A 68,987-nucleotide genomic window follows, 5' to 3' on the forward strand; every position below is an offset into this window, starting at 1 on the left:
ACAACCCTTTCTATCAAAACCATATAACAAAAAAAACCGCTCAGAACAAATCTGCGGACATCTCTCATGAATCCACCGGATAACAAGATAATTGGCAGAACATAAACAAGGGAAACAGAATTGCTTACAGCACCGCCGCAGAACACCTCTCCAAATACTGCCCATTAACGTGAAAGAACAAGGCATTCTGTATCATGCCCTCGCCGTCATTTCCTCCTTTCCCGAAAGATTCGAGTTTCATATGAATTGCATCTAGGGATATTCAAAAATATAAATATAGGAGTGACAATCTATAGCGATAGAATGAGTACATTGGATATAATGTATGCAGTCAGCGGTTCTGAGTAATAATGAAAGTAGTGGAAAATTTGTCGGTTAGGTAATCCCCGCTTTGTGTAAATAACAAGTAACTGGTATATATTCATAGTGTATAGAATGATTTTGATTTTAATTATTTCCAAATGCATGTAAAAAGTATCATTGTTATGCATAACAAAAACAATTTTTATGATAATGTATATGTATCTGATGGAAATCCTTGTCGACAATGGCATTCCCGTATTTGCTCCCAGTTAAAATCAAAGTGAATGACTTTTCCCATCAGCTTTCGGCTTTTACCACGGAATGAGTAGTTTTCTGCAAAACCGTGAATATTTCATTTTGAACTGCAACATGCACACACCAAAGAAAGTGAAATTAATACAGTGGCTATCAAGAAATGGAACGTTTACATCGCTGTCTTTTTTAACCAGTGGCTATCAAGAAAGGGAACGTTTACATCGTTGTCTTTGTTAACCAGTGGCTATCAAGGAAGGGAACGTTTACATCGCTGTCTTTGTTCATCAGTGGTTATCAAGAAAGGGAACGTTTACATCGTTGTCTTTGTTAACCAGTGGCTATCAAGAAAGAAAACGTTCACATCGTTGTCCTTGTTAACCAGTGGCTATCAAGAGAGGGAACGTTTGCATGGTTGTCTTTATTTACCAGTGGCTATCAAGAAAGGGAACGTTCAGATTGGTAGAGAAGACGAAAACGTACTTTGACGGCGACCTATACAACTTCCCCATTACCTTTATCAACCTTCATCTTTACGTTGGCTCTCAACACCTACCAAAGATTTTGATGTTCAGAACAAATGAGCGTTGGTTTGTACACAAACACCACAGATTTTGAAATATGGAAATGATCGATTATCACAAACAGAATTGTAACAAAACAGTGCTCGACAAATTGTTGTGAAATAATAAAATAGCGCGTATTTAAATTATATATACGTTTAAATATTCAACCTATATATATGACTAGGTAGTCGAATTGTGGAAATTTGTGTCTCTAGGTTAATCAATTTATATTTATACTTCGTGTGTCCAGCAATGTTTATTTCCCCGAGTATGTTAATTTCCCAAGCCACTTCAGGTATTTTTATGTTAATTTCCTTGTTAAGAAATTTGATGTCTGGCAAACTAAATGACACTCTTCAGGTATTTATGTCGATAAGTTAATCACCTAGGTTTACAAATCGTGTGTCCAGCGCTGTGTATTCCCCAAATATGTTTATTTTTGTGTTTAATTCCGGCAAAAGTATGTTTATTTTCTTGTTGAGAAATTTAATGTCCGGAGAGAATTTTGGACTCTGACCAGGTGTTGCTGGCCGTGGCCAGTGGTCAGGGGGATAAATAGAAGCGACTGTCTTAGCAGTCAGGAAGGAGTAAGCAGTTAGCGGCCACGACTCTGAGACTGGTAACGTTTGGCTTGTGGAAGGGGCGCTCGGGACTCTTGTTGTGAACGTCTAAGATCTGTGTAGTTTAAGTCTCAATAAAAGGATCGTCGACTTACATCAGAACCTGGGTCTTGTGTTTATGTAATTAACCTGAGGCGTTACAGGATTTAGAACACACATTAAATGCAAGATCTTGTATCGGTCTTCACATACGACGTTAAGGGTCTCTCCAGGACCTTTTTGATGTGTGCGTTTTTTAAGTGAATAAATCGGAGTCGAGGCAATGAAAACGATGAATACGTTTAATTTCTTAACACACGGATATAATCTTGCGTGCTTTGTTTTACGTGTGTATACTTCTCGTTCAGTTTAAATTTTATGTACAATACCTAATACTATCATACAAACAGGAAACTGTGCAGGTCATCAATTTGTGACCAAATCACGGTGGTAATGCATGTTTTCAGAAGACAGATGATATAGAGAATGAATGCTGATTATACGCAAAGCCCAAGGTTAAATCAACATAGCTTTGTTATTCCACTGGCTCTAAATCAAACATACTAGAAAATCTATCAACACTACAGGCACTATGTAGAAAATACGTTTTATAAATATAAGTTGGCGTCAGATAGCTCAAAAGTGGACGTATAAAAATACCTAAGTAGTTTTTCGCCCTTTGGGTAGTCATGTAATCACATAAGCTACATTGTGTCAAGGGCGGTCATTCCGCTCTCTTTGGCATTTAGTCGTGATTTTCACAACACACGTTCAATCACGGTACACTGTCTTATGTGTTGCTGCTCGCTTTTCTCGACAAGCGCTCTCTTGACGAGAATAAAGGATTTTTTAGAGCTAAAACTGTCACCAACAATGGTTTCGGACGGGTTGTCCCAACAACATTTCTAAGGGGCCTTCATTTGGTCACCATGGAAACCATCTTTTTTGAAAATAGTATCACTGATAGTTGTCTGGACAAACTTTCTTAACGGACAGAGAGACAGATAGACAGACAGACAGTGATGCATCAACTTTTGCATGTATTGCATGGGGGTTGGGTGTAATGAGATATGGTAATGTACAGAGTAAAAAATTCAAATGCTGTAACTGGGATGTTTTATGAGCAAATGATCAATATAGATTTAAATTTATCATTATTACACGAATCTGTGGTTTTCCATTCAGTCAACCTTGGGAAGCAGAAGTTATAACACTTCAGGTGTTCATATGCGTATTGAAATGACAAAAGTTCAACAACCCAGGTTCCAAAGGTTCGCAGTTTTATTTAACATAATTCACCAGGTATGGCTCCACGAGAATAACAACAGGATACGTTACAACTAGAGTAAAACATGATCCCTGGACTTTTGTGTTAATCGGAATAAGTCGTTTGGCGAAAAAAATCTATAACACATATGGCCGAAAGTGACCTTGAATAAAGGTCAATGTAAAGGTTTTTTTGACTGCAAACGGTGTCTCCAGGGCTGCTTTTATAATACCTGTGACATATGAATGTCAGCGATTGGTCAGCTCCCCTGCCCACAACATCCCAGCGGGAGTCAACACACCTGTTTTGCCCCAAATATTCCATACAAACAAATTGTGTAAATTGAACTTAATGGATTTGTAAAAATCATTTAATTTCCAATTTCTGCCCCAAGTTAATATATGTATCCATACAATCAAATTGTGTAAATTGAACTTAATGGATTTGTATTAATTGATGATTTTTTTCTTGAAATGGTTTATTTGGTTTTTGAAAAAAAAATTCATTCATTCCTACCCATTTATTTTATCAGCCTGTGTCATCTCCATGTCCATTATCGTCCAGTTAACCCATTATAATGTATACACACAGTATTAACATTGTTTACGCTACTACAGGAAAACATTTTACCACAGGAAAACATGTATTAATATATATAATATAAAATTCATATCTTGAAATAGTAATGAAACAGGATCATGTAATGATCATGTAATCATTACGTAATAAGGCCATTGTGTTACAAAGTATCACAATTGTATGTAAATCCGATTGTAACCATTATTAAAGACTTATTTAAGTACCCATCGTGTGATTATTATCTTAACGTCTAGGACTCGGAAATAAATTAAAGTCGGTATCCTTATGTTACCACCGACTGGTAATCGTAACAGGGGAGCAATACTACGTCATATTTCAGAAAAAATGGTGATGATGTAGGCTGGATTCACTTGTTATCAAGCAAATCTAGCTCATTTTCTTCCTTTTTACAAGCAGGAAACGTAAAGTTGTTTACAGACAAGACCAAGTTATTATATCGGCGAACAAAACGTCGTACGGTCGGAACGTCGGTTGGTGTGGCCACAGGGACTTGTTACCAATTCCCGACCAAATGTCCATATCTATTAAAGTATTGATACAATAAATCTACGGAGTAGCTATGTATACTTTAAAAAATATTTGCAGATTAAATGGTAAAGTTTCGGGATAACACTGTATTTAAAAAGGGTAGTCATATATAGTTTTAGTCAACAATGATGTGCCTGAATAGACACAAGCTTATCCGTAATGTAGTTGATTAACACAAAATAGTGCTTTGGCTTGTTTTTCGTGTCGCCAAACGACCTACAGACTACACACGTAAGTCCCAGGCATGGGCAAAATTTATCTCTCACACTAGAAATTGTTAAACGACAAGTGTTTGCAAAGAAAATGTCAAGGTTTTCTGGCCTCGCTTACTCAAAGGATGGTTAGTGAAAAAATATTGGCATTCAAAGCAAAATTGACTCAAACAAGAGGGACCATGGGGCCTGCCGTTGTTTGATTTTGCTCTTTGAAAGTTGGATATTTTCCCTTTTTTCTTTTCTCTGATTTTGCTCATAGTGATTTGATCATTCCTTGGCAGAAATAGCGATGATAATCTTTAAATGCCAGATCCAATATGGTTGCCTGGAAGCCATTTTGTTTTTTCTAATCAGTCCTAAAACCAAACGAACACAATTAGAGACCAAAGGAACCTACGTATGAAATTGGAGATCTATTCAGTACATTTTTATGAAAAAGGGATAACAAACTTCCCAAATCAAAATCTAAGATGGCTGCATGTCGGCCATTTTGCTTTTCTGATCAGACCCAAATTTCAAAGGGCACAATTAGGGACCAAAGGAGAACCTACAATATTTATACAAAAATCCCATGTTGCATTTTCATCAGTGTTCAGCATAGGATTGGTGTGGCTACAATATCGGGATCCAGAAATAGGATTTAAAACTTCATTTTCGATTTAACTTAATGAACCTGGTGCATTTATCCACTCTGGAAGTGATAATTTTAATCAATGTAACTTGTTAAGTTTAACTCGATCTTTGCGCAATCTCCAACAATTCATTAGTTATATGGAAATCCACACTACATGACCTGCTTCACCTGTATCATAGTTGTGTACAGAAACCTGTTTGATTGTAAAAAAGAAGCTTTTTTAGGGATGGGCTAATTCATGCTATTTAGATCTTGCTTTTCACTGTCTGTATAACAAACACTAATCTGTTTTCATACCACCGAAATTCCATAAATATACTGTTAACTTGTGCATTCAGTCACCATTCAACTGAACACAAGTTCATAAAGGTCATATACGCATTGAGGCATTACTAGAATAGAGGAGGTCGTGTGTTAACATCGGTACCGTCATTGCCAGCCACATCCTGAAAACAGGGACAAATGTGGCGCCTTAGAAAATATAATTATGGTTCTTTTAAGTGTTGAGTATACCAAGTCTGCATTCCTTAGCTTTAAAGCAATAAGCAGATTTAAAGATTTATTGAAAAAACCAGACCCATAAGAAGTAGTCCTAATTATTCTGACGTTATGTCATTTTCTTGTATCAACACAAGACCTACATAGAAGTCCAAAACAAATTTGATGATATAATCCTGGACAAGGTTTTCCCAAAGTAACTCATTCGGCAGAGTATAAAAACAACAACACAACTAAAATCTCACATAGTTTTATGATATTCTGGAATTTGTCATGAAAAAAAAAATCCCAAAAAGTTTTTATTGTACAAACAATAACAGAGAATACAGCCAGTGTTGATCAGAGGTAAGCAAATAAAATTTACTCTGCGTATCTTATAGAGTAGCGATGCCATTATTTCACCTTCTTCTGGTCTCAGTACAATAAAGAAACAATGATACCTTCTCAGGAAACGTGTTGTGTGTAATAAAAATTAATCACCATTTTCTTGCAAGAAAGCTGGCACAGAATGATATTCATTAAAAATGACAATTGCTGCTGAACATTAAAAGACAGAGGAATCACAGTTTGCAGCAGTGTCTGCAAAAAAAAAACTTTGCTGAGAAACTGACAAAGTGCACACAATCTTGAATTTTCGGTATGGTCAAACACAGAATTTTTGTATCAAAAATGAATTAGAATCATTTTTACTATCTTTCAAAACCACTACTACTATATTTGATGTTTTTTTATATCAGTTTCGATTTCCTGTATCTGGGATTATTCATCGAAGACTGCAATATTCATATCTGATATTACTTCTCATTGTCAACACTTGCTTCCCAAACTATCTGGAAGGATATTATTTAAATTGCTTCCATCCTTAAGACAAATAGTTTCTTTAAAATGGATCCATTATACATATGGTCTGATGTAGATTGTCCTTCTAGTGTTATAGCATATAAACATGTACATTAAAATGTATATGCTTCCAAATTGAAATCTAACTTTGAAGATCGATAAACAAATAAAAATTTAAATGACCTGATACTTTTTAAAATCTGAAATTCATATAACTGATAAATTTGTCTCAAATAAAAAAAAGAAAAGAAAAAAAACAACCCAAATTGAAAAAAAAAATCTTTCCATCTTAACCTGTACTTTAATCATTTCAGATGATAGAAAATTTAACATTGAAATGAAGGTGTGCTATATCCCCTGATGACAGGTTGAATGTTTTGAACAATGATCAAACCGATCAAATATCTGATATTATCTTTTTAAAGTACCCTTTTGATATGATTCTATCAGTACAGTATCTTTTTTGGTGAAACTTTTTGATATCATAAATTGATTTTAAATTACAATAATCCTCCACATCAAATATTCATTTAATCATTTGATTCAAGTTTTGTTGAAAAATCTGCAACAAGGAATTTTTTATCTAATGTACTTTTTGGAAATTATACACGAGTCATCATAACACAAGATTATATTTCAGAAACATTTTTCTATCATAATTAATGAAATATATTCTACAGATAACAAAATGAATAAAAGTTTGGATAACTATAAAATAAAAGCGAAAAAAGAAAGTTTTAACAATGTTTTAAATTAACACTAACAGAGATAAACTGAAGACTGTATTAGGTAAAATATTTACACGACAAAATTAAATATAGCTTCCCAAAATGCTGGTGGAATCAATTCCAGTTATACAGTACTGAATTCAGTTCTGGTACTAGCGAATCTGACCTATTTTCAACATCTTCAACCAAAAAAAAATTGGAGCAAAAAATCTAACACTACCTTAATTATACAAAGGCACTGCTCATTATAGAAATACATTTATAATTCAAACGTCAATTGTATAAAAAAAATGACCTCCTTGAAATAACAAGTCCTTGGATTTCCTATCAATTAATACTTCTTGATATTTTACCGGGTGAGGTATAAATGTGGAGAAAATTCACCTTTCGTGAACAGCCAACATTCCATATTTGGAGTAATTGATTGTCAAAAGATGTCTTATTTCAAATGACCATTCTGAAAGCATTTTTCTTCAAAACTTGTATACAGGATATGTTATTTTAACTGTGTTGAACAAACTTAAAACTTAAAATAACTTTAAGAAAAGAAAACCAAATACATGTAATAATAAAATTAAACTGTATGAGACTGAATCTTAGCAAACACTTGATGTTCTAAGCTTTACTATTTTCAAAATACTGTTCAACCATCAATGAGATTTTCTTATTCAACTAATGATGAAACAGAACTTATGTTTTTGAAATCAATGTCTGAAAATGAACACTGAACCCAATGTGATTTTTTTCGATAAATGTAAAAATAATTTCAGAGCCATACTTAAAACAAACCCCTGTTGTTTACATCTAACATCTACCCTCTCTAAATCCTCTGATATTTCTAGCTGACTTGTCATCTCATGTTTCAGGTTATTTTCTCAGGGTCAACATCTGGCCAAAAACATCCCTCGAAAAGGAAGATGATCAGAGAAGAGACATTTTCAGATATCATCCCAGGAGTTTCCATAAATCTGTAGTTTGTGTTGTTTGCAGGTAAGACACACAAAGAAACAAAATAACAATTTTGTTGCAATCAGTCATACCATTGTTGTCATTTTATATTTTTTTGCCATCTAGAAATAAGAACAGAACAAAAACAATGACAGATAAACCTTTCACGGTGTCAACTTAACCCACTCAAGGATATCATATGTATTTGTTTAAGAAAAATTCCATTCAGTTGATTAATATGACACAAGAAAATAAATTTCACACATGCATAATTTTTGATATGATTTATCCAGAAATTTTTATGAATTTTTAATCAATTTTCTTCTTTCTTAAAAAGGGAATGCAACCGGTTCCTCGTTTAGTAAGGGGAGGTAACTTGCCCTACATCCAACAACGAAAGAACAGGAAGCACTAAAAAATATGCTCTGTGGCCATTAATAATTTAAATATATAGCTCCATTCACAATTAAATACTCATTGTCAAAAAATGCAAGACTTATGATGAGAACAAAATAAAAAGGAGGTTAAACAAGTATCAGATCTCAATAGCCCAAATCTACATTAGCTTAACTTATGAAGATCAAATATAAATCCTCTATATATAGCAAAGTAAAATGACAACTTCATATCTAATGACAACTATGAAACGCTAACCTTCTCATCATTTCCTTGTGATAATCTGTGATGATTTCACCGCAAAAATGTGCCTAAGAGCCACTGACATCTCTTTATACATATTTACAACAGATGCTCGTAGCTTGGATAATAACTCAGTTAAAAATATATACACGCCTATAAAAATAGTCCAGGTATTCAATATCAAAACACTCCTTATCTCAGACAACTGGCCAAATAGAGCACAAACGGTGCAACTGGATACCAAGTGCTTTTATCCTTTTTTTTTAAATAACCAAATTTGTTTATAACTAACAAAGTATTCAATCTGTGGACAATAAGCAATTGTAAAAACAGTGAAGAAAAGTTTGAAATCCATCCATTTCAGTTTTAATGGTCTGGATATATTTCCAGAGTCTTTTTCAAGTCTGATGTTATCATATGCAACCAAAAGCATCGATGAAGTATGAAGAATCGAGATGGTCTAGAGATTTAATTAGTAACAAGCCAGCAAATAGATGGTTTGGTTAAACTCAGACTGTACTATATCTGATGCTATTCAGAGATTTTAAGTTGTGCATGGTCAATATGATCTAGTCAAAAGATCGACATTAGTGCCTTGGGCTACTACCTTTCTATATTAATCAAGCTGGCCCATCACCTCCCAGTAAAAAAATTGTATTGACATGGAAACTGAGGTTGGTTGAAAAGAATACAACTTCAGATTTTCCATCTGGTAAGTTTTGCTGTGCTGAATACTTAATAAAGATATCTGTGCCATGAATCAGAGTGGAACAACATAAATGTTACTTCTCAACAAAAATCAGATCGAGCATTCCAGTGTGTCAACAACACATGAAATTTAAGTCAGTGGTTTCAACAGCATTCCCTTTAGAAACCAATCACAAACAGTGTCACTTGGCTTTCAGGAGAAAAAAACTTTATGAAGCATAAACAATACAAAATCATTATGCAAGTCTGTTTCCTCTGAGTTCCCTTCTCAGTCTACTTTTTACTCTATCAAACTTTGCTTATCTCCCTTGGGTACAAAAGTCTTTTTATTTAAAGGTGCACAGCATCATTGAGGAATTTGGAGAGCTCCTGCATATGGAGTTGTTTGTTGCCTGCAGCTGTGGCTGCAGATGGATCCCGTCCAATATATCTGAAAAAATAAAATCTATATGAGCAAGAATTTAGAGGATTTACATTAATCGTCAATGCACACTTTTAACCCGCTTTGACTCATTACAGTGACGAATTCGGTAAAGATAATGCCCAATTCTTGCAAATTTCAAAATCCATCAAACTTTTCTGCTTTTCACTCAAAAGATGAGTTAAGTAATTCCAATCTTTTTTTGCCTAGGTTTGCATTGTACATCCCAAGGTCTAGTTAAAATTTTGACTGCTGTACTATTCACACTTTCTAAGAATCTAGACACTACTTATGTTTTGTGAGGACACCAACATGATGAAACTCTAACACCATAAGTCTCACTTCCCCCTCCTTTCTTGTGGCAAACAAAAACCAAGCAGTTAACCTAATGTGATTACTTTTCGAATATTGTGATCTAAGTGACCTACATCACATAAGACTTACTTGATTTCGCGGTTAGAATTAATACGTTTGAGAACTGTGGTCATGCGGGGTTGCACGTAGCACCAAGCACCCATATTCTTTGGCTCCTCTTGGACAAACACAATTTTAGCTCCCGAGTATTTCTCGATCTCCTTCCTCACCAGATCATAAGGGAAAGGCGAGATCTAGAAACAAACAAAATGTTTAAAACATGGTTGTTACTTTAGATGATACAATAATACATTTTGTTATATATTTCTTTTTGAAAAGTACTGTTTCAGTCCTTGTTCTAAAGATAATAAAACTACAAACAAATCCCAAAAACCGCTTTTTCCTCCTATATCTAACATCAACTGCAATAACTCATAACCCATCAATCTTACTTGGCAATGTGAAATGTCTTGACAATGAGGGAAAAAAATCTCAAACTTGCTTTTAGTGCTGTAAAAGCTGAACATTTACATGGTCTGGCCTTAAATTTTATTTTACAGAAACAAGCTAATCAACATACCTGTTCTATCCTAGCGATGGCGATTTTGTCTGTGTTGCCCTTCAAATCCCTTTCCTTGACCAGTTCATAGTAGACCTTTCCACTACAAAAGATCAGTTTCTTAACAGCATTTGGATTCTCCGATGGTAATCCCTCTTCTGGAATGGCACGCTGGAACCTGGTACCTTCCAACATGTCATCGAAACTTGACCTTGCTTCAGGCAAACGTAGCAGGTTCTTGGGCGTCATAATAATCAGCTTTAAAGGAAAGATAACATACAAATTACACCAGAACATACCAGGTACTGATTCCAAGGAAACATGAGGCAATTCTTCAACAATTTTACAACCTTTTAATCAACTGAAACCATCACAATCTTTTTTTCAAACATTCATACCAACTGAAAGATCAGATTTAACAATATTTAAAAATTGCACAGAAGACACGAGTGAAGGGCAAATTTCAATAGAATTTTATAGTAGATGCCATGTAATGAAATAAACTGCATATTACAGCTGTTTTTTTCCCCTTTTCAGACTCATCAGTAATACCAGGGTTCTAAAGTGTGGTATTTTTTTCAATAGAATTTTACAGTAGATGCCAGGTAATGAAATAAATTGGACTTTTACAGCTGGTTTGTGCTGTTAAGACTATCAGTAATACCAGGGGTCTTAAGTGTGGTATTTTAGTTAAGACAACCAAAATCATCCAAAATCAATATCAATAATCAAACCAGGACATTTGGGGTTTCTACCCAAACAGATTAAATATGAAGAAATATATATTTTATTTTTGTTTAGGTCTAAGAATCATCACAAATTGATGAAGTACAATATTTCAGGTCTACAAAGTTAAAACCTCCACATACCGGTTTCCTGAAAGGAAGAGCAATCTGTCGACGTAACACATGGAACATGTTAGCGGGAGTGGACAGCATACACACAAACCAGTTGATATCATACAACTGCTGCATCTCAAAGTTCTCATTTTCCACCTGCACAACACAATTCAGACAAGTCAATGAGAAATCTGATCACCATTTATAACATATATCACATTTTTATGATTTTAATCAATCTAGTTCAGGGTTCAACAATTTCTTCAACGATGTCTAACATTAATTATGAAATTATTAATTAATGAATGAAGAGATTGAAAATCCTTAAAGCTTCATTAAAACAATATTCATGTTATCACAGTCATCCAACTCTTCAAGATATTAAACAATATGTCATTACAGGACTTTCTGGAATAGTCACTCCATTGTCAATGTGTGACCAGTTAATCCATATAGAACTGTCTGTATGATGTCAGTAAAATATCAGGTAGTTTGATGTCCTATAGAAGTATTCATTACTTTGTGTGGGCATCAACTTGTAGGAGTGGTCGATGAATTCTACATTAGAGATCAGACTTACAGGGAAATGATCAGAGTCATCACTGGACATCTGAAGGAACCGTTCCAGCCTTGCACTTGAGTGTTCTGGACCCTGAAGTGAAAAATACAAAATAACTCAAAAAAGTCACAAAGATTTAAGATGAAAAAAAAAAACCAGGTGTTTCTGTAATTTCAGACATTTTCTAAAAGCTTAATAAAATTTGTTTTTGTTTTTATACTGACCATGCCGTCATAGCCATGAGGAAGCAGCATGACCAGTCCACTCTGGCGTGTCCACTTAGCTTGACCACTGGAGACAAACTGATCAATGATACACTGGGCTGTGTTGTGGAAATCTCCAAACTGTGCCTCCCAAATAATCAAGGCATTTGGTTTGTCAGTGGAATAACCATGATCAAACCCTGTAACATTAAAATAGAAATTTTAATATCCATTTTGTGATTAAACTTATTATAAAACAGTCGGTCTTGTCCTGTATATCAGGAAGATAACATATGATGATGTATTTCTCTAGTTTATCTTTACATACATTATAAACATAATGAACCAGACGAATGAAGATGCTACATGAAGTACCATATAGCCGATTATATTCACAGGGATAATATTTTTTGGTTATATATCTGTATATTAACGTGATAAAAAAATCTGTGAAATAATAAGACACTTGTATCAGATGTCCTTTTACATCCAGATCACAAAGAAGGTATTTGTCAGAATATTACTTGATCACTTTAATAGAAAATAATGAAAATAACTGGGGCAATAGTGTATCATAACTTACAGTGCCCATTATAGGTTACATGATGACGTGTGCCATCTGTCTCCTTTTACATAAACACATCACTAGAGGACTACAAACTAATACTTGTTTCTTAGTTTGAAAACCAAACAACACTTCTGTTTTTTTTTTTTATTAAGAACAGCAACTTAAGGTATCCTTGTTCACCATCTTATCTCGTTAAGGAGAATGTATAATGCTGTAGGGGTGATCAAGTCAAACTTGGTAAAATGTAGTATAGATTAACAAGATGTGTTTGTGAAACACAATTCCAACAGAAGCAACAGAATTCTGAAGTGGTATGTTAAAACTGTACTGTGTAAGGAATAAGCTAATTGCATGCACACTTTGCGAATCACTTATGTCTTCATTGTAATAATGATTTGACAGTTTTAGTTCAACAGTTACGGTAAATGTTCAAATTTTTCAAATGCAGGTAAAGGTCATGTCAAAGTCACATGGTCAAAAGTTTGGTAACATCGGAAATGTCTTGTCACAATGAACACACATGCCAAATAAGAAAGCCTTATCTCTAACGGTGCAATATTTATGGGCAAGGTTAAAGTTGACAACAGACAAACAAACTGATGGCATAAAAACAATACGCCCCTGATCTTTCCATCCGAGGGCATAATTCAGGATGTGTGATGAACTTACCCAAGACACCAAACTCAGATAGTGAGCTGTTGTGAGCTTTGAATTCCGCCTGGTTTGGGTAGAGATGGTTCAGGGGTTCGTATGTGACCTTGTCTTTATTTTGATGATGCAGCACACAGTGACGATGGCTGTAACAGTAAAGGTAAGATGTCGAATTGCTGTTCTTACATCACAACCAGTTGAAAAGATTTGATGACTACACTACCAAATTCATTACATGAATGACCAGCATAGAGCCTAGTTATAGAGGTCAGAAGGTTATAGATTTTTTGCCCAAGCATTTTATTCATCAGTGAAAAAAACTCAACATCTCTTCCACATAAAAACTGCATCTAATAATCATGTGGATTTCAATAAAAATAAAATAGTTTACATTATATACTAGGAATAAAGTCTTTAAATCTAAAATGGACAAAACAGAAAAGAAACATTAGAAAAATAGTTTGAGAAGAGGTATTGTTTTAGTAAATTACCTAAATGTGCCTCTCTCTACATCCTGTCCACTGAGTCGTACATGAATGCTCTCCCCGACCAGTGAACCAAAGGCAAATGCTTCCCCTAAGGCCCAGTCAGCCATCCTATTTTTAACCATGTCAGCTCGCCCACGTAACACACGCTTGAGGCCTATTTCATCATGCAGAAATGAAAAGGTAAAAAATATGATTATGTTTTAAATAGTTTTCCACAATTTTAATACCTCCAATACAAAATTTCTCCACAAAAATGATAAATGAAAAATGTCAATACTACATGAAAACCAGAGATTGTTATCTCTTTCAATTTCTTTTTTTTTTTACTTGTTGATGTCGTTACAACTTGAGATATTATGATTTATTACAGAATCTTTTGAACTGTGTTATCTTTTACAAATTTCCAGCCAGTCTAAAAATAGAAATTAAGACATCCAATGTACAACAGTCCATGAAATCTTATGTTATATCTTGTGTCTTACCTCCATGAATGTCAAAGTTTTCAGGCACAGTGCTGACTTGACTTCCAATATGAGCCAAAACATCTTCAGTGACTCCAGTTGTTGGATTTTTCATGGGGTCCTGGTTGCCAAAGAAGTCACCCCAAGGGGAGTCAAGCCAGTCCGAGTTTTTCACGGCTGTCTGCTTTTTAGATTCAATGTACGCAGTCTCACAGATGGCATCATATTTCTTTTCCTCTTCCTTAAAAATTGAGAGAAACAAAATTCATTAAAATAACAAAATTATTCTGATAATGTAGAAATTTAATGGTTGTAAAATATGCAACATGCAGACAAATAGTCTAACATGAAATCAAAACACTGTCTGTAGACATTATTTTACTAGACGTGCTATGTGATACCTCAAGATTGATTTGGCCTAGTTCTGTCAAAATTGAAAAGTTGAACATGAAATTGACCTGGGAATAAGCCCATCTATATATAAAGTACTGTTCAAAATGAACTACAAATGAATTCTATTTCACTGCCCTGCAAATAAGCACAACCTGACTTACCCAAATTTTGTATTTAGGCCCCCTGGGCTTTTTGAATTATAACTTTGATACATTATGTATGTTGAAAACAGAGCAGAAACAGATATGTTTGTGAGTCCTCTTTTTTCTTTGGATGATACAATCACTTAACGTAATCTGGTTTACTATAGAGATCAGAGCCTCATTACCTCATAAACAGAATTAATTAAGTGTCTGTGAAATGATATCAAATTTTTTTCCCACTTTTCCTGAGCCGTTATGAATGATTCATCAGACATTTTCTGACTACTTACCTCATACTCATGCTGTTTCACAACGTTTTCCTGGATGAGCTTTTCAGCATACTTGGACAGGACAGTTGGCTGTTTGTTGATTTTCTTGTACATGAGAGGCTGAGTAAACATGGGTTCGTCTGTTTCATTGTGTCCAAAACGACGATAACATACCTGAAATTTAAATGAAACACCGGTGAAAAATCTACTAAAAGTATTGTCTATATGAAGACGAAGAATAAACATGTCCAGTGTACATCAGTACATACTCGGTTAATTAGTTTAAACTGCCTTCCATTTTTTCTTTTTATTTCAAATCAAATTATATCAAAAATATTTCAAAAATTAGAAAAATATTAACAGCAATTGCTTTAAATGTATATGTAACATACTTATATATATACACCTATATATATGTACTTGACATCATGATGAATTTAATGAAACATGCATCAATTTCAGTTCCTGAAGATAAAAGTATGTAAATTTTTTTCTTCATCAGAATAATTGTTGTTGGATATTAACATTTTCCTCGACCACACTAAATCAATGAAAATTCTACAGTATTTTTTTACAGCAGTGCTACATTTCTGTGTAAAACTGAAGAATCAGTGCTCTTTACCAGATCTATAACGACATCCTTGCCAAACTTTGCTCTCCACTCTGCTGCGACCTTGCACACATAAACCACCTCCTCTGGATAATCAGCATTGACATGGAAGATAGGTGCATTCACCACACGTGCAACGTCAGTACAGTACGGAGATGACCGTGCCATACGTGGGTCAGTGGTAAAACCAATCTGTTATATACGAAACAAGAATTACGATTAACAGATTTCCTTCATTGAGTTTCTGTTACAGTTAAAAACCGGAAATTTAATAATCAAAAACCAATTACTTATTGCAATTTTCTGGCGATAAGCTAATGACTGGTAATAAAGCCAACCACATATCAAAGCTTTTTATTAAACTTTAGAAACAACACATTTAATATTACTATCTCATGGTTCCGATATAAGTTAATTCCCTGACTTTGATAAGAAATCACTGGCCAACTGGGGTTATCGTAATATAAACACTGTACAAATGTTTCGAAAATCATAAACTGTTGAACCATGTAGACTGTAAACAAAGTTAAAGGACAATAGTTACAGCATTCATACACAATAACACTACGATGTCAAGAATGAGAACTAATACACAACCAGATGAGATGAATTTAAATTGACCAATCACAGCTGACATCAATGATTCTTGACCAATAAGAAAGCACACCTGATTGTTGACAACGACATGGATAGTTCCGTGAGTGGTGTAGGCTGGAAGGTCACTCAAGTGGAACGTCTCGTATACAACACCTTGCCCTGCAAATGCAGCGTCACCATGCAAAAGGATGCTCATCACCTGTCAACAAAGAATGGGGATCATAAACAAACAGTAAGCAGACAATATTTCTGTCAATTCTAGTTTAATTTGAAATACAACTCACTGTTGAACACAGAGGTATTTTCTGGTTTTCTAAGTATAATTCACCACGTATACATAATCTCTGAACCCGTTATTTACTCCACTAAGTAGCCATCTTACACTTTTGCCTTCCGTGTCACCACGATAGTATTGCTCTGCCTTTGTTTTGCCCTGGACCACAGGGTCAACAGCCTCCAAGTGGGATGGATTGGCGACTACCGCAATCTTGATGTTCTTGTTTGTAACTCGGTTCAGACGTTCATGTGACATGCCTAAATGGTACTTGACATCTCCAGATCCCTCATCAGCTGCCTCTAGTTTGGAGTCAAACTGACAGAAGATCTTCTCCAAGGGCATACGGCACAAGTTTGCCAACACATTCAGACGTCCTCTGTAAAAAGAATGAAAAGTGCTGTCAGCTTAACAGTATAATGTCAATGTAGTTTAATGATAACTAGTCTCTGGCTCGAACATCAGACTTTTGAACATATTGTAAGGAAAATCTTTGACAGACCCTTAGGCATCTTTCGGTCAAAATGTCTTAAAGTCTGGTGTTGAAGTCAGAGGAATTTCTTTCACCTGGCTCATTAAGCTATTCGCATTTAGTAAAGAATTTCCAATATGAAAAACAATTTCTGAAATAATTTCCCGATTGGAATGTGATCAAACAGAAGTCAGATTCACTATTCATTAAAGCTGCTTCAAACCAAATTTCAACAGTATCTTTGTATGGAAGAAACATATTTAAGAAGTTACATTCCACTACTGGGCCCAACCCTTCTGCCATAGGGGGCCAGGAAGCACAGCTTTTACAGAACTGATTCCCCTTCAACTAAAAATGCTTCAGGCCAAATTTGGGCAATATCCATTCATTCCTACAGGAGAAGTAGGGTTATTACTCTATTTCCCCTATTGAGCCCAGCCCCTCACACCCAAGGGATGAGACCTTTATATAAGACTGATTTCCCTATAAGATTGATATAAAACATGTACAGAAAAGACAAATCTCACACTGATAGACTTCCAGATAAAACACAAACCTATATGAAGTTGCCTTATATATAACTACTTAAAATTGCCTAAGTCCATATATTCTATGTTTCATGTTCTTTCTACATAATCTGTATTTTGTTACACACTTTTGGATCACAATTAGTTAACACTTACCTGTGAGGCATGCCAACGTGAAAGGTGTCCACACCACATTCTGTACACGAGTCCACAATGGTTTTGAGGGCAGGGATGAGGACCTCACAGCCTTCCAGCCCAAACCTCTTCTCCGATGACCACTTCTTGGCCAGAAAGTCCTCAAATCTGAAAGAGAAATATCTTATTCTAATGCGTTAAACAAAGTTCAACAGTCTTTCCAGACCCATTATTTTTTCGAAATTCATTATTTGAAATCAAATACAATTTTTTTTGTCAGAAAATCGATCAGTAAAACACTTAATTCACAAGATGAAATGATGAAAAACAATTGTGTCTACCTGGTTGAACGAATAAGACGGGCCATTATGAGACGCTTTTCTTCATTTGTGAACTCCATGATTCCTGGCTTCTCAAACTTGCTCTTAATCCAGTCTGTCTGCTCCAGGTTGTTGATAAACATGTATTCTAGTCCAATATGGCGACAGTACACATTCTGCTCACAGAAAATACCAACACTTTACTAAAGTAAACCAACATGTTAGGATAGAAAGATGTGCATATTTTTTTATCTGAAGGATGATAGTTTTTACATTAAATTTGATGATATCATCTGACCAGTTCTCATGTTTTCAACCAGTTTTATGCTGATTCGACAAAAATGTTTGAAATATGTTTGGAATCCCAAGAGGCTAAATGACATTACAGAAATTAGTATTGTAGACGTCAAATCATTATACTGTAAGTGACAATATCTTGTCCAGACCTCTATTATCAAACAGCTTACCTCTAGCCTGTTTATAATAGCGTCAAGGGAGAGCATTTCTTCATCTCCCCCAATGTGGGTGGTTCTTGGCAAGCGAAATTTTCGCGCAAGATCCTCCTCAGCTATAGCAATTTTCAAAGAGATTAAAAGAAAAAAAAATTCAATTAACATAGGTAAAAAAGGCAGGCAGTTATGTAAAAGTCAGTGTATGTCCATACATTTGTTAAAATTAGTAACAACACACTAGTAAAACTTGTCTAAATACTTGGTCTATATAGTAAACAAATATTAATACTCTGCCAGTATGGTATTATTTTTGATAACATCAAAATATTCTTGCAAAAAATAGCGTTAGTTTCTGTGGAATATAATGAACAGTTATGGCAATAATAATAAAAAAAAAAAAAAATGGAGAAAAAAAAAGGAAAAAAATGAGCACGCAAACTCTACTTCTAAAACTCTTTCTTTTATAAACATCCGGTCAAATCTTCAAAGGATGAAATTAAATATATCATAATTTATGTGTTGATGTTTCAGTATGTGGAAATTTAATTAATCTGTTTTTAAATTTGATATACCAGTCACTCAATTACAAATTATAAACATATAACACATGCTTAATTTAGATGTAAAGAAATGTTAATCAGCATTTATTTAGTAAATTAGAATTTAGACAAAATTGACAGGATTAATTCCTTTCATTACAAGGGTTTCCTCAAGCGGAAAATGTCAATTAAAGTGGTGTCTTTTTTTTAGGGACTGATGCAGTGGAACTACGGCTTTAAACAATATTTATACAGATAATTCTTCATGCCACATTTCCAACCAATTATTCTGAAACAATATGTTAATTAAAATTTAATCAATGTTATTTACAAAAACAGAATCTGTACAACAATACTTATTCCAAAAATTCCATTCTTAAATAATTTTTTTTTTCACAATATTCTTGGTGATGTCCATTGGAATAAATATGTTGTTACAATGATTAGTATTTGATTAATAATCCCTCACAAAACAAACAAACTAAAAAAAATATCTGTGTTAATCATTTAATTAATAACCTTAGTGACCTATTTACCAGGACTACAATGCAATATTAATTAACTGAAATTTTGATAATTATGCAAATAATTCAACCTGGGTAATATGTAATTTGATTAAATATCACAGGTTGTATTTCTTGATCAATCTATTTTTCATCAAGGCAATGAATGCTGTAGTACTGAACAACATCAAATCTTCACTTCTAGCTACGAAGATATAACTATGTACCATCATACCCCACTCCATGCTTTTTAATATGTGAAAAATTATTTTGTATCAAGTAAAACAAAAACTTACAAAAAAATCAAAAGGATTCAATAAACTTTCATTTCAAACTTAAAAATCAGAAAAAGAAAATAAAGTTTATTATAAAGAAACAATATCTATTTTAAAAGTGCAGTTACAACATTCAAAATATTGTCAAATTTGCAAATCAACAAGCTTAAAACAGAAAAAGATAAATAGACAATTAATCTCATTATGAATTTATATTTTATGCTAACTGTACAAAAGAAATTATTCAAATCTTTACTTAAAAAGCAATGCTTTTCTAATTTTCCTTTTTTTCCTGTCACTAATTGATTAATCTCAAAAAACAAAATCAATTATTTTTATTATTCTCTCTTTTAGTAATATTGACTTGCAAAACAAATATGTATTGGATTACCTCCCTTACCATTTAACAGTTACACACCACCTATTGCACTTTGCCAACATTTTACATACACTCTCCCGGTATGAGCTCTGAACATGTTTTACCTCTAAAGAAAATTCCTAGATTAGAGATAAAGAGATATTTTCCTTGCAAGTTATTTGTGTACTATTTCAGCAAAGCAACACTAGCAGAACTAAGGAATGATAGTGATATGTTTAGAGTTAATTTCTGAAAGTTTTTTTCTATTTTTTTTTTTTTTTTTTTTGCTTTGTCTATTTCCTCCCTGAAAACCACTCATGTGTTCAACTAATATACTATAAATATTTAACAAAATGTGTTTTAAAGGAAAATATCTGGGGAAAAATTTTAAAAACATAATTGTGACCTACAAAAAGATTAATAAAACATTTAAGATTGTTACATGAAAAAACACACATGATTATGTTCACATGCATATTATTTCTTTGACCAATAACACAGACCAAACTAAAAGAAAATAATTCTCATGTACCGTTAGTACCCTTGCTTGCCCAATCCCAGCATGCTCTAGACAAGTTGAAGTCAAAGCACCACAGCAAAGCGCCACAAAGTGATAATACAGAATAAGCAAGTGTGAGAAAATAAGCACCAAAAAAAGTTTGTGTAGTTAAAACAAAGAAGAAAAACACGAAGAAGCTTGCCCTTGTTGCTGACATGGTCACCCTGCTTGTAGGGGTCAGTATGAGCTGGAAGTCTTACCAAAGTTATAATGCGAGTAAGAAAGGTCAGTGTTCAAGCCATCTTGGTTTATCGTAGCCTGGCTGATTCCCAGGGGATCTAAGTCTGCAGAATGGTGGCCTCGAATCTAAAAGCAAAAGTGTCTATCAACTATAAACTGTAAATCTTGGGCCTGTGATGCAAAGACCTTGTACTCTTAGCTTCCTCCAGCTTTCCATGAATGTACAAGTACTTGCAATTGGCTGTCCATGAAGATGTGCTGCCATGGAGATTGACCTCTGCTGCAGCTATCCATACAAGGTCATTATTGGTCAGTTCAGTACTAACTATAAATCTGAATATTTTGTCAATTTTTTTATTGAACCATGCATATGAACGAAAAAATTCCCCTAAACTTATCTTTCTTTTTTATTTTGTGCTCATATGAAACTAGTTACGTAACAATTATAATGCTGACAGAGAAAGGAAATTCAGACATTCCGGAAATGTCTGCTTTATTATAGGGAACATAATCCTGTCAACAATGACACGTTTTCAACTGGAAGTGTCTGGTATTCAATTCTGTATACATATTTGTTTAAGGAATCTTTTTTTTTCGGGAATAAGTAAAATGACAGGTAACAGATAACCTGTTGATTATATAACTGGGCTATTAACTACATTCAGGTGGGACCAAGTACCTCAGGGTGTATCTATAGCCATTCAAGATGTCAAACATGACAACAGATTAAATATTCCCAAACCTTGACATGGATAAGAAAATGTTATCAACATTAAAGTACATATAGACTGTTAGTTCATTGCCTATCCACCTGATGTGTAAATTTATATAAAACTTTTATAATATACCGGGTATTCAAAATTTTGCCTGTAAGGGAAAAGTGGGTGTGGTAAAATGACACCTCTCATAATTTGAGAATAAAAACAAGTTTAAGATGTTTCTTATATAAAGCATGACATGATTGTGAGGAGAAAAATAACACAACCAAAACATCCAGATTTATAGCACCTCATCAGTCACTGTTGTCAAGTCCACAAACTGGTTCAGGGTCGTCAGATAGAGAAAGATGGTAATGGTCAGAATTTGGTCAATTTGGTCCCTGTTGACCAAATCAGGACAATTAGAGTCGGTATTGGTCATTTAGTTAATTAACAGAGTTAAAGATATATGGTAAATTTTCAAGGAAAAAATGTGTTAAAAGACACTTAGGATATGATGGTTGGTCACTCAGCAGAATTAGTTCCAGACAATTAAGAAATGCTATTGGTCATTTTATGGCCTGTTGGTCAGTAAGTATCCATAGACAGTTTATATACTGGTCAGTGTTTTTTGTTGTTAAGTTAGAACCACTGACTAGGAACATGAGAGGTCAGTTTCGTACATTAATTAAACATTGAACATTTTGACAGTGACATAAGTTAGTTTATAGTGGTCAGTTGTATTGCCGAGGACAAATTTTGGTCAGTTTTGTGTGGTCAGTATTTATCGGTTGACCATTGTGTTGAGTTATTGAAGTACATGATTCTTTCTTCCTTGAATACATACTTTCTCCAATTTGTCCAGTCTACAAAGATGCGAAATTTTAAACCAACGATCCTGATGATGTTTACTTTATTCTGTCATGAAGGTTATTGTTGGTTTCATCATCAATGATCAAATCTGCAACAGATCATGAGTATGGACCAGTTGTGCCCAGTTTACCTATCGGTACAGGACACACAGACATCATTGTTGAAATGTTTCCGATAAACTCCTCAAACCAGTGCAAAAGTAACCTCTGAGACCTTCTTATATGTAATGTTTCTTTTTTTTTGGTGAACTTAATTTTGGACCTCCAAAAACGAAAATTGTCCATCGATGGTATGCATAGGTGTCTGAAGATTTCCACAAAATATCAAAGATTTGTTCGGTGCTATGGAAACCAAGTTATCAGGTTCAACTGAAAGTGACCTCCGGCTCTCAGGTAGAGTGATGGAGGACTTTGCCTGTTCATAGAAAGTGATATCTAAAACAGCATGCCACAAAAGAACCAATCAGAGTTTGTTGAGTGGCAAAGCAAACACTACAGTACATTTTTGTAAACTTGTGAAAATTTTCTCACAGAAGTGTGGCAAGTCCTTGTGATGAAAGATATTAGTAATATCAGAAACATCTAGTTACAATACAGACAATAACACACAGTGGTGAAACATCACTTCAGAAACAGTGACATCGATAAACTCACGATATCAACAATAGTGTAGTTTCCAATGCAATGAAAGCAGAAAACAGGTGAGAAATAAATATTTGGTAAATTATTATCTGTGTCTCTATGCTGCATGTGACACATTCTATAAATCACTCCTGAGAAATAGTGTTTGGGATGACAGAGGGTACCATGTCAGGCATTTTATCATAGAGAAATACCCAAATCCTTGCTGATACATTCTACACAATATATTGTACAGAGAGTTTTCTACAATTTACCTAATACCCACTACCCTACTACATGAGTATATTTACGATTAGTTTCTCCATTAATAACACTATATAATTGGTTTGGTATGAGAAAAGGCTAGATTCAGTTCTGTTTTCTACTCAGCCTTACTCTACCTAAGTTACAAAAATTCAAAGATCCTGCAAGAAATCTGTCATTTTGAGTGGTGTTAATCCTATTTTGTACAACAGTGTACAGTATAAATAATTCTTATTTTCAAAGTTAAAATCTTAATTTGAGATGAATTAAAAAGAATTAAGGTCTAGACAACTTCAGACATAATACTAATACTGTATTTCCAGGAATACCAAAACCAGTATAGTTCTGTAGAAAAAATCTACCTGGTGTGTAAAATTAGCAAAACAGATACAGATTGGGAGGATACAATCTAATTAAAATTTGATTCTCAATTTATCTCTCTATGACTCCGCATTCAGAGTTCTATGGAGTTGTATTGATAATCAAATTGTAAGTAGATTGGGGAAGATACATATTCGATTCTAACACAATAGAAATTGTAACATACAATGTACATAGCTTGTAGATATTAGATTTCTCTGTAGACTGAATTATGCCTGTTTCATACATATACCAATAATCATTGAGATTCACAATTTTTGAAATGCTGAACAATTTTGAAATATTTACATTGTGTTAAGTCTTGTCAACCCCATCTGAGTAAAAATCTAGAAATCAGAACAAATACCTGAAAATTTCACCTACAGGTAGAAAAATTAATTACTGAAAAAAAAAACCCAATCTTAATGGATAAGGCTTGGTGGACTGCGGAGGAGAGATGTTTATCACCCCACCTCTTTACATCTATCTGAGCAGTGTGAGGGCAGTACTAAAGACAATATCAGAGCCCAACAATGATGTAATGATTGATTAACCATACCCCCAGTAACCGATAAATCCACAGACAAAAAAATGCTCAACAGTCCACAACAGTAAATACTATATATAATTGACATTACTCATCAAAACATTGCATTTCTTTACTTCTGTTCTAAACAATACATGTTACCACTACCTACCAAGCTGCTCAATTTGACACGGTAAGCCCTATTCTAACCACTTAAAACTTAAGTTTTTTTTTTTTTGAAATTTAAAACAAAAACTACTGATTTTTGAAAGGGGTGATGTATGTCTAATTCAAGAAAAGAACCAGACCAGTTTTGTAAAGTAAATCTTGTGTTTACAATGAATCTCCTGGCTACTAAACACTATGTAATATAGGTTGACGACAAACTAGTGATGTTGACCTATGATATTTTAATGGAATAATTTTAGTCTTATAATTACATGTTTCCTGCTGTCTCAACTAACTACATGTACATCATGCAAAAAACTTATAACAATAATAGAACAGTTTCTCTGAACTGGGTCAGTACAACACGACAGAGGTATAAAACTTTTAGCCAAGGCATATAATCAGTGGAAAAACACTTGGACGAGACACCTGAGTCAGATTACAATGCTAGCTCCTTCTCACGTGGCTGGTACATTTTTATACTCCTGTTTGAACCAAACATTCATCTAATCTAATCAAGCCCATTCTGTAACTAGAGATTAGACTAAGAATGCCTTTCGAAATCACAGGAGTTCATCAACAACACATTTTATTATTTCAACAACACAATAAGGAGCTTGTTGTTTATGACTTTGCAGATAGTATAAAAAAAAATTAAAAAATCTTTTTCTAATCTGAAAATCTTATCATTGTAATATATTCTATGTAAACTCTATTCTAACAATAGATTCAATGTAGGAAAATTCATGGACTGTGAAAAAACTCTTAAAATTGCAGATATACACATAATGGAAGGTTTTAAAAGGGAGGTTGATTGTCCTCTGATTTATATCACATTTTTCAGATATTTTAATTGTTACTTTTTTTTTTAAAATTCAGTTTCAAATGGAAAACAAAATTGCAAAGTGATAAATAATTGCAAATCCAAATATTTGTCATGATACTGCTATCAGGTGCTGAGTCAAAATCCCTCAAACATATAATGATAAAAGATGGGACAGAATCATGTGTATAGGGAGAGGCTTGGTTCATGATATTCCACTTAAATATGTAATATAAAGGAAAGATTACAATTTTTTTTAAAAAGTAGAAAAATATTACAAACCAAGTGTTCATGCACAAGTCCAATTTTTTAAATGAAAATACTAATACTTTACAGAAAGACAGAAAAGCAAGCAATTTGGACACCACACTGGATTTTCAGGTTAAAATGTCATTATGAGTCATCTTATGGTAACTGTGAATCATGTTCCATTGTTTTTATTTCCCGAGAGAAACGTACATCACATACTTTAAAATCAGGCTTATAAAATCTTTATCTCTAACAGTGATGAACACTTGGTACTGCTAAAACTATAGCAAATCCCATGTCAACCTGTCTCCTTCCCTTCAAATTGCGTACATGAATCTATCCTACATCATTTTCTGCTTTTTTAGATCAACATTCTGGTGAACAATTTCAATCGATATTACAGAATAACCGAGGCTAGAAAATACCATTCTTCCCCTTCAATAAGCACCCCAAGTCTTAAATAGAAAAGAATCTTGCAATGAATTACAAATTTTTAAAATGAGAGTTTTGTGATAAATATTTAAGTAAGATTTATTGGTAAGATTGGAATTTAACAGAAATATATATCTACACTTAAATTTGAACTTCTGTGATCTCATTTCCTTCAATATTGGGTTCAAAATATCATTACAATCAAACAGATAAGAGACAAGCTAACATGATGATTTGTCTAAACTATTTTCGCAAATCACCTTTTGACAATTTCCATGTACATGATGCCAAAAATTAACTTGATTTTCAAGTCATGCTTTAAAATTTACACCTCATCGAAAATGAACAAAGGGAAGATAATTCCAGCAATGTTACAAGCAGCTGCTCAGAAAGGTTTCATTCAAAGCTACAAAAAAGGATTCTTTCAGGTACTGCTCTCAGAGATAAACAAACTCAGACTATAAACAATTTATAGACAATTGTCACAAAGAGAATATCAGTGCTGAGATTGCAATGTTCTACTATCAGTGACATGTTGAATATACCTGATAAAACATACTACTTGTATGTTTTACAAATCTTTGCATATTTTTCTCGGGAATTTTTTTTATAAAAACATGTTTATTCCTTTGATATCTGGCCAGAACAGGTTTATCTATTCTTTGAAGAGTACCTGAATGCTTCTCATAAAAATATATATACACTTAATATCTTTTTTTCACATTTTTTTCCCTCAAGGACAAATTTTTTAGATGATATTTAATTCAATTTGGTTAAGGTGCAAAAAGCTGATTTGCATAAGGTGAACAGTTTAACTAGTAACTTAACTTAACATCCAGTTACCCACCTAATCCATAGTTATTGAGTATCAACTCATACGGGGTTTCGGTATCTAGGTCAGCAGCCGCAATCCCCAAGGGATCCAGGGATGCGACATTGTGGCCTCTTGTCTGCAATTTCATATGTCCATAGTGTGTAAAATTCAATGGAGATTATTCAAAACAGACAACAACACAAACAATGTACCTTCAGGCTCCAATCTTTTTATAAAGAAACTAACAAAACTTCAGGCTGAATTTTGTCTTTTCCCCATTTCATAAATCTTTGCTTTTGAATATTGTACTTATTCTAATAAGTGTCACGTTCCTTTACAAACTGCCCATTCATGCTCTTCTTTTTTCTCAAACAATTTCTATACAAGATCAGTTGCAGTCCTTTACAAGGTAGATGTTAAGCCTTTAACAAAATCAACCTCACTAACAACCATTGTATAAAAATGTCTACTGATGTGCTGGACTGACCTTGACCTTTTTGTGATTTTTTAAAAAGCCCTTTTTTGAAGAATGTCTAGATTATGGAGCACTTATTTGAGTAAATACGGTGCATTTGATGATCTAAGAAGTAAACTGCTGTTAATTCTGAAATATTCTACCCAGTACGTAAAACATCTTTTCAGTTAAATCAAATTTGAATTAGACTTCATCATAAAGAAATTGGAGTCAGACAAAACAAAGGAAATAAAACATAGAAATCCTATAAAAACAGACCTTTTTACTAAACAATTACAAGTCAGAATCAGCGGAGGCTGGCGAAAATGAAAACAACGATGTTGGTAGAACCATTTCTTACTGATAGGACATACAAAGTATGACTGAATGACAGAACAAAAACAAAAAACAGAAAATGTGCAGTAGGCCTTATTTACATTGGATTGTATTGAATTAGGAATATTACAAGTAAATTCACTCCTTTATTATCTGTTTTTTCATATCAATTGACAGATCTAGGTTTGATAGGTTTACTCTTCGATATTTCATCTTCAAAATCCATTTTTTCATACCTGTAGGGTTGAATCTAATATTCAACATGGGATCCTATTGTTCTATACAAGAGGCCCATGGGCCTTAACGGTCATCTGACAAAAAGCAAGCCAAACCTAGAAAGTGGGTTGAGGTCATTCATTTGAACAAACTTGGTAGCCTCTCCTCCAAGCATCTTACAGGCCCAATATCAGCACTCATGGACTTTTGCTTGTTGAGAAGAAGTCGTTTGTATATTTTAACATATTTGACCCCTGTGACCTTGAAAGTGGGCCAAGGTCATTCATTTGAACAAACTTTGTAGGGCTCCATGCCAGCATGCTATGGGCCAAGTATTAGCCCCCTAGGCCTTCTAGTATTTGAGAAGAAGTTATTTAAAGATTTTGACATATTTGACCCCTGTGACCTTGAAAGTTGTTCAAGGTCATTCATTTAAACAAACTTGATAGCCCTTCATCCCAGCATGCCACAGGCACAATATCAGCACTCTGAGCCTTTTGGTTATTGAGAAGAAGTTGTTTAAAGATTTTAACATATTTGACCCCTGTGACCTTTAAAGTGGGTCAAGGTCATTCATTTGAACGAACTTGGTAGTCCTTCATCCCAGCATGTCACAGGCCCAATATCTACACTCTGAGCCTTTTGGTTAATGAGAAGAAGTTGTTTAAAGATTTTAACATATTTGACCCCTGTGACCTTTAAAGTGGGTTGAGGTCATTCATTTGAATAAACTTGGTAGCCTTTCCTCCCAGCATGCTACAGACCCAATATCGGCACTCATAGACTTTTGCTTATTGAGATGAAGTCCTTTGTATATTTTAACATATTTGACCCCTGTGACCTTGAAAGTGGGCCAAGGTCATTCATTTGAACAAACTTTGTAGGGCTCCATGCCAGCATGCTATGGGCCAAGTATTAGCCCTCTAGGCCTTCTAGTATTTGAGAAGAAGTTATTTAAAGATTTTGACATATTTGACCCCTGTGACCTTGAAAGTTATTCAAGGTCATTCATTTAAATAAACTTGGTAGCCTTTCCTCCCAGCATGCTACAGACCCAATATCGGAAAGTGGGCCAAGGTCATTCATTTGAACAAACTTTGTAGGGCTCCATGCCAGCATGCTATGGGCCAAGTATTAGCCCCCTAGGCCTTCTAGTATTTGAGAAGAAGTTATTTAAAGATTTTGACATATTTGACCCCTGTGACCTTGAAAGTTGTTCAAGGTCATTCATTTAAACAAACTTGATAGCCCTTCATCCCAGCATGCCACAGGCACAATATCAGCAATCTGAGCCTTTTGGTTATTGAGAAGAAGTTGTTTAAAGATTTTAACATATTTGACCCCTGTGACCTTTAAAGTGGGTCAAGGTCATTCATTTGAACAAACTTGGTAGTCCTTCATCCCAGCATGTCACAGGCCCAATATCTACACTCTGAGCCTTTTGGTTAATGAGAAGAAGTTGTTTAAAGATTTTAACATATTTGACCCCTGTGACCTTTAAAGTGGGTCAAGGTCATTCATTTGAACAAACTTGGTAGAGCTCCATGCCAGTATCCTCTGTGCCAAGTATTAGCCCCCTAGACCTTCTAGTATTTGAGAAGAAGTCGTTTGAATGAAAAGTTTACGGACGGCGCACGGCGGACGGCGCACGGCGGACGACGACGGACGAAGCATGATGACTATAGGTCATCGGACCCTTCGGGTCAGATGACCTAAAAATCTGGTGAAAATCTTTGAAGAACAAGTTTTTTTCCCTATCCAGACCAACCACTTACTCCTTAAGGGACCACATCCTTTGTTTAACATAAATAATGTTCCCCTGGGTCCAGAAAATATGACCTAATCTTGACAACATCACAATGTTATATTACAAAGTAATGTTTTTGCACATGTTTTTATGAATAATTCTTGTTTATAAAAGTCATAATTTGCATAAAAAATCTTTAATAATATAAAAGGTTTGGTCAAACCTTCCACATGCTATCCCCAAACCCCTTCCAATTCATTATAGACTGACAGATAGATGCTGGACCAAGAGGTTGTTACTCAATGGCTGCTATCAAAGACAGTGTTAGATTAAAATGCTGGAACCAAAAATCATACTCTAACCAAACACACTTATCACATACATGACTGTGTCTGGGACAATACTGTGTATAAACAGTAACGCCAGGATCACACAACCATGAGATGATGTTTGTACACAATATTTTTTTTTACATATATACTTTTGTTTATCCTGATGTCACCCCACACTTCTGTTGTTGTAACCTCATACCTGTAGATACTACCTACGTAGGTGTACCAAGCATAAATAAGATGTATAAATGGTGTAGGGATAATGACATGACACAAACCTGGGTAGTTAAGGTGTATGACCTAGATTAAGTGCTATATTGCCTTTCAATCTGTGACTAACCTACACCTGTGTAACTATCACAAAAAAACACCCATAAAATCCATAGATGTGACATGGACCACTCCCAGAGTTAATTCTTAGTACAAACATTCCAAACCAGATAAAGATGAATAGCTAAGAGCATTTTTTATCTAAACTAAAAAGATTGAAACAGGACAGAATCTCCAAAACAAGACAGGCACAAATTTTCCCTCATCATAAAACAACACAGATTTCTATACAGATTATTAATAAGTTGTTGTTTTCTCATAATTTACTCATTTTTTTGCAAAATATGTCTATTATTTGCAACATATGAATGGTCAGAGTAGATATATATACTATTGAAAACACATACTATATGTTAGGTAAAGTTGTCATCACTATCTTTGAATACCCTTCACCTTACCAAGCAATTCTGACAATGAAAACTGGATTTTATGTCTAACTTTTAATTTGTCCCTTACACATTGACATTTTCAGGGACATTACATATATCAGTGTTGATATGGAAAGGACACAAGTGCTTAAATTTCCCAATACTGCAAATCTGACCTCCACACTGACTTTAACAATTAGAATTTATGTATACTTAGACTAAGCAATCCCCTTCACATATAATCTTGAACGATTATAGTGCACAGAGCCATCTTTCCCTAGAGTCTCATGATGTCCAGTGTTCTTAAATCACACTTCAACCAAAATGTTTGCATGAAACATTTGATCCTTGTCTCTGATCATTTGATCCCTTTGAGTGACCTTGACCTTGAGGTAGAACACTGTAGATTCTTTGCCATTTTTATATGAATTTCCACATTACCTCTACAAATGTTACAGTTAGGAAGTTGACAATAACTTTGGAACTTGGAAAATCAAAGATGGTATCTGACACACTGTGTTTTATCTGCATTTGCAGTTGTTAGTAAACAGGGTGTGTGAGGATGTATGTACATGAACATATATATATATAAAACTTCTTCTAGAAAGAGCTTTCAGAAATTTATTGAATTAGTGAGAGATTATCAAGTAACATGTTTTCATAATTGCATTTTGAGATAACGAAATATTTATAAGAAACGATGAGAAGGATTTCTAAGTTCCAGAGAAATCTGTTCTAAATCAAAACAACATATAGTTACAGAGAATCCCATTTAATTAATAAGTGGAAAATTTAGATATCAAAGCAATGATGAATTGGACCATAAACCAGAGTACCAAGGAATAGTCTTCCTACAACCAAGGGCAGTCACTCTATATTTATTTTCAAATTTCCTGGGTATTACTGACTATTCCAATGCATGAGTAAACACATAATGGCTAGGATCATGCATTATACAGGTAAATCCAGCTTAACTAAGAACACGAGTACAGAGGAGATTACAAACAACTCTCAGACATGTTGCGATTGAAATATGTGGATTGGGGTTATTGCTGAAAAACAGACTTTGTCTTTATTATTATGAACAATGAACAGATGTACACATTTACATATATGTCATAACAGATAATAAATACATTGATATGCAGTGATGATTCAGATAATGAAAGTTTCAGTTAGCCTGTAATTTATTCATATTACAAAATGAAAATTGATATAATCTAATATTATTTAAAGTTTTCATTTACATTTCTGAATATGGACTCTTTGCATTTGTAATTCACAATCTGATCATAACTAATACTACAACAGATGTCATAAAAATTTTTAATTATACATCTTTGTCATTTCCATGTAAGTAATTTTAATATTGTGAGTCATACACACCTGATAAGCCCTTATAAGGGCCTGGACGGATAAATGATCAGTGATTTCTTTCTCCCCCAAAGCCCCTGGTTGCATGCCTGTGGCTCCCGCAGGAATCATGCTCCCACCGAGGGCAGGGGGTCTGGCATAGGCCTCTCCTGGCTGGGCACCTTTAGAGACCATTTTAAAATGGGAGTCCCATGACTGAAATGAGGAAAAAATCATTGAAATTTAGATAACTTTTATATCAAATATTTCTTTTTCCAGTCCAAAATGCCATCTTCCATATTCATTTTAGGGTTGTTGTGATGTCTGTAAATCTACTAAATCTAATGAGAGACAATAAAGTGATTCATAATGTGAACTACTGGTTAATACTGAGACTGCCCCATCCAGTACAATAACCCTTCTGTTCATAGCACAACACTATAATGGTCATGTGACAGTAATTTCACTCGTATTTTTAATTTGTGACATTTTCTCATCTACACAACTAATTACATAACCATGGCCTTTAATAAATTGTTGAGAAGATGTCTAATTCAAAACAAATCAAAACCTACTTTTTCAAATGTTTCAAATGGAACCAAAATCTCACATGTAAACCAACTTTTGTATCAGTTATCATTAAATGTGAAATTCAGGTTTTCCCCTTAAATATTCATCAACATGTTTTGTACAAGCTATGTTCAGGTCTAAATGAGAGTGTAGGCAATGTTGATACATTAGCCATATGTTTGTTAACTATTTTTGGCATCTACCGTATGATTACTATATATGTTACAATTTATTTGGTATTTACTTTCAGGTTTCAGAAATACAAACTGAAGTGAGGTTTCCTGCATATGTTAACACAGATAAGACAAAATTAGATTCATTTCTGGGTCTAATTAATGTTAAATTACATGACACATAACTCATTTCTTATCCATGTCAAGGTGTCACCTCTAGGTCACCTTCATGACCTTGTTACCCAAGACAAATACATTTACATTAATAATGTAGGAGTTCAAGAATCTACATTATTGTCTCTATCTACAATGTTTATTTTAGTATGTAATGACGAAGGTTAACTTTCTGACATGTTCTTAGTTGTATTTTACTGCAATAAGCCCAGGGCTGGGATTATTACGGGACAATGTTATGGTATTAGTTCTGTGTGTGAGGGTATGTGTGAGGGTGTATGTGTTGATGGGCGAGAGTATGTATGAGTGAGGGTGTTAGTGGTGTTTAAGTACTTAAATATTGACCGTATATAAAACAATTTGTCTTTATATAAATATGTATGTGTGTATCTGCAAGGGAGAATGAATAGTGACTATGTATGAAACAATTTGTTTATACAGAAACATGTATGTGTGTACATGCAAGCAGAGACATATGTGTGTTATGTATGTCTTTGATGCAAAAGAGAATGAAAAGTGACTGTGGATGAAACAACTTGTTTATAGATAAGTATGTATGTGTGTATGTGTATGAAACAGTTTGTTTATGTGTGAATATAGTTGTTTTTGATTGTTGTGTGTATGAGCATGTTTTGCTTGAGATATACAAACAATTGCTACTATAAGAGCTGTCATGTGTGCAAAGGTGTGTGTGGGCTTGCATGGATGAGCAATAGGCTGTTTCATTGTATATTCCCTCTCTGTATCAACTCATTGTATTGAATAAAATGATAAATTACAAAAAAAAATAAAAAAATGTTATGGTATTAGTTTACGATTTCACCAAACAGTAATATATACGGGTGTTTTTTTTTATACAATGCATAGGGCAAAGTCCAAACTAATTTAAACGTGGATTGACTGACAACCCAGTACCATGTCTCTCTTGTTATTTATTTCGGAACAGTCCGAGACCACAGTATAAAAGCAAGAACATTTAGTTATCAATGAATTCTAAACTTTTTTAATGTCCATGATGACAAGAAGAACTCAATGGTTGAACATCCGGTCCAGTAGTGTTTCATTGTTTGTTTATCAGAACTTTGTCAACAGCTTCAATATTGATTAACAGTTTGAATGACACAAGATTTCCATTATTGTAATCATGATCAAATATTTGCTCTTAAGGAGATGACAAAACAGGTCCTTAAAAATTTTAATTAACTAAGGGCTGAAACAAAATATGAAAATATTTTACACTAAACCAAATTTCCTATATAGATTAATATTTTGGCACCCGTGAGTATAGCTCAACATGTTTTAAGATAAGGCTATCAACAGATTAAAATTAAATAATGTTACCAAAGGTTACTCTATCTGTGCCATTGAAGGAGATTACAGACTATACATGGTTGTAATTAAACAGTATCTTGCTTGTTGCAAAGTTTCAAATTAATGAAATTTTATATTTTCTCTTGTTTACATGTAGTTCTATTTTTTGCAGTTGATTGTGGGAACCATTGTTTTATGTGTAAAAATTAATCATTTATAAAATTATGAAATTAATGTAATATAATGTACATGTAAATACAGTATGCCTATGTATAAACCCTGGTTATGGCTGATGTCATCTACCGTATTTACTAGTCTTGTTGAAGTCAAGTGTCAAATTTATCAAATCTATTGCCAATGGATGTGTCAGCATAATAGTCAGTTACATGGTCGTCTTTTTTACAAATCTAGTCATAGCTCAAGGCCCTGTCAGCATAATGGTCAGTAAGTTTTTTTTTTCAAATCTTGTCATGGCTCCAAGGTCTGTCAGCATAATGGTCAGTAAGTTTTTTTTTCAAATCTAGTCATGGCTCAAGGCTCTGTCAGCATAATGGTCAGTAAGTTTTTTTTTACAAATCTAGTCATGGCTCAAGGGTCTGTCAGGATAATGGTCAGTTAGTCTTTTTTTACAAATCTAGCCATGGCTCAAGGGTCTGTCAGGATAATGGTCAGTTAGTGAATTACTTATCATGACATAAGGGTCTGTATTAAGGGCAATGTTTATTGAGTGATTTTATCAAGTCTAGTTGTGTTTCAAAGATCTACCGCCTACATACTAGTAGGAGATGGTGAATTTATTCAATCTTGTGACTTGTCATGGTCCATGAATTTGTTTAGCGTGATGACTGATGTCACTGAATTCATTAAAACTAGCCATGGCCCATCATTTTAGTTAGGCTGTTGTTCATGGTGATTGAAGTTGGTAAATTTGTCAAAATTATTCCATCGCCAAAGTACTGGTATTCTGCAGTATAAATGCTTTTTGTATTTAACAATTTAAAAAGCTAAAAATAGCATTGGACTACACATTCAAAATGGTGTTCAAAGTACAACCTTATCAATGAATGTTATCAATATATCATTGGTAATTTCCAAAAACATAATTCCTTATATATTCTTGACGAGATAGCTGAAAACAGATTAATTCACCTGTAGACCTGGTATCAATGGTATGTGAAACATGTATTACAGAAACTACCTGGTCTAGCATCAATGTTACCTATATTTCCGAGAAATTTCTTTTCAACATTTTAAGCACAAGACATTACTGGTCATCATATACATATGAATGCTTGCCTCGTACATTAGCAATGACTGTAGGTGCTCTGCTTGTTATTCTCCATTAAAAACAAATCAACCTGTTACTAATGATTGTTGTCATTTTGAGAAACAAGAAATCAAAAATTGAACTTTAAGTTTAATTTGAATTTTGGTTGTTAATAATAGTCACCTGGCAGCTGTTTCATTGTGTTGTTAAACACATATCTTCATATGAATACTTAGCAAGTAAAATATTACAGAGTATGTAACATAGAAAAATCCCATTACAGTTTTCAAATTAAAGTAGATGTGGATTTGTAGACATGTCTATACACTGTAGTATGCTCAAATTTACAGCTTTAGGAATAGACACTGATGAAAAGGTTTTAGGTTAGTTATACAGATTCTTTCTGATATTTTGTCAACATTGAGTTTTGTATTTATTCACAATATGGTACAAGTAAAAGTGAACAATCTAATCACAGCACTAACCTTGAAGTAAACTTAGTGGGTAATCACCCGTCAAAAACAAATATTGATAGAGGAACTTTATTAGTAACTGATATGTAATTAATTCATGGCAATTAAGCTAGACATATTGGGTGAATGCGTAGAAAATATATGATAAATTGAAACACTTTAAACTTGAAATGTTTTGGTAACGCTTCAGATTTCAAAGTAGAGGAAATTCTGAAGTAAAAACTAACTTAACTAAAGCGAATCAGATATAATTAAAATTATTAACTGAAATATTTAGATGTAATTTGTACATCTTAATAAGTTAATACAACTTTTAGTATCAACCCACTACTTGGTAAATCATTCTGAACATTTCACATCACTGGTACCTTATGCACACTGTTGGTATCCTTAAGCCATGAATTGTACATTTCCTCAACATAAGCGGATGAGGTGCCATTGAGGAATGGTTCTGCAGCAGCCTTGGTCGCATATTTTCGAGCAGTCGGACCTCGGCCAGTTTGACTGTCTTTTGAATTTGAAGAAAGTTGGACCTGTGAGCATGGTCTACAATATTGCAGAACTTTTGTAGATGTTGCTGGCCTTGTAAGGCCACAACATATAGTCTTCACGCGATACATCACGTCCTTTTTATGTCGAAATGTTTTGAATTATGACACAACTTTGAAAAGATCCGACGATCCAGCCTGGCGTTCACACTAACGCACCTTGTTTCGACACATAAACACTCCTTTTCTATAGTGACCTTGTCAGAAAGGTGCAGATGACCTCCCCTGGGAAATACTACAAGTCAGGCAGGAAAATATCGACGAAGTGAACAGAAAGTCTATCAGTTTGATTAACTTTCTAATATATCAGCCATGTTACTTCGTAATCTTGATGTAATTCGTTGTGAACAAACTGTCATGGAATGATTCACACCAAATATTATGAAGGTGTCCTCGAAGATCGAGTAAGAAGATGGCGACTGATGGAAAACTTCACTTCTCGGTCCTGTAAGTAAACAGTTTTAAGCGTTATCAAGAGGTATAAAACTATATGCTTATATTAAATTAATAGCTCAATATATCTTAAATGCATACAAAACCGAGCGATTTATAATTTTGTGTACTTACGTCGGAAAAGCCCTGTGTTTTCTTATGCCGAACAGCCAGCTGTTAAGATATTGCTTATGACGTCACTACCAAACGTGTAATTTGTAACACGGGATTTGATTGGATGACACGGAGTTACCCTCCAAAAAGGATTTCCAATGGATATCCCCATTACTACATATGAAAAGTGGGGTTCAATACGGGTATTATCGACCGACTTTTTTTTCTGATACTTATTTTCGTTGTTATATCACAGATTTTTGTCATACTTAAACTTCAAAATATTTAAAATTCACAACACTTAAGTTTTACGTTTTTTTTTTCATCCTTTGTCGAATGATAATAGCGTGAAGATAAAATCAAATCATAAAAAAACGGAAAAGATTTTTTTATTCAATAATTTTCCTGTTGTCCAATGAAAACGATTTCAGTTGAACTGCTTTTTAAATTCGTACAAGGCATACACCACACAAAACATGCGTGGTGTAACAGTTGAATGATCAAGTATCAAAGTTGCCGTATCTTTTTTTCTATCTAGTATTTACACGTGTCATTCTAAAGATAGTAAATATATTTACTTGAAGAGTCCTAATCTCCATCCTGAATAAATAAAGCGAGTTGGCCTTTCTCGACATTGATGAAATAAAATGAAACCCCGATTTTTAAAAACTTCACGATATCACCTTCCGAAAAGAATATCATATTACGTAATATACCAGGCACACCTATTGTATAAGGATTTCGTGGTTGGGGCCAGTTTCGGAGATTGAATATCATGTCAAGTGGAGAAGGTGATATGAAACGTGCCTGATTTGATTTAAACATATCTTAGTGTACATAGGTAGCAATAGGATTGGGCACACGTTGTATAACTTATGAATAGGGAAGGGAGGGGGGAGAGAGAGAGAGCGGAGGAGGAATAGTAAATGGCCAAGAACAGAGCCTTGAGGCACGCCTGCATTTGTTGTCTTAACAGAGGCTTTACTATTTCTAATAAGAACTTGTTTTTATCTATTACTGTCATAATTCATTATCCAGTCAAGTAACTTACCTGTTATCCCATAATCAGTCAATTTCACTCTCAGTTCCCTATGCCACACGCAATCACATGCCTTAGAAATGTCACAAAATACTAAACAGGTAGGCTGATTATTTTCAAGGTTGACAAACATATCATAATACATTTCAATTAGCTGATGTAGAGTGGAATGTCTTGGTTGAAAACCTGACTGAAATTTGTGAGTGAGTGAATTATCTAAAATGTAGTTATGTGAAAAAAATTGCAGTTAGCCTTTCTAAAACTTTACCAATGACACTGAATAGAGCGATAGGTCTGTGATTTGAAGAATAGTGCTGGTCACCTTTTAAAACAATGCGTCACCTTTTGAAAAAATGCATCACTAAAGCATGTTTCCCTTGTTTGGGGGAAGGATCCAGTTTCAAGAGATGAACGGAAGATTAAAGAGAGAAGGTAAGCAACTGTATTTGCTGTGTATTTTAACATGCTGTGACTGACGGTGAGAAATCCTTCATATTAGCAACATCTGATAAGATCACGTAACTATTATCTTCATCATAGGTAGCAAATTAATTTTTTTGTAAAAAATAGTTGTAAAATTCATTTATTGATATTTTACTTTGATGCGAGTTTGATTAACCCGATAACTTAGTACATCCCAAAGATATTTCAGACTGTCTTTCATAGAATTTCTTATTTTCTTTTCGTTGTCAACTCTGAAACTTTTATGTGTTTGTTTACTACCTTGTTACATTTTACGACTTTTAAATCTCTTTTGTTCACATCATTTTTATGTGTACAATAATTATCTTTAGCTTTATGAAATTCTGTACGAGTTTTGTTACAATATGCCATAAATCATGGTCTGCTATTTTAATCACTATTTCGTCAGCGGTGTACTTTGTAAACAGTTTTACGTCAGAATGATTTCTTGTCAGCGACAGTAAATAAATGATTGATAGCTTTCAGCTACATCATCGATTTCATCATTTGATATTTCATCAGGTTGTTTCGATTTCACTTTCTTCTGATAAAGAAAGTAGATAATCTTGATCAGTTGAGGTAACATAAGTAAAATAGTAAAAAACTGCCTTCATCTGTTAAATCGTTGTGTTTATTGTTAACACGTGTGTCCGCACAGTCTGATATAATCTCTCTCCTGTTATGAACATCAGATAGTACGGTGAACATCAGATAGTGCGGGATTAAAATCTAGAACTTTAAAATTCTTTTCGGTATGTTGATCACGTTAGTCAAATTGAAGGAGATTATTATTATTACATAATACCAGAAAGTCAACATTGATATCGAGTTTCATTCAAAGCTGTTTCAATTGAGAAACGAAGGAAATCCTAAACAGTGTGAGGACTATTTGGAGGTTTGGATTCAAGGCATTTTTACTTAGAATCCGGACCTCCGCCCAAACAACTTCACCGGAAAGAAAATGCAACGACACGTGCACAGGAGACTGAAAGTGTAAACATTAATCCCCTCAGCTGGAGTTCCATGGTCTTTCCGGTACATATTAAAGTCCTCTAATAGTATGTAAATCAAGGTGTAAAACATGTCACTGTGGATAAACGTGATATTTCGAGTGTATTACAATCAGTAAGAAACACTGCCACCTTCATCGGATTATCCTAGTCTATTCTAGTCCATTCTAGTCCTAGTCCACTCTAGTCCATCCTAGTCTATTCTAGTCCATTCTAGTCCTAGTCCACTCTAGTCCATCCTAGTCCATTCTAGTCCATCCTAGTCCACTCTAGTCCATCCTAGTCCACACTAGTCCATCCTAGTCCATTCTAGTCCATTCTAGTCCTAGTCCACTCTAGTCCATCCTAGTCCATTCTAGTCCATCCTAGTTCATCCTAGTCTATTCTAGTCCATTCTAGTCCTAGTCCATTCTAGTCCATCCTAGTCTATTCTAGTCCATTCTAGTCCTAGTTCACTCTAGTCCATCCTTGTCTATTCTAGTCCATTCTAGTCCTAGTCCACTCTAGTCCATCCTAGTCCATTCTAGTCCATCCTAGTCCTAGTCCACACTAGTCCATCCTAGTCCTAGTCCATTATAGTCCATCCTAGTCTATTCTAGTCCTAGTCCACTCTAGTCCATCCTAGTCCATTATAGTCCATCCTAGTCCTAGTACACACTAGTCCATCCTAGTTCATCCTAGTCCTAGTCCACTTTAGTCCATCCTAGTCCATTCTAGTCCATCTTAGTTCATCTTAGTCCTAGTCCACACTAGTCCATCCTAGTTCATCTTAGTCCTAGTCCACACTAGTCCATCCTAGTTCATCTTAGTCCTAGTCCACACTAGTCCATCCTAGTCCATCCTAGTTCATCCTAGTCCTAGTCCACACTAGTCCATCCTAGTTCATCCTAGTCCTAGTCCATTCTAGTCCATCCTAGTTCACCCTAGTCCTAGTCCATCCTAGTCCACTCTAGTCCATCCTAGTCATTTTCCATCCTAGTCCATCCTAGTCTTTTCCACCCTAGTCCATCCTAGTTTATCCTAGTTCATCCTAGTCCTAGTTTATCCTAGTTCATCCTAGTCCCAGTCCATCCTAGTTCATCCTAGTCCTAGTCCATCCTAGTCATTTTCCATCCTAGTTCATCCTAGTCATATTCCACCCTAGTCCATCCTAGTTCATTCTAGTCCATCCTTTTCATATTCCATCCTAGTTCATCCTAGTCCTAGTCCATCCTAGTTCATTCTAGTCCATCTTTTTCATATTCCATCCTAGTTTATCCTAGTTCTTGTCCATCCTAGTTCATCCTAGTCCATTCCAGTCCTAGTCCATCCTAGTTCACCTAGTCATACTCCATCCTAGTTCATCCTTGTCCTAGTCCACATTATTCCCTCCTAGTTTATCCTAGTCATATTCCATCCTATTCCATCCTAGTCCATCCTAGTCCTAGTCCAGCACATTATTTCCCATCATATTGTATATTACATTATTCACTACTATCTCGTACACTGTTTTCCTCTGTACTGTTAGGCTTCACACTGGTTGTAATATAAGAAAATCTACTTTGATATACATTACAAACCCGAAAAATGTACAGAGGTATAACAGCACGTGATATCGTTTAATTCAACAATAAAAACAATAAAAATACGCATTCTGTATGGACCAAAGAAGAAGGAGAAGAAGAAAAAACAAGAACAATAAAACAACAATAACAACACAACAATAACAACAATGTAATTTGTATCTAAACCAACCAAACTCCTCCCTTGATACGTATGTAGTCCCCCCCCCTCACACACACACACACACACACACACACACACACACACACACACACACACACACACACACACACACTTTTCCTTACCCTCTATCTACTAAATATCAGTAGACACCGTCTTTACCAGACCTTAACTCTCTTAAACCGGTTGTAGTCCCGATAATTAAAGTATATATTTCAAATTAAACAAGAACTGTACTTAGATTTACGCATAATAACTTCCTGGTCTTTATAGAAAAACAGAATTGAAAGAGAGTTTGTGAACTGCAAAGTTATACAAATTCAGAACGAAATGAAATAATCCTTTAGACAAGTTAAAAATGTTTCAAAGTTGTAATAAGCTTCGTGTCGACAAATTTTAATCTTATAATGGTCCATACCTATAAGTCTGCATATACTACATATATATATATTACTATATTTACATCTATACAACATTCAGATTTTTAAACACTTCTTTCGATAACGCATGCGTTAGTCCTATGTCAATGTTGTTTAATACAAACAAAAACATGGTGACAAATTTGTCGTTTAGTGCGGAAATAATAAAATTTTAAGTTGTTGTGGTCAATCTACAGGTTTTCGGAGAGCTGAGTACATGAACACTATAACCACTATTTGACATTTGGCTTTACTGGTTAATTCTGAAATGTTTCCAGAGTACGTATCCTGTATATATCGACCAATATATGGCCTTCAAACTTGGTGTAGACACGCTTCAAATGAGTACATTTTGTAAGTTGTGAAATGTACAAAAATTGTATACTACGTCCTTAGTTTGACCTTTAACAATAACCCAAGTACGTTCACATCGACAAAATGATCGCCTTCCGGTGGGAAGAGAAAATACTTCGACCTCGGCTTGTTCTTTGACCTTGAATTATACTAACTAAAGTTTTTTTTGCTGTCTTACAGGATCACGTGCGTCTGTTTATATGTCGGCTCCCCTTTGTCCTGTTGGCGCACAAGATAATTATACTTTGCTAATTGGAAGTCGCGAGTCAATTATTGTTTTTCAAATAAACAAATATACACCTAACTATTGTCTTTTAATTTTAGATATTCACGAGACATATATCTTGTGTAACATAATTATGGCAATGCACTGTAAGTGGACAAGACATGTACAGAGTCCGGTATTACTGTGTGATTTTTGCTATGTGGCTTTTGTATGTTTGTTTTATTTCGTTTTTCTCGAATAGGTAACAACAAACATGCGTGCGATGTCCTACATTGTGTGTATTATATCATCGTATTTACAAATCGAGAAACAATTACAACAATAATTTGGCTAAAAAAATTAAAAAGATGAAAAACAACAAAAAAATTAAAGACGAATTCATACAATAACTAGAAAATGAGTATATATCTATGTAAAATATATTTTATGACGAGAGGTATTTAACAAGAAGGATCATAGTTTCTACATACAGTCACGCATTTCACAGTTCATCTGATATGCTTTTCAAGCTAATGCAGGATCAGTATTATACCTTGATAAACACTATTGTCGTGCTTTCTGTTATTTTCTACGTACCGGAAGTGGGACACAACGGGTCATTGTCTGATGCCCGCTCTTTATCGCAAAACAAAATTCTTCTGAAAAATTTTAAAAATAAATGAGGAGGTTTTCGTCTCGGGTATTGAAGTTCAGTGTACCTAAATACAAGAATAACGCCGAAGTTTTGCATGGTATTTTTCATATCCTGGTGAGGTATGGCATTGAAAGGAAGTGAATTTAGAAAACAATAATTTTGTCTTTTACAAATTTACTGCCATTGTTTTCGGAACCATTTAATTTTGTTTCAATTGTTTGTGAAGGTATTAACAATTTCCGCCCCCTCGCTTCAGACTTCAGATTGTGATAAATATCGAAAAGAAAAAACTGGAAAAATAACTATAATTTTCATATTGATCAATATTAGGGTGAAACAAGTTTAAAACAGTTGGTCACACCCCTTGTATTGGTCACTGCGATCAGGAGTGTCAAAGCCCAAACTGACAGCCACAGGTCGTAATAAATGGAGAAGGTGTAGTCAATGAATTTATTACATCGTCAAACGACTTCTCCATGTCCATTGTTGTTAATAGTTGTGAGAAACAAGTAAAAGTCCTCTCCACTGACGTAAGTTGCTGACCGGTATGACCATTTGAGTAGCTGAGTGAGGATGTGGATATACGTAAAATATAAGTAATGCATTATTCCAGACTTTTATAACAATGAGGCCTCAATACATCAGTTAGTTCTGTAAGTCTGAAATTTCTTGGGTTTTCCGGACGTACGGGAATTTGTATCATCTAATTGACGTCATATTTGACGAGGTACATATGTCAAACTATAAATGGACATCGACAAAACAATAATTTCCAAAGACAGCATTGGCTAGGAGTTAGAGCACAACGACAGCATTGGCTAGGAGTTAGAGCACTATGGACACATCCATGTACAGAAAATAATTAAAAGCAAACGAGCGTGGCTGGTGTTACAGAAAAAGCATACCTTATTTTAACATCAAATTCTTGCATCGAAACGGATTTAGCTTAATGGCAATGTCGTCCATAGCCTTACTGAAGGCCGTCACGTCAGGACGTTCTCGACAAGTTCGTCTCTTGCTGGATTCAGGTTCGTGTAATGTGGATTTTGCAGACGAGTGCGGACAGACACCGCTTATCAGGGCGATATTTATTGACATGGAATCAAGTCGGGATACGATTATCCGTATATTGTTAAAACATGGCGCCACGGTCGGTAAAACTGATGTTGTAGGACGGGACGCACTCGCGTGGGCATGTCTGTACGGACGTGATGCCAACGTTGAACAACTCCTTGATCACACTGAAGGTGAACTGGATTTAAACAGACCGGATGTCAACGGACAGACGCCACTCTTTCACGCGGTCACTTCCGGAAATGCGTCCACAGTTAAGTCGATGGTAGAGGCGCTGTTGAAATACGGGCTTTCCGTCGACGTACAAGATTTCTTTGGTACGTCGCCCCTTATGCTCGCCATGCGGCTCAACCACGACGTCTGTGCGAGTATTTTAATCCGAAACGGCAAGGCCAAGGTTGGACTCGGGGTGAAATATCCGAATGATTTCAACAGAGCGGAAAAATGGGCAGTTCAAACTATGAGAAACAGACAGAAAACGAATAGGTCAAATTTCTCGCCCAGAGTTTATCCCTCAGAAAGACCCCAAATGCCACGTCATGGCCAGAGGAACAGTTTGGTCAATGGTCAGGTTGCCAAGCTACAACTTCCGCCAAACTCCGACTCGGAGTCGGATTTATCAGAAAGCGAAGATTCAGAGGTCCTTTCTATATACACTTCCGGTCCGGAGACAGACGATATGTTCAAATATTGTATGAAGTTTGCTCCAAAGATATCCATTCCCCCGTCTATACTGGCTGTCAGCCCTTCATCAAGCACTGTCGCCAATGCTTCTAGTAGTGACGAAGTCGACACTTATTCTACTCCGTATAGTGACCCTAAACTGGATCAGAATAAGAACTGTCTAGGTCAACTTTATGGATTAGTTCAGGACCAAATGGCAACATCCTACCGACCGACGGCGAAACCATTATCGTCGTCCCCATCTCCTTCTCTGAACCAGCTGGAGTCTGAGCGGAGTGAAGTCAGCAACAGGTCCACGAGAGGAGGTAAAAACACGTTTAAATTGCACGTTTGTTTCATTATTTATAAAGTATACAATTTTCACCGTAATGGGCAATACTGGAAGTCCAAATGAGGCGCGGCGGGACAAATTATGCATAAAATTCGAGCTATTTAGTATACTTTGCACAAAGTTTTGCAAGAAGATTGATTTACCAGATGTATTAAGCGCCGCGCCTCGCTCCGCTAAATACCGATAACCAAAGAACGCATGGAGTATTTCATGTGAAAAATTGAATACAGCTTCGAAATACAAGAGTTCCAAGCTTTTAAAAATCAAAATCTCTGTACACAACAAATCAATAACGTAAATAACTGATTGCGTATCCAAAGAACTGCTATCATCACGGTGATTGGCCACTTTAATCTGCCGGGAACCAATCAAATGATTTATAATCGTGAAACTTCAGATATTTTCCACCAGAAGTTGTTTTCTCTTTCCGCGAGCAAATTTTGTTTAGGCGAAGATAGATAGATAACACACTCCCGAATAATTCAAACGACAAAATAAGATGGACCGGGGTTTCGAAGATGTCCTTTATATTGGACAGAGTCTCTGTAATGTTACATTCATTCAGGGATATATGAGTTTTCTGTGTGTTTTAAAAAAAATCCCCGAGTTCGAATTATTGAATTTATTATAACGAGGACAATAGGAAATTGTTAGGGACCAGAGATCTACCTCTAGTTTAAGTGATTTGCGAATTAGAATTTGTACGACTGCCTTTCAAACCGTAAGTTTTGTAAAGAGACATGTTCCCAAATTCCATTTTCACGTTTATTACAACGTGTACATGTATATCTTCGTGTTGTATGAAAAGGAATCCATAACATTTTTTACTTTCAGTAAGAAAAGGAACCGACAAAATGCAGAGATCAAATAACATGACTTTAAAACATCAGACCATCGGGATGTCATTTGAAGTGACACCGCGAGGAACGCCATTATCAGATTCAAGAAACTTCCCCTCCCCAATACAGAGAGGAACCACATTTCCCCTTCTTTCGGACAGACGGACAGATCTTGTGAACTGCAGAGATAAAAACATGGAGAGAAATTTCCGAACTGGTCACAATAATTACTCTCTCATGTGATAGCAGCATTCTTCATCCTTTCGCCCACGGTTTTCGTTTTCTTTTACTTACGCCCAATGAGACTGATGGAATGGACAATGTGACAACATGTTAACATTACCATTTTTTTTTTGTAAATCCTGTGTGATGTTTGTGGAATCGAAAATCAGACCTGAATACTACTTATCAATGATAGTATACTACAGAATGCCCATTTGAAACTAGAATGATTTCGTGACAGAATAATTTTGCTACTCTAAGGGATATGTCATGTACAAAACAGTATCACGTTTTAATTAATAGAATATGTCCGATTGAAAAACGTTCTGCTATATTTTGCTTTTGTTTCAATAAAGTCGTAACCGTATTCTTGTAAACGTATTTTGGACAAATTTTTAGCCGACACGGATTGGGGAGGAAGGAAAAAGGGAGGACGGAAAAGGGGAGGAAGGATAGCGTTTCCCGTTGTCGAATATCTGTTAAAAATGGCCGGGTAGTCATACTCATTTACAGGGAGTATAGTATCCTTTCACCTTCGACAGGTTTGTTACTGATGGACACAATGTTTAAAAGTATACTGTAACAGAGGAAATTACGATGAGTCCACCATCTTCGTATTGCATGGTATACGCTGTTACTCAGAACAAAGCTACATTTAATGCAATGACGCTGCCATGGACAGTGGATACGTTCGATCAATTATATGATGCTTGCCAAGATACCGTTTTGTAACAGAAAGTTCATCTTGTTAAAAAAGCGACATGGAAATACCATCATGTAAACGTAATCATAATCCAAACTAGAATTCAATAAAACCACGGCAAAATATGAACAAAAGAAAAGATTTACACGGTGACTCCTTAAAAAGTGCAAGGAGAATAAGATTAGGTGTTCTGGAAAAGTAAGCGTCTTCTGCTTCATCGACGACACCCGCCATGTAAATCTTGGTCAATCCAAATAAGTAATGTCATTCTCTCAAATGAGAACAAGGTATACAGCAACGGTAACAACGGACAAACTAGCAAGATTAAACAAGCCAAGCTTCATATCGCAGGAAGTATTAGATTTTTTTATACGAGATTAATTTTGGCGACCGGAGAAAACATTGATTGATTCTGCAAGAAAGCGGTAAATAAATTCCATCATCCCCACAGCAGTAACAGTTTCATTCATGGGATACCGCTAATCTGTATACTTCACGCTTGACAACAAAGAAAATATATATTTCAATCTAATTTCATCGATCTCTTGTTTAACATTGGGCATACCATGTCAAATGGAAGAAAATGAACAAAATTATTAGATTTCAACACTGTCTTTGTTAGTTAGTAAAAGTGATCTTTTTTATAAATGGCTTACCACATGGGTTGGCATCAACTGTGAAGCCCGTGATTTCTTATCGATTTCCGGTTCGCTTGTGTTCCTCCCTTCAAGTAACCTTTCGTTTTCGTGCCTCTTCTATTTCCACTGTAGTCTTTCTTCATTCTGGTGTGTCCGCGATCCGTTGTAATGTTCTTTGAAGTCTCCTGTATTTCCATTGTTGTAGTTTTTATCATAATCTGCTGTTTTTCCTGATATTGTTCGATTTGGTGTCTTCTTGTAATGCAATGTTTGATGGTCTCTTCTATCTTTGTTGTGGTCTTTCGTTTTAGTGTTTCTCAATTTCCATTGGGTTCTTTCTTCGTTTGAGCGTCTCTTTAATTTCTGTTTGAGTGTCTCTTAAATTTCTAATGTCCTTTTTGTTGTCCCAATTTCCTTTCAAATCTTGTTTTTTTCTCTCTCAGTTTCTGTCCTTTTTGGGCCTCCTTAATATCTGTTATTTCATTTCAGCGTCTCTTTGACTTTTGCTATAGTCTTTCACTCAGGTACCTTCTTGATTCCTAAAGTTTGGTATTTGGCTATGTTTTCATTGTAATTTTTCATTTTCCTAGTGTTTCCTCTGGTTCAATGTTTCCTTTCCTATCGACCAGTTCTGAAGTTTAAAATTGTTTGCATGTTACCATTTGTGTTCCTGTAACAGAGACCCATATCACCAACTTAGATATCTCAGCTTTCACTTGATTTTCCAAATTATACTGTTACCCTCTCACCTCCCTCCACACCCACAAAAGGAAGGAATTTTTTAACTTCATGTAAAAACCAAATTGATTTATTTCCAATAATGGGTCCTACCCACCTGCAGAACCTTTATTTACATGAAATTGAGTCTCCTATTGGGCCTTAACCCTCAGGCCCTAGGCCCAAACCTTATTCACTAAAGATGATTCTGGACAGGGTAAAACTAATAAATTAATCCCAACAAAAGGATTAAACCAAACTAGGGATCTTTACCCAAGGATGCTTCACACAAACTCTGGACTAGATCCTTCCTACCAAAGGATTTCCTGGTAGTCCACATAGAGTTCCCATAAAGATCAGTTCCGCCAATTATACAATTATGAATAAAATTCACCAGGGAGGTGGGGAATCGGGATCAAGTCATCTGAACGATTCTGAATCACCATTACCTGCCATTATCTGGGGACATTTCCTGCCAGGTTTGAGTAAAATCCAATCAATGGTGAAGAAGTCATTTTAAGAAATTGTTGATGACGAGAAGGTATGGCATAAGTCTGGGCTAAGTGAGCTAATGATGGAATAGTTGAACATTACTTGAAAAGAAAATCAAACACATGCTATACAATGATTTAGTGACTTTTGTAGGTTTTATTTACTTCAATCTTACATAACCATACAACATGAATCAATACATAATCTCTCACATAAGCAGTACACATGATACTAGTTCGTCAACAAAGGGAATCACCAATGTATTGCAGTTTTATATGTAAATAACAAGACAGGTAAAATCAATAAAACATATCCCCGAAACACCTCACCAAACCAGATTATATACCAGGTACAGAGTACTTTCCTGTGGTGTCTATATCACAGACCATATATAAAAAGGTGTCATTGAAATTATACCCCCCCCTCCCACCCCCAAATATCGCTGTGGAAATTTTAACTTTAGAAATATTTGCTGACATGTGGGATATTTTCAAGCAGGCAAGAAATATGGAATATTTAAGAAGCAGGTGAGAAATTATGCAACAAAATACTGCAATTTGATATGAAAAATGGCATGAAAAATAACCCCCCCCCTCCCCCCGCCCTAAAATTAAAATTAAGCATTCAAAACAAACTGTCACAAGACATGAAAACTTTCTGGAATGAAGTCCACATATCAATCGTGCTTTGAATTGTCCTTGGCGTATCCATCCAAATCCAATTATATCTAAATATAGTTATAAATATATCTGGGCACTGTGTATGAAAAGTCTACCGAGACACAAGTTTGACAGTCAATTTAACAAATTACACTTAATTTTCTCACAATTATATCAATAAATAGTATAGGAGTGAATCTAAATGACTAGAACTTAAATTGTTTGATACATTATGCAAGGTTATTTTACATTCAGGTCACATATGTTGGTGTAATTCATATACGTTTCTGGATATTTCAATATGATTATGTGAATACCTGATTTCTTTTAAATCATCAATACACTGTATATAACAAAATATTAATAATTTGAAACAATTTTTATCTAGAAATAGCATCAATTGATGTATATCTAAAATTTTCCAAATGAGACAGAATTTATAAATACATTACACAGAGCTGTATATCATCTTCATCTAAAACAACGCCTTAAAACAAAAGTGAATACATATTAGTATTGTTTAGTTCCAGTACTTGCCTACTTATCAACCAAACGATGAAATATTCTGTAATATTGCATGTTTTTGTGGGGACAGAATTTCATGTGTGTGTGTGTTTTTGTTTTCTTCAATTTTCTTTTTTCTTGACATTTGTTGTAATGGGTAAGTAATCCCAGAAATTCCGCAAATATCAAAACTTTTGTCATTTTCAAGAATTGATAATTTCTTGATTGTATTGATATGTGGATTAAAAAAAAAAAAAAAAATACCCCCTAGAGAAAATTCACCTTTTTTAATAACATGCAGTACAGAAGCTCCTTTATGGCAACAGACAGCTAATATTACCTGCAGAGATACCAGGTAGGTTCACAAGGATTATACCAAATACCTTCCCTCTCTACCTGTTGATGTGATCATGCATGATATTATAATAACCCTGTCTTTCTTTTTCTGTCTCTTCAATTTACCTCTCTCTTTTTCCATTATTTCCTGGATTATTTCAAATTACAGTTAACAAACTTTACTGTCCATGTATGTACATTTTCTATACCTACTCTTTACACTAACTTTCCTATTTCATATCTCTATCAACACGACCCCTGTGTATTTTAAACATCATCTTCTATGGGATAACCTTTCTCTGGTTAAATAGTTAAGAAAGTAAAAACTACAAAATCATGTGTCACATGAGTTACAATTATGCCATAAATTTAACATTATAATATAAAGAATGCCATAGCATTAACCACATATAAACAGAACACTTTCGTTTGGTCCATTTCCAATGAAATCAAAATTAGAGTATGTGTGAACAGAGGTGGAGGGTGAAATACATAACAATATAAATGTTTTCTCCTGTGTTGTTATACAATGACATAACAAGGTAATCAAGACATACAAGTTGCACCTACAATGATGTGGAGACATTCACTACGCCAGGGAAGTACATCATTATCCTCACCACAAACATCCTCCCAACATGGTGAATATGAAAAGCCTGTTTCAGGTAATGTCATTTATTATAAACAGCAGGAAGATCTCGTACAATATTTCTTTATCAACAGCTGTGTAATAGTGGGGTAGAAATTGAAACAGCTTTCCTACAGATATCGTGTATAAGCAGTTGTAAAACTAGTAATTAATATCATAAATGAGTGGAAATTATAGGTGGATTAATATAATGGGATTACCCCGATCCTCCTCCATCTGAGATACAGAAACCAGGACAGAGATACATAACAGACAAATGATGAGGTGGACATAAAAGATCATAACATATCATACTCACACAGCTGTAACTTAATATAACTTTTTATCAAGACTTAGGAATTCCTGCATGCTCTAATCAATCCAACTTTTCCCTCAAAAAATCCTGAATCTAGAAATATATTATCAGCAAGACTTTGTTGTTCATAACTTGAAAAAACTTAGTTACAGGTAGTCCAGCAGAAAAGAAACACAGACAAATATATGTAGATTTTAAATATAGATTTGACAAAGGGAGGTCAAAATTTGAACAAATGCATGCAACAACCCAACTGAAAATTCCAAGAAGTTTGCAAATTTATCAGAAAGTCATTCACAATGGCAGACCTTTTGCTATCTTATAGCCGGTTAATTTGTGGGGGATGATAATTTTGCGGTACATTAATGCGATCACAGAAATTTGAACTGTGAAATAATGAAACACGTGTGAAAATTACTAGCTGTACAGTATTTAAAATGTTCTTCACTGTTGGTTTATGACCGATGCTGATCTTTCATATGATCTCAATATTGGTGTGGATAAATTTGTACTATAGTGACAAAGTTTACTGTAAATGAGAGCATGGCTAATCAGTATTACAAGACACTAAATGAGAACAGAACTTGGAAGGCTTCGCCTATAACCTACTATCACACTGGAGTAGGCTGTGTTAACATAACAAACATTTGATGTCAAATTGACGATCGATTATGAAACATAAACAAGTAAATGAAATCAACCTTTTAAAAAATCACAGAAAATTATTTGCATCTCATCATTTAATACATTACATACTAAACTGTGGCACATTAAATCATAATTTGAAAGTAGACTTCCATATTGCACAAGGCGATACAAAAGAAAGCAATGGCAGTGCACAGCCATCAACTACAGCAGAACATGAGGAGATGAACACAAGAATCAATTTGCAGCTAACCACCATCTTGTTTGTAATATTGCCTGGAATTCATTTGAGGTGGGAGTGTCTACATAAGCAAGTACATGTTTTTTATAAACAAAATTTACACTTATACACTTTTAAGTCTGTGTTTTGACACTTTGTTACAATATTACATACTGTGTGTGGAAATCACAAACAATATAGACCTAAATTTAAGTCCATCTCTTAAACGATATTTCATACACAATTTACTAACAATAATCATCACCTAAATCAAGAGGCTTTAGAAATGTTACCTACCCTAAAGAACTGGTACACAAACCTCCTCCAGACATTGAATGATAATGTATCTGTCACCTTTTAATTTCAGGTAAACAACCCAACCCTATCCTGGGAGATTTCTCTAACAGCATCATCAAGAAAAAAATGGAATGCTTGTTTTCATAAACACAACGCTGAATTTTACATTTTCTCACAGCACTTTTTGATTACAAAGAGAGTAATGGTGCTACACAGTCTTGATGCTGTCTAGGGAATTCCAATTTACATAAAAATTAAACAGAAAATAATACTCACAAAAATGTAAACTATTTGATGCTCTGGTTTAACCTGAAACTTGATCTTAATATGAACCACTTTAGACTAGGTATGACACAAAAAGTCAGAAAGTATATTGTATAACTTCAATATTTGATATTTAATTTTTCATTTAAATTCTCATATCTTTAACCTTATCCATAGTCTTTATTAATCTATTAAACCATTTGTAACCTAGATTATCCATGAACAACAATCAACATGTGTACTGTCACCTAGTTTGACATTTAGAACTTTTAAACTTAACCATGTATAAGGCAGATTCACCATTTTTACTATTGTATATTTTAGATTCATTATTATCATGTAGAACTGAGTCAGTATGAAACTATTTTATGCATTGTCTCAGGATCCAGTCTGGATCTCTTTTGATAAAATAAAGCATATGCAACACACAAAACACCTTCTTTACAATGCAATAAATAGCTAAAACCAATATCAAATATGATACAGTAAACTTTGATTTTCTCAATTTTTAGCTTAAGAAAATGCAACACCAAAAGTTTAACATCCTGTTGAACAGCTCAAAAATGTTTCATAATTCCATCGCAATGTTTGTTTTTCGGAACAAACTAATTTTTTGAGACATAAAATCTGAAGTATTTTATTTTTCTTGGGAAGCTATCAATAAAAAGAAGAATAAAGGGGAGAGGGATTAAATCAATCCCTAAATTCCTCAAACAGAAAAGCTAACAATGCTGACTCTTTTTTTGGAGGAGGTAGGAAAAGTCAACAGCCAAAAACCAACATTATACATCTAAAGAAAGATTACTACCTGGTATGTATTGGGAAAGTTGCGAAATATTAGTATATGGAGGAATTCAATCATCTGTTCTCTGTACACAAACTTTTGTAGTTCCTTACTTTTACAGGCAAAATAATCAAAACAATAAGGATAATCAGTGACATATTCAGGTGAATGTTATGTTAAATGAGGTAAATAAAGGGTGGTTAAGACTTGCTCAGTGCCTACTGATGAGATTCCTCGTAGTAATAATATAGCAGAGCATACAAAGTTGTTATAAAGCAGACAAAACCATGAAACTGGCTACAAAATAACGAAATCCATTGAAGTGTCTTAAGTATTTAATAATCAACTTTATTTGGTTTACTTTTCCCATTCAAGAGCTTTTCATTTATAATACAATGAATACCAATCAGTCAACTCTAACGTTAAAATAGTGAATATTCAATTTATCCCTCTAATAACCATACAATGATTTAAATTTTAAATTTGGATTCCAAATACTTCAGACCATCAATATTCAAAAGACTTTCTACAGTGTTTCTCTAACTCTGTGATGTCTACACCAGATACATCTTTTTAAATTTTCACCATAGAAACCACAATTATACACCGTACCAATAGATTGATACTGAAAATACATTTGAAAGAATTCTCCAAAAAGAATCTCATACAAATTATCCCCCTAAGGTTTCAGAAGACAGAATGGTAAAATCATTTTATAGAAGTGTAACTTCAATTCCGCTTTTCTTTTATGTAAAAAGTCTTGGATGCAGAGATAATACCTAAACTGGGAAGGTATTTTATCTATAACGATATCAACAGGACTGACAGTCTATAAAACACCAATATCATAATATGGTAAAGGTAAAAACTGGTAACAATATGATTAGATAGTACAAATAGTTTATATATACCCACCATTTCACACGTAACATATGGAAGTGGAATTATGTTGATTTGAACATGTTTTGATACACATTTTGGTGCTTCTGTACAGGGTGATCATTTCTATGATCAATATACTATGTTATATATACTAGTGACACAGACATTTACATACAGGGCAACAACAGGAAAAGATAAAATATCACAGTTAGCTATTGACAGAAACGTAAAATCTCTCTACGCAAACCTAGTTATGGTTCAACAGACTTCTATAACTTATTAACTAGTTTCTGTATTACAACCTTGGCTTTGGTGCGGAAGTACTTCTTCAAGTGACAATAAACATGTCTGAACTGTTTATATCTATATACAATGTACAAACAAACACAACAAGGACTTGTGTGTTGTTGGTTCCATTTTTTCTACAATGTTAAATATTACTTTCCACTGAGTGTGAAGATTGAAAACTTGCATAATAATCATAGCTCCAATCCTCTTCAGAACTTATATCATGCCTTCATCATTATGATTCTACTAAATCACTGCTAAAAGTCTGTACAAAGATACAATTCATCACAACATAATTTCTTACTACATTGGATTTTGATGACATGTGTTATAGAATTTGGCATGTCTGGCACAACTCAGACAAGACCCCTATCTCTCCTACAGCTGGTAAAGTTCATCCTAATATTGTCCTAAGACTCCTATGCAACACATTTCATGACAGAGGGATCCTAGATGCAGACAAGTTTTCCATTACTTGTCTAAAAATGTACCAATTATGAATATTGTCCTAAGACTCCTATACAACACAGTCCATGACAAAAGGACTCTAGACTTGGACAAGTTCTAAACTACTTGTCTAAAAACATACCAATTACATAAACCATGACCTCGAAATCATTGTACTTTGTCTTGTTGGCATTATCAAATTTATAGCAATTGTCTACTTATAAATTTGATAATTCTGATACAATTTTCTTCTTTCAGTGAATACCATTCAAAGACAGCACATCAAAAAAAAGTGTCCCAACATTTTACAGCATAGCAAGCAAACACTGAAGCTGTGGTGTGCTGATAATAAATAGAATTCTGGCCGACCTTTATGAACTAATCTGTAGTGTGAGCACAACTCAAGTATGATCTTCAATATTGTTATCTGATAAACAAACAAAACTGCATCAGACAGATTATAAACACAAGATTTTTTTTTTAGAAAATCTTTTTGAAATATTTATGTTTAATTAAGTCAAATCTCATAGCGTAATTAATTTTGGTACTAAATTTAGAAGTACCATTGATTAGCTAAGACTACAAGCTCCGGTAATGTGGAGTATATGCGAGTCCCACATTTACCAGTCCAGACAAATGATGTATTGCACATTCAGAAATACCCTGTCGAGGAATGACTTATGGTTAATCACATGACACAAGAGGAATGACTTACACATTGTAGAATATGTTACACTAAATGAAATGATCTATAATATCGTAGAATGTATTTTTTCCTTGATTTTTTTTTATCCATTTATGGTGTGCATGAAAATTTCTTAATCTCACTTAACATTCAAAAACAAAAAAACAATGGCAGATCCTGGATTTTTTTGGAGCCAAAAACATCGTTCCATTGACTTGACAATACAAATACCTGACAAGAAAGAACAATTCCCCCCACAAAAGGCCATCAACCCAACTGGATCTGCCATTTATAAAAAACTACTTTTTCAAATTGATCCACTACAACAGAAATTTCATTCTTAGATACAATTAGTCTATGACATTTTGAGGTAAGCCAAACTTTATCTCATGTATGGACCAATTTTGGCAATTCTTCACCATGCAAGTGAAATTTCCTCTTCCTAAATGGTTTATGATCCTCACAATAAGTATGACGTAGTTTTTCAAAGACACATATTGAATTGACTAAATCCTTGAAAAGTTTTCCTCACGTTATTGCAATAATTGGTTCTGACAAAACATCAACACAAGCATTCTACATAAAGACAGATGTTCACCATCACTATCAAAAGCTGCATGTCCTCAACATAAAGGTTTCATATGAGAAGTCACCAGCTGCTTGTGCCTGAGTGTAAGATTCATTGCCATAACCACATGATGTAGAGTATGGGGTGGTAGGGTGGAGTAGTAGTAATGCTCTCACCTTTCACCAAGACATCTTGGGTTCAATTTTCCAAACACACATGAAAAGGTATGGGGTCACCTGCCTGGCCACATGTTTTCCCCATGTACTCTGTTTCCTCCAACAGCAAGACCTCTCATGCACTTCCATCCAGGCCAACAAGAGTGATTAATTTAAGCTTATAGCTTGTTTCACAATTATTGTAAAATAAATAAGGTCTATATCATACAATGTATATATATAGGCAAAGCTGAAGCCTTTTATTCCAGCTCTGTGTTTGAACTTCATATTGAGGTCTGTGACTTGTGGACATGGCCTTAAGTGTTACTGAAGTCTGTGTTGTCAATGCTTACATTAACTTTAGACAGGACCAATCCCCAGTAAGTACTTCCACAAGTGTTGTCTAAGATCTGATCAAAAGTCAAGACTATTCCTTATGAAAGACATCATGAGGTTCAGAACAGTTTTTAACTGAGAGTTTCACATCAATGTTTCATCAGCATCAGATGGATCAATGTTGTAACTGAAGTATTGTTGACATGGCAAAGATTTATAAAATTTTTAAGATGTCATCTAACACTTGCAGACACAGCCATATGATTTGAAGTTTTGTCCTCTAGCCATGGTAATGGCAATGGTCTCAGATGAATTGTACTTGTAACCTAATAAAAGTACTTGCTGTAAGTAATGGTATCAGATGAATAGGACTTTTGGTCTAATCAAATCAGGCATTAAGATTTGCTGTGAGTAATAGTATCAGAAGCAGCCTGTTGGGCCTTGATGATGTTGAAACACGCTTGGCACACTCGTACTGGCCTGAGGATCCGAAGTCGTCTGATTTCTGTTTCGTACTTACTACATCTGAAAACCAAGCAATGAATGATATTATGTTATTTTTCAAGCAAAATGTTCCTGCCCAGTAATAAGTCCACCCATATCAAATGATGCTCGGTAAAGTTATCTACAAACACTATTTCGTTGTCCTGTAATAAGCCCATCCCTCTGTTGGTTTATCAAAGGATAAATACTTTACAGCACTACATACTCTAAATTCATTAATTCAATAGCCACTATTAATTCGGTCTGATAGCACTTGAAACAATGTGGATCGGATTCCATGGTAAATTCATTCTGTTCCTGATCTTATAACTTCACTTATAAATTATTTTCCATTTATCATTTTTATGATTAATTTATGTTTCATTTTTAATTTTCCTGTTCACAATACATAAACATTTGACCACAGAGTGCATAAGTTTTAACAGGTACATGAGGCTTAATTAATCTCATTCCCTTTAATGTCAGGAGCCTGGAGAAAAGAGTCATATTATTTCTTCTTTTTGAATGAACTTTTGCATATAATTTGGAAAACTGTCTGGCCTCACCCTGAATGCACACCTAGGCCATTTTAAATTCAGACATAAAAAGTTCCAACCTGGAGCAGAAGACCTGTCCACAATTGCGACAGTGGTGTCTGCGTTCTGCGAAGGAAAAGCGAACATTACACGTTGGACAGGTCTCCGCCCCATCATCCTTTATCCAATGGTCAGCTACTACCTTGCCGGGTTGGTCAGTCACTGTCCAGCTGAATATTCGGCCCTTGGCATCACCAACATACACTGTCTTATGGTCTCTAAGAATTTAAAACAAATTTTATGTGGTGAGAACAATTACTCGTTAACGATACAATATTTTTAAGATAAAAAAATCTTTGGAACAGTTTATAATTCTATTTTTTTTTTTAGATAAATCATATGCATTTACATTTACAAAGTAATATATGTGTTAGGTAAGTATGTTACTTTGATAAACCTATAGATTAAAACAAGGGTTCAAATCTCTGAAGTAGATTTCCAAGCCAGCATAGTCTCCTAAAATGCATGCTTACACAATACTGTAGTAATATAACACAACAAGGACCAACTTATCAGAAATATCAAGAAGGGAGATAATTCAGGGCTTACTTCGATACTGCAATAGCTGTAACTGCGGCAGGATCCTTATTGTCCTTCCGTTCATACGCTGTATGCATTGTAAGTTTACTACGAAAAACAAGCTGCCTTTGCCATCTGAAACCTGGAAAGAGAAGATCAATGTTTGACATGGCATTCATATGTTGTCTTTAAGTCGAATGTCTAAACAAAGTTGCCTTCAGTATTCTATTCCAAAACTGATGTTTGTCCTGTCAACAAAATTTACATAAGTCTGTGAAATTCTGAAATAATTCAGCAAAATGGTATAATCTCGCTCCAAATTGTTAAATCATTGAGTCGTAGCAAACCATGAGGAAACACTGCCATTACACATAATATTTTAGAACTATCTCATCGAAACATGCAATATTCTGAAGTACCATTCGAAAACATTATTCCATGAAATAGTATTCTCAAATCATCAACAAAGGTGACCTTGTACTCGTCAATTAGTCTAAACAACAAATTGGATACATCACAGCAAAGCTGAGACTGGAAAAGACCTCAATGCTTTTGCTCCCATATAAATATTGTTTGATGAGCTGGCAGAAGTAGTCAAATGTGACATTTGACCCTTCACGTTGACTGATGAACACCTGAAAACCATAAGGTGAAGAACTTGATATTATGATACTATGGTGTAAATATCAACCAAAGCTGTTCAGAGGTTCTCAGATATGACAATGTTTCATCAGAAGATGTGATGTGACAGATGAACAAGTGAACGCTACTTGCACCACCATGGCTGAGGATCTAAAACCCACCAATAAAATAGACAATCTAGTGCCTGCTTTGCTTACCTTCACGTAGTGCATTGCGTTTCCGAGGTTTTCTTTTCAGCAGATCTTCCATAGTTTTAGGCGAGTTTTTAACTTCACTGTCTGTTATGACCTCAAATTCTGATGAAGCAGACTTTGACAGATTCGACTCCTCCTTCTCGTCTCCCATTTTTAGGTCAGGATGACTCTGGCTGTAATTGATACCATCAACTGTGAGTGCGGAAAGACAGGGTTCAGACTGACAAGGTATCTGAGTATCACTGATATTGGATGTGTACATAATGTCCAGAGCATCCTGAGCAGGGTCCACCTCTGCTCCATCCGTACTCCCTATATCGTCTGCGCGACACATATCACTGATGCTACTTGTTGTACTTATAACACTGCCATCACGCTCTAAATCACATCTTGAGTCTCGCAAATGTGAGGGAATGTGACTTTCGCTTTCAGCCGATGACCCCATTTCTATTTCACGAGCTGTCAGATCAGGGTCTTTGAAGTCTCTAAGTCTGTCAACTACAGCCCTTGCATCACAGTAACTGGCACAAGATTCTTTTCTTGAAGTTTTTGGAATGTCGACCCCTTCACTGCCCATTGCTTCCACCTGTTCTACTACAGGTGTAGTATCACATCTGTCATCATTTTTGTTGCTTTTATTCTCAATTGGCACTTGTACATACTCAATAGACCACATCTGTGAGGTAGAAAAGTATTAAGTGTGTTGAGTAATCAAAAGGCATTATTTACTTATAAAATAAATTTTCAGATCTTGTCAGATTTATGTTCCCAACTTTCTGATAATTGTTCCCGGATCATCTAGTTATAAATAATTCATACATAATGTAACCCTGTTTTACGAGTACTTGAAATCGAATTTTAAAAAGGTAATCAAAAGATAATCTAAAAAATATAATCAGGGCTTAAACCTGTATACCAATTTAACTTTAAAACAGTATATCACATTTCAGACCCATATACCAAGTACTTCCTTCCAAATATAACTTTGAAATAGTATATCAGATTTCAAACAGCTTGGCCACAGTGGCAAAAAGTAGGCATATATTAAACCACAAAGGGAAGAACAGGATGCAGATTCCTGGTAAATCATGCTAGGATTGTAACACACTAAAACTGAAAATAACTTTCAAATATCTCTCAAAATATTCATTGAATACAATATGACATTAAAGATGCTGAGTTTTAAAGATTTGAAAAAGTGGTTGTAAATCCATAAAGGAAATCCACATACATATTTCAAGGATTTTTAATCTGAACCAGACATATCGAAGAAAATTTGTTCAAAATCATCCACTGAGAAAGACACAATGACAATGAAGCTAAGCAGAATTTAATATCACTATGAATAAGTGAGAGAAGAATGGCTGAAAAGATATGACTACTAACCCTCACAACTCCATCACTGCTTCCTGTCATAATTACATTCCGACTGTCCCACTCAATAATCTGAAAACCGAAGTGCAAATTGGATGAGAAATAGTTTGACAAGGTTACAGAGAACACTTCATAAGATTATTGATACAAATAATTTTAGTAACTGATTTAGAAAGTTTGTGTGTAAAGTTTAACTCTGCAATTATATCACTTGGTATATCATCAATCAAAATTACAAAGGTTTATATAAATAAACATATCCTGTGCTGTAATTATAAACCATGATATTCAATGCTTAAGTCAGAAATAAGATTTAAAATTGACAATTAAAATTCCATAAAAGACCCCTTGGCATGTGTTACCTCACTAGCTTCAGTAATTTTGTGTCGCCATAAGAATGACTATTTCCTTACCTGTGACATGGCCAGGCATAGGATCTGTTGGCTGCGGAGAGTAGCTGTGTTGACACAGGCAATCTCCTCCCCGTTGATGGACCAGATGTAGAGGTAAGTGCCAGCACAGCTAGCAATGTCTCCCTATAAGTATCAATGTTTTTACTTTCAACTTTGAGAATGAAAATTGTCTTTTCGTTTTTAAATACAGCTTCTCATACTACAACATAACCTCTATACTAAAAGATCTCAATGTCAACACTATTTCTAGTTTTAAAAATTTTAACTTGTGTGATATATCGGGCCCCAGGAGAAAGTTATTTGTTTAAGATTGGAGTCACTTTGTCTCCTTCTCCAGAAAATTTTGATACAAAATGTAAAACTTATAGAAAACTTGATCTGATATAATAGCCCAATACTCAGAATTTATCCTGATTACTGTAATGCTTGCAAATTTGTATAAGAATGCATTAGAATAATATTTCTAATATCTTGGATGTGTTCATATATTTCATTAACACACGGCAGCCATATAAATTGCTTATATCACAGGGATGTCAAAATACCGTGAGTTCGTTGATACAGACAGCAGCCACAGGTGCAGAATGTCCCCGTAATTGTCTGACATACTGGAGGCGACTCAAGTCCCAGATAATACAACAGCGGTCACGAGACCCACTCACAATCACATTGTAAGCCTGAGACGAGGTCAGACATGTCACTGTCTCCAGGTGACCAAACAATGGCTGTTTAAGCACCACTTTTTTCTCCTTGGGTCGATTCTCCCAAACATTCACAACCTGTTTGTGCAGGAAAAATATTATTAGCTTTTGCCATGAAAAATTTTGCTGGCTTTGCATTCAAATCGAACTTCCTAATGGGTCTCCACAAGAATAAAAAATCAAGCTCTTTACGTACATAAAAAACTTCCTTTTAGTGCAGTTTTGTGTTTTTTGTTGACCTGTTCTTCATCATTCTCACTAAATTTCAAGTATCATTAGTAATTAATTATCTTGGACCTTTACAGAATACAAAATTGAAACTTAAACATGACTCTGTAGGAATATAGGAGATATTGAACCAAGTGAAGAAGTGTTATAGTATTATGTTGTAAAGAGACACTTACACAACTTGTACCACCTGTGATAAAGATCTTCCCATTAGGACAGGTAGAACACAGTATCTCACCATTGTCCAGCGACTCGTACACACTTATAGCCTGCCAACAAAATATACAACACTCAGGGCATAACAAAACAAACCCACTCCCATGTTATAGAATCAAATTTAGACTAAAGAACTTACAATTAAATCAGTATTTTAAAACAAATATTGATTAAGAAGAAATGGACCTAGCAAAATCTAATCAGTGTAGATTTTGGACAGACACACGCAGTCATGCAGTAAGCATACTAAATCTGACAGATGCTTCTGGTTTATCATCAGTTCACCGAGTCAAAATGTTCAAAATTAGCTGTTAATGTTAAACCAGGACTTCAAGTCCAACAAGACAATAATACAACATTAGTAAGTTCATCCCTATTTTCAATTCAAGCAACCCTTGACCTATCAGTTAAATCCTTTCAATACAGAAGAAAGTCGTCCAATTATTTTTTATTTCTACTTTTCATGCAACAAAATCATCAGGTCTTTCTGACCCCAGTTACCTTTTCTGACTCATAGTTTCCAATCCGAACACTTTGGTCTGCGAATCCCCAAGCCAGATATCGATTATAAGCCGGAGGGATGAGGACTTTATTCTGTTCCACGGCCAGCACATATTTCTCATGTTGTATAATCTGGCCTACAGCACTCTTCAACTCTACAAATTACAAAGTTATCAAATGATTTTCCTTTACTCTAAATAACACGACCCAAACTGACGATTTATCAATGATGTCATTGATACAATCACCGAGAGATCTTTTACAATGTGTACGCTACAATCAGCTGAATAAGTACTGCACCTTTGATAGTCTGTTTTGTAGGTCGGAGATTGTCGACGTTGTGGAAAAACAATTTCTCTGCCATAGCCGCTGGTATAGATCCCATGGGAATGGGGTCCAATAGTTTGATATTCAGGCGTTTCTGAGGGTGGGGCTTCTTAAACAGCTGTAATGAACAAAAAGACACAAGTTTTGCAAAACATTTGGGCTTCAATCTGATTGTAAATAAAATCATAATTATTCTTTTGTCAAGTTATTTGAATAAAATTATTTGTTTTAAATCAGGTTACATCAATAAAATGAAATGTTTTGTTTTTTGCAACAAATTCGTTAATTTTCTGAATTTTACATTACAGTAAACATGACATAAAGCAAATTGCCACAAAAACATTCATACCTTATTATACATATTGAAATCATATAGTTTGAAATAACAAATGGGGATGAAACCCTGGGAAATTTTACCTGCTTGGGAATCTGGCCAAAGTTATTGATGAATCCTATGGTTGCATTTTTCTTGAGAGGATCATCAATGCTGTAGATGTCAACATTCCCCTCGTAGAAGAGATGGTGGAACACATTAATGGCCTCCATGGCAGGCTGGCCCAACTGTTTATAACCAAATATCAGATCTATCCATTCGTGGAGGTGGGCACTCACATAGTCACTCTCCAGGGCCTGGATGTGAGAAATTATTCAATGGATGAAATACCACACAAGAACATCTAAACACCGATTTAATATTGTAATAACCATAACATTTCTTAAATACTGAATCCCTTTAAAGGTTATGAAAAGTGTCAAAGACTGAATTTCACAGATTATAAAGTAAGTTTCTAAAATCCTGTATTCCTTCAGAGTTTGTTCAAGATGTAAAACACTAGATTTCAAAGCAACTAAGTCAGTTCCTATATTCCTGTATCCTTTATGTAATTGTGAAAGATGTAAAACAATAGATTTCATGGATGACTTCCTCAGTTTATAAAGTTCTTCGTCACTTTTAGACTTTGTGAAGGATGTCAAACACTAGATTTACTTGTTTAGTTTGAAGTAATATTTGTGATTTGCACATAGATCCTCCGAAGTACCTACCTCTCTGTAAGCCCTGACAACCTACCACATTGCGAACCCTTATGATCCATTTAAGTGCCTTATCTTCTGTGAGCCCTGGTGATCTACTAGTATCAAGGTGCCTCCCTCTCTGTGAGCCCTAATGATCTACTAGTATCAAGGCACCTACCTCTCTGTGAGCACTAATGATCTACTAGTATCAAGGTGCCTCCCTCTCTGTCAGCCCTAATGATCTACTAGTATCAAGGCACCTACCTCTCTGTGAGCCCTAACGATCTACTAGTATCAAAGTGCCTCCCTCTCTGTGAGCACTAATGATCTACTAGTATCAAGGCGCCTACCTCTCTGTGAGCCCTAATGATCTACTAGTATCAAGGTGCCTCCCTCTCTGTGAGCCCTAATGATCTACTAGTATCAAGGCGCCTACCTCTGTGAGCTCTGATGATCTACCAGTATCAAGGCGCCTACCTCTCTGTGAGCCCTAATGATCTACTAGTATCAAGGCACCTACCTCTCTGTGAGCTCTGATGAACTCCCTTGGATCTTCTCGTGCCCATGGTGGGAGTACTACATCATTCAGCTGAACACCACTCTGTTTGACTCCTATACAAAATAGTGATAGAGTTAAAATATATTTGTACCAGACTGTCTAAAACATAATGATAAATATTCACTATCCGATTGCAGCTATGAAACAAGTTTATCACTCTATGTTAATCATTACTTTTATCCCAGAGTCAAGGTTGTCTAACATGTAACATACAAATGCTTTACTACTGCACAGCTTAATTTTCAATCAACTTTTATCATTTAAGGACTCTTAAAAATACCTTTTTTCCTCAAAAAAGTTAATTTATCTTTAGCAGAATCAAAACCAGTAAACTGTTTCAAGGAAAAACTAAGACAGATAAGTACTTACCAAGATCAAAATTATTTGCATTTTTCAAGAATTCTGGCAGATAAAAGAACTCTGGAATGAGTTCTTTGACATCAGCCATGTTGTTTTTGGAGGCTGATAACCAGTTTTCTTTTACACTATGGAACATCCTGTCTGCTAAATCAAAATGTCCTCCCTGGTAATAAAAAACAGATTAATTTGAGTTAGCAGAATATTTTGGTGAATATCCTGCTACGCGACGGTAATTTACCTAATCAATCATCTTCCGATGTGACTGCAACCTAATTTTCTTCAAAATAATGAAGAAACAATTTACTTGAATTTGCTTGCCATATCATCAACAAACAAATGAATTTATAAACCTGTAAACCTCATCTACAAAATACTAGGTACCTGAAGGCTGAGGAAGTGCTGAGTGAAGGGTTCCATCCTGAGGAGGTAGGATGCTACGATCATAGCTGAGGAGTAGTGGGTCCCATAATGGTAGGGCGGTGTCTCACCTGTACAAGTATAAATATCACAGGCGATCATAATTCAGGTATGCATGTAAATATAGGTGTGATAATTTAATAATTGTATACTTTACACGGTGATTCCAAAAGGATCTTACATTAAGATTTTCGACTAATTTGACATGAAAATAATCAAATATGTCTACCTGTATCTATTAATGATGCGGAGATTCCATATTTAATTTTGCAAGATGAAAACATTCAAACTGTACCAAGTGATCAATCTACATCAATGGAATTACCCCTTATCTATATGATTTACTATCAAAATAAACACTAACCTTGAGGGTCATCCCAATCCTGGTATCTTTTCTTGAACTGTTTAAGTCGTTCAGGTGTCTGGGCCCCCATGGGTTTAGACAGGTCGCGGAATGTCTCAGGCTTGTATAAGTCCAGTTCCTGTGGAGCAAAGTACATGTATTAAACGTAAATCATTGTTGTAGTAATTGGCTGGTGATCTATTATCTTTTCAAATCTGACTGGGAAAACACACCTCAGTTGACTGCAAACTAAATTACCTCAACAGATTTTAGAAAGACATTGTACTGTTATGAGAAATACCTCATTAAATTGTATCTGAAATACATTTCATTGACAGTATCTTGAACAAGGCACATCACTATCAAAATCAAATGGTCTAATTATATTTTAACAACTGAAAATTTCCTGATCTGAATGTAAAAGGTACTTAATACACACGTGCCTAATTACTTCATGTATCAAATTTTCACAATCATATTAGCATACCATGAAAAAGCAAAAATATAATCCCCACAAAAATAACCGCCTTTACATTATACAGTTGATAGGCCTACCTCCGAGTCATAATCGGCAACAATCCAGGGAAACACAGGGTATTGCATCAGGTCGTTGTAGGATCGTCCAGCCAGGGTATTAAGGTGCATGAGATACTGGAAGTTGTTTATCTCTCCTCTCTGTAGGATAGAAGAGTAAAACAGTAGTTAAAATACTGGGATCTACCATTAGAGGTTATTTTTTAAGTTTCCTGAATGTACAAAGATAATGTTAAACATTTTTGAAAGACATTTTCTGGAATTTTTTTTGTTTTTCGTAAGCACTGTCCATAGTCCATTTATTAAATGTAGATCAAATTCAAATTTATGATTAATGGTTCAAATTCCACAAGCTAAATTATACATGGAAAGAAAATTGTAATCATTCACCCAATATTATATATATATATTGTATCAATAAATAGATTTTGATATACTCACCTCCCACCTCTGTGTGACAGACTTCTCACCAATTAAGTTGCTGATTAGTCCAGATCTGTGAAAAACACATTCATTTCTTTAAAAAAAATACTCAGGATGATGTTAATTTCCTTCAAAATGAATGCAGAGGAATATAACCTTACAGTGAAAAAATGAACACACATCAACCTTGTTCAAAGTCTGATCATTATTTCTTTAAGCTTCAGTAGACATCAAAATTTTCCTCAAGAAGTAAAGTGTACTGTACAGACTGCATGTTGCAAAATTGCAAATACTCTCCACTACCTACCCTGCTTCCACTTTGGCGCTGTGTTTCTGCCCAGACACAGATTGTTGGGCATTATCAGTCATTGAAGTTGCCACAGCCATAAACCTGAGACAAAGAAAAAGCAAACTCATTATATACTAAAATAGATTGTACCAGACATTGTCAACTTAGTTTCATTTTAATAGACAGATTTTAACACCATACAATAGTAGTACTAATTGTAGCTGATGCAACACAATGTAAAGGACACATTAAAATACCTTATCTTCTTCTCAAAGAGTCGGCATGTTGTTGAAAGTAAAACGCTAATGAAAAAGTATAATGCCAATGCTAGAAATACTTGTGTTATGTAGTCTCCAAAACTACTCTTGCAAAAAAAATTTGGTTTGTATACACTTAAGTTTTATGATAAACAATTCATACCATGTGATAGAAGTCTATAGAAGTCTAGTAAAGTTTGTAAATATTTTCATCGATTTAAGGTCATGACCGCAATCATTAACGCAGAAATCTGGCAATTGATTATTTCATCGCAAACATACTCTATATAAACCAAAGTATCAACAATGTCAACACCATAAAATTTTATCCAGTTCTAGTTATCTCATTTAAACTTACTTTGCATAAACTTTGTTCCTGAGTTTCTTGGGGAATGATAATAAGTAGTTCCTTCCGTCTGCAGAAAAGAATTCCACAGCTATAGGCTGTAACAAATACCTCCGTTTGTGCACCTCTCTGATATCTTCATGAGCAAATTTGCTACATCTGCAAAAAAAATCAAAACAAAAATCAATGTATATACATAAATACATAAAATACTGTTTGCGATTCAAAATTTGAAAATGATCAGCCTACCGATTTTCATAGTGTAATCAAATTAGATATAAACACTATTATTTTTCTTTTAATATTTCAATACAGGAGGGAGTTTGATTCCTTGTGAAACTAACATTACATTTCAGTGAACCTCTATTTATCAATACTAATAATTGATTTGATGGGCAGTAAAGGCCTGGTATATATTAGGTGCTCAGATGCACTTAGGTGAACTAGTCAGAATCTGCCTGTACTTACATTCGTTTCTGAGATCCAGTGCCTTTTGTGGTTTTAGGTATGATTGGATCATGAAGGCTGAAAGTACACATTAAACAAAACTAAAAACAGTAACAAAGACTTGACATCCAATAAAATCTAAAACTTGTCCAAGGTATTATGGTTATTTCTAAGTGTGTGAGGTTTGATCGAAATCCTGTAAAGAACGAAGATGCTAGAATGCAGACAATTTTTGCAGAATACTAACAGTGATCTTGATTCTACAACCCTGAAACTTCAATTTGAACAATTTCTCAGTGTGGTTTCAAGTATCAAGTCTGTGAGGTTTGATAAAAATCCTAAAAGGAACGAAGCCGTTGGAGTGATGACAAACTTTGGTGTTAACGTACATTGTATATACACAGACAGATGGACGGATGAAGTGGATAACTACAGTCCTTCCCCTTTGCACCCTTTCCTCACAGACACACACAGACACCTATTATTACGACAGCCAAAGATGATAAATACCGTAAAAACCCACGTAATGTCCGCATCTGTGTAATGTCCGCATCCCTTTTTTGACAAAAAATCTGGGGAAAAAACCCACCTTCCATGTAATGTCCGCGGGTAAAAAATGCAAATTGAAGCTGCCGATTTCATTTCACGTACGCTAATGTCGTAATGGCCGAGAGCATGTCGCATTGTGTATAACTTACAGGTACCATTCAAGAATTCACTTAATTGTTTATAACAACAGTTATTCTCCATAATGGTACAGTAAGCTTAACAGTATGACAAGTCCTCATTTCGATAATTGGTGTTTTGATAAGGGTTAGCCCAGCAGTGGTATAAACAGCTTGGGTCGTCTCCTCACCTCGAGTGTGAGTGAGTGACAGCATGTGATTAGCCAATTAACGATAACTATACAGTAACATGACCCGCCCATGACCCACGGCGCCACTGACCCTACTGACACACCATCAGACGACGAGAACGCCATTTATTACAACGACCAGACAGAGGAAGACAACTTCAACGCCGAGGAGTTCTTCCACAGTGACGACGACGACTTCTGTGGTTTCGAGAAACGCTATTAAACCGGCCTGCTATGTATTAAGACTTTCTGATAAACGATCCATAATCAATAAAACGTCTGATTATTTATTTTATGTAATATTCTTGT

At 34.8% G+C, this 68,987-nt stretch overlaps 3 protein-coding genes across 4 annotated transcripts; 1 reads left to right on the forward strand and 2 right to left on the reverse strand.

The window, feature by feature from the left end:
• Positions 1–6,449: 6,449 nt before the first annotated feature.
• On the reverse strand, positions 6,450–37,148 carry LOC132557856 (2-oxoglutarate dehydrogenase complex component E1-like). Of its 2 annotated transcripts, none has more exons than XM_060222384.1 (20): positions 37,081–37,148; positions 36,334–36,958; positions 32,031–32,213; positions 21,055–21,160; positions 18,636–18,736; positions 18,190–18,344; positions 17,870–18,016; positions 16,823–17,093; positions 16,511–16,639; positions 15,856–16,035; positions 15,255–15,407; positions 14,450–14,669; positions 13,971–14,121; positions 13,498–13,625; positions 12,282–12,460; positions 12,079–12,150; positions 11,529–11,654; positions 10,681–10,917; positions 10,191–10,354; positions 6,450–9,755 (listed from the first exon to the last, which is right to left on the reverse strand). In XM_060222384.1, the coding sequence occupies exons 2-20, from the start codon at positions 36,583–36,585 to the stop codon at positions 9,656–9,658; spliced, it is 3,054 nt and encodes a 1,017-aa protein (XP_060078367.1). In that variant the 5' UTR covers positions 36,586–36,958; positions 37,081–37,148; the 3' UTR covers positions 6,450–9,655. The 2 variants fall into 2 exon arrangements, with proteins under 2 accessions (XP_060078367.1, XP_060078368.1); XM_060222385.1 differs by lacking the exon at positions 21,055–21,160 and adding an exon at positions 26,895–26,997.
• A 6,732-nt stretch (positions 37,149–43,880) lies between these two features.
• LOC132557847 (uncharacterized) lies at positions 43,881–46,158 on the forward strand. Its single transcript, XM_060222373.1, has 2 exons — positions 43,881–44,988; positions 45,849–46,158. The coding sequence occupies exons 1-2, from the start codon at positions 43,881–43,883 to the stop codon at positions 46,094–46,096; spliced, it is 1,356 nt and encodes a 451-aa protein (XP_060078356.1). The 3' UTR covers positions 46,097–46,158.
• Positions 46,159–58,263: 12,105 nt separating this feature from the next.
• LOC132557879 (WD repeat and FYVE domain-containing protein 3-like) lies at positions 58,264–61,478 on the reverse strand. The gene is made up of 5 exons (XM_060222406.1): positions 61,406–61,478; positions 60,861–60,983; positions 60,460–60,519; positions 59,077–59,749; positions 58,264–58,379 (listed from the first exon to the last, which is right to left on the reverse strand). The coding sequence occupies exons 2-5, from the start codon at positions 60,867–60,869 to the stop codon at positions 58,264–58,266; spliced, it is 858 nt and encodes a 285-aa protein (XP_060078389.1). The 5' UTR covers positions 60,870–60,983; positions 61,406–61,478.
• Positions 61,479–68,987: the final 7,509 nt, after the last annotated feature.

This window comes from Ylistrum balloti, unplaced genomic scaffold, assembly GCF_031769215.1.
Source record: "Ylistrum balloti isolate Yb309-2 unplaced genomic scaffold, AGI_CSIRO_Ybal_v1 Utg370734, whole genome shotgun sequence".
Taxonomy (NCBI): domain Eukaryota; kingdom Metazoa; phylum Mollusca; class Bivalvia; order Pectinida; family Pectinidae; genus Ylistrum; species Ylistrum balloti.

What these genes read in the sequence shown, in the direction of transcription:
- LOC132557879 (XM_060222406.1), bottom strand. An exon ending in GCAGTGATGGAGTTGTGAGG is followed by an intron (nt 59,750 to 60,459) that starts GTTAGTAGTCAT and finishes TCTACCTCACAG; the next exon opens with ATGTGGTCTATTGAGTATGT. An exon ending in ACGCAATGCACTACGTGAAG is followed by an intron (nt 58,380 to 59,076) that starts GTAAGCAAAGCA and finishes TTCTCTTTCCAG; the next exon opens with GTTTCAGATGGCAAAGGCAG.
- LOC132557847 (XM_060222373.1), top strand. Translation starts at nt 43,881, where the DNA reads ATGTCGTCCATAGCCTTACTGAAGGCCGTCACGTCAGGACGTTCTCGA. An exon ending in CAACAGGTCCACGAGAGGAG is followed by an intron (nt 44,989 to 45,848) that starts GTAAAAACACGT and finishes TTTTACTTTCAG; the next exon opens with TAAGAAAAGGAACCGACAAA.
- LOC132557856 (XM_060222384.1), bottom strand. Translation starts at nt 36,585, where the DNA reads ATGTATCGCGTGAAGACTATATGTTGTGGCCTTACAAGGCCAGCAACA. An exon ending in AAACTTTGACATTCATGGAG is followed by an intron (nt 14,122 to 14,449) that starts GTAAGACACAAG and finishes ATGATGAAATAG; the next exon opens with GCCTCAAGCGTGTGTTACGT. An exon ending in CTCATGGCTATGACGGCATG is followed by an intron (nt 12,151 to 12,281) that starts GTCAGTATAAAA and finishes TTTTCACTTCAG; the next exon opens with GGTCCAGAACACTCAAGTGC.